This window comes from Rattus norvegicus, chromosome 1 (assembly GCF_036323735.1).
Source record: "Rattus norvegicus strain BN/NHsdMcwi chromosome 1, GRCr8, whole genome shotgun sequence".
Lineage (NCBI taxonomy): Eukaryota > Metazoa > Chordata > Mammalia > Rodentia > Muridae > Rattus > Rattus norvegicus.
The window spans coordinates 95,847,299-95,911,868 of NC_086019.1; the positions used below are offsets into that span (position 1 = coordinate 95,847,299).

At 47.1% G+C, this 64,570-nt stretch overlaps 2 protein-coding genes and 1 non-coding gene across 6 annotated transcripts; 1 reads left to right on the forward strand and 2 right to left on the reverse strand.

The window, feature by feature from the left end:
• The first annotated feature begins 7,396 nt into the window (after positions 1–7,396).
• On the forward strand, positions 7,397–8,662 carry Scgb1b30 (secretoglobin, family 1B, member 30). Its single transcript, NM_001100859.1, has 3 exons — positions 7,397–7,458; positions 7,575–7,762; positions 8,512–8,662. The coding sequence occupies exons 1-3, from the start codon at positions 7,398–7,400 to the stop codon at positions 8,539–8,541; spliced, it is 279 nt and encodes a 92-aa protein (NP_001094329.1). The 5' UTR covers position 7,397; the 3' UTR covers positions 8,542–8,662.
• Positions 8,663–21,100: 12,438 nt separating this feature from the next.
• Wtip (WT1 interacting protein) lies at positions 21,101–54,819 on the reverse strand. 4 transcript variants are annotated; one of them, XM_063266515.1, is made up of 9 exons: positions 52,863–53,960; positions 52,522–52,606; positions 46,221–46,322; positions 29,615–29,682; positions 29,413–29,475; positions 29,093–29,223; positions 28,047–28,098; positions 27,328–27,396; positions 21,101–21,776 (listed from the first exon to the last, which is right to left on the reverse strand). In XM_063266515.1, the coding sequence occupies exons 2-9, from the start codon at positions 52,550–52,552 to the stop codon at positions 21,636–21,638; spliced, it is 657 nt and encodes a 218-aa protein (XP_063122585.1). In that variant the 5' UTR covers positions 52,553–52,606; positions 52,863–53,960; the 3' UTR covers positions 21,101–21,635. The 4 variants fall into 4 exon arrangements, with proteins under 4 accessions (XP_063122585.1, NP_001387770.1, XP_017445536.1 ...); NM_001400841.1 differs by lacking the exons at positions 52,522–52,606; positions 52,863–53,960 and adding an exon at positions 54,015–54,786; XM_017590047.3 differs by having other exon boundaries at positions 52,522–53,960.
• LOC120100477 (small nucleolar RNA SNORA11) lies at positions 48,588–48,714 on the reverse strand. The gene has a single exon (XR_005500216.1). It is a non-coding gene; the product is annotated as a small nucleolar RNA SNORA11 (small nucleolar RNA).
• Positions 54,820–64,570: the final 9,751 nt, after the last annotated feature.

The window sequence follows — 64,570 nt, forward strand, 5'->3', positions numbered from 1 at the left end:
TCTCAGCCAGGGTAGCCCCGGCTGTTTGGGTATTAGTATCCTCGGGGGCTAGTGATGGTTTTGTACCACAAATTCTGCTTCACTCCATGGTAGTTCATTCCTCTGGTCCTGTTCGCTTTGTCCCCTCTCAGCTCTGTCAGTAATCATGTCTCAAAGAGGTTTGAACAGGAGAGTCCATGTGGTCAGAGCTGTGAGCTTGAGAGCAAGGGGTTCACCCCTGTACATGAGCTCTCAGTTGTCTACAATCCTCAGGCTACTGTGGACTGCCTGTCTGTAAACCACAGTGCTCCACAGGCCACAGGCGGTGCTGTGTGTGTACACAGTCTCGAGTTCAGATCAACCTACTTACCTTAGGGAAGACATGTTCAGCACGAATGATTGTCAGCTGGGTGTTGTATTACACCTTTCTGGAGACAGGAAGCTGTTAAATTCAAGCTCGCCCTGCTTGCAGTGTGTGATGGTTCATCTTGACGACCATCTCAACTGGGTTGAGAGTTGCCATGGAAACAAGGCTCTGTGTGGGAGTTTTTAGGCTAGGTCAATTGATGTGGGTAGACGGAGTTTCATGTGGCGGCATGGAATACGGTCATAGACAGGGTGGAAAGGGGAGAACAAGCTAAGCACAAGTTTTTGTGCCTTGCTGCTTCCTGATTGTAGATGTGGTCAACAGCCTCAAGTTCCCGCAGTGTGCCTAGCACATCATGATGGACTGTCTCTTCAAATTGTGAGTGGAAATGGTGCTTCTCACCTGGCATTTTGTCATTAGCTCCGTACAACAGTGGTAGAGTATTTTTTTTAGCACGTACAAAGCCCTGGGGTTACTCCACAGCACCACACACATAAACAGGGGCAGCTAAAGAGATTGATAAGTGTGCAAAGTGCTTACTATGCAAACATAAAGGCCTGAGTTCAGATCCCCAGGACGGGTGATAGTGGTAGCATACATGTCTAATCTCATGTGAGCTCCAGGTTCAGCCAGTGACTTTGCCTCAAAAAATAAGGTGGAAGGCTGTTGAGATAGCTCAGTGATTAAAGGTGCAGTGATTGAAGGGGAAGACCTGAGTTCAAATCCCAAAACCACCGTGTACACAAAGAGAGCTAACTCCTGCTAATTGTCATCTGAGCTTCATATGCACACACACACACACACACACACACACACACACACACACACACGAAAGCACACGAACACGTGGACACCTACAGATGTCTGTGGAAACTGGCATGAGCGAGCACAAACAAGTTCTAAATGGTCAAATATCAAACCATTTAACAACAAACTAAAATGACATTATGTAACTGTGGAATAATCTATGAAGCCATGCTGGCGTGAATGGTTGCAAGGCAGATAAATGAACACGGATGAAAGTCAGTGTTCTTACATCTCACAGAAGAATTCCTGAGGATCTACAGATGTTCCTTCTGGGAGTTGACCTCCCTTCAGTCCTTCAGCATGAGTTCACCCACAAATTCTAATGCTCTCCATGATGGCCCAGTCAGTGAAGAGCTTGTTGTGAATACTTGAACCCTGGAGTTTCAGCCCTCAGAACCTGTGAAGACAGCCAGGCACAATGTGCACCCTGGTAACTCCGGCACCAGAGAGCACATCTAGTCAAATTGGCAAGCTCCAGGCTCAGGAAGAAGCCCTGTCTCAAAAAATATAGGGTGGTCTCAGCTGTAAAGAGGACCGAGAATCGCTTCCCAGCACCCACAGAGCACTAACAACCTTCTGTAACTCCATTTCCAGAGGATCCAGTGCTCTCCTGTGACCTCCACAGGGAAAGCAAATGTGGGTGCATGGGACACTCATGCAGGCAAAATCCCCATACACACAAAATAAAACTAAATAACATGACAAAAATCAAGTACATATACAGGTATATGTACGTATACACACACATATAATGTATATAAACACATATCTATATGGAAAAGTGCAACTAAAGACACCTCACTATCTTCCCCTGGCCACCTTGTGCATACACACATGTATGCCCTGTGTCTTGGTTAAGATGACTGCTGCTGTGAGAAGACACCATGACCAAAAGCAGAGTAGTGAGGGGTCACCTGGCAGTAGACACTTGCTTAGCCACACTATGTCCCTGTCTCCATTCCCACCCCTATACGGAAGAGAAAAGCCCCCAGTGGGCACATTCCACGGGCCTCTGTAGCCCCCGAAACTTGCAAGGTCATAAAAACAGAGACCAATGGACTCAGCAGACAGCTCACAAGTAGATCTTAGTACTTGGCACCTAATAGCTCAAACAGGTTCCGGATGCAAATCCTGTTTGGCTCAGCTAACCAATAAAAATAAAAGGCTTAGTCCTCTCTAAGTCTTCAGCAAACTTCACTCTGTTACCGGCTGATGTAGAGAAAGTGACGATCAGGTGCCCTTTACAACAAACTACTTAATTCTGACTTGTCAAAATACTTACAATCTTTACTTTTATAACAGCCAAATTACATAAACACAAACACTTATGTAGCATAGGCATGGGGAGGGGGAGTAGTTTGAGGCCAAGTCTGAGTTATGTGGGAAGATAGTGTTGCACGTTGTTAGAAGGGTCTTGTTTATAGACTTGAGAGGAGTGAGATAGCCCTTTGGCCAGTCCAACCAGCATTTGTGAAGACCTCCTATGTGTTGACCCTGGGAGAGAGGAAGGCCTTGCTCTCCTGAGCCTTCAGACATCTAACGAACACCAAAAGGCAGCCAATGCAAGGGGAGCTAGGGAAGAGGAAGTGGGGTTTAGAGCCTTGGCTATGGTGGAGGCCGGGTGTGTTCTTATACACAAGGGATCCATGTGCACTACAAGGCTGTCATCTGTGTTGTGTTGCTATGACAAAAGGACCAAGACTAGGTAATGTGTGTGGAAAGAAGCTAATTTGCTTCATGGTCTGGAACTGTGAAAGTCCAAGATAGTGCAGCCTCAGATAGCCATGGCCTTGTGCTGTCTGAACACGGGGTGCACAGCAGAAGGGCCACAGGGGATGTGTGGAAGACAGAGAGCAGGGGCTCCACCTCAAGCACCCACCATACACTGCTCAGTCCCACCACACCGGGGACCACGGCTAAACGTGGATTTTGGTGTATGACCTAGATGTGTTGAAACCATAGCTGCCTCTCCCTCTGATATGTTGGTTTTTCGATACAGGGTGGGGAATTAGGTGACAAATCTCCCAGGCGGGTGAAGGAAAAGCATTTCAGGCCATGAGGGCAGAGCATATGAAGGTCCTAGTTCTTGTCTGGGTCATACTTTTTTTTTTTTAAGATTTATTCATTTATTATATATAAGTACACTGTAGCTGTCTTCAGATACACCAGAAGAGGGCATCAGATCTCTTTATAGATGGTTGTGAGCCACCATGTGGTTGCTGGGAATTGAACTCATGACCTCTGGAAGAGCAGTCGGGTGCTCTTAACCGCTGAGCCATCTCTCCAGCCCCTGGGTCATACTTAATAGAGAAATTGTGTCCTACCTCCTACAGGTACACTGCAAATGACAAATAGGCCAGGTAGATGGTAAATTCCAAATTCAGGTGCACGCAGAGCAGTCGGGTGACTGCCAGAATCCAAAGAAATGAGGTGAAGATGGTGCTTCCCACCCGTGACCCCCACTTGTGGGGGGCTGAGTCAGGCGTCCCCCAGTTACTTGTCTGTGATCCCTGTAACTTTGTTTCAAACCTTATTTTTAATGATGGCTCTTATACGCTTTAACCTCCCTTTTATTCCACCACCCACCAAAGGTAGTGGAAAAGAAAGAATACAAGAGAAGTGGACCTGTTTAGAAATGGTTCTTTGCTGGAAGAGCTTGAAGGGGCTCGAGACCCCAAAAGTACAACAATGTCAAGCAACCAGAGCTTCCAGGGACTAAGCCACTACCTAAAGACTATACCTGGACTGACCCTGGACTCTGACCTCATAGGTAGCAATGAATATCCTAGTAAGAGCACCAGTGGAAGGGGAAGCCCTGGGTCCTGCTAAGACTGAACCCCCAGTGAACTAGATTGTTGGGGGGAGGGCGGCAATGGGGGGAGGATGGGGAGGGGAAGGGATTAGGGGGATGTTTGCCCGGAAACCGGGAAAGGGAATAACACTCAAAATGTATATAAGAAATACTCAAGTTAATAAAATAAAAAATAAAAAATAAAAGAAATGGTTCTTTGGAGCAGCTCCTGTCTGTGTTGTCTGGAAATCAGCAGTTTAGTTCACGACCTGTCGACAGCAGCGGCTCGATCCCCTCGCAGTTTACTGATAGACCAGCGGTCCATTTCGGTAGAGTGTGGATCGCCAACATGAATCAGCAGCGTTGGCACTACCTAGCAGAGACGGCCGAGTCTCAGCTGCGGCTTGCATCAGCAGGAGGGACTGGGGAAGAATCCCAGAGGTTCTCTGATGTGGCTCTCTCAGGGAAGAAAAGATCTGCAAAGATCTAAGACCGAAAAACATTGCACAGCTAGCTGTACCAGAAAGCCAAGCTCAACCTCCGTCACTGTCAAGTTCTTTTTATACGCGCTGTAAGCATCACGTGTCCCCCACGGGCCCTGCATCAGATGTATGGCTGCCTCAGCTGACATCACTCTGCCAATCTGCCTGAATCCACGGAAACAGAAAGCAACAGCAGCACACTACCAGAAGATTTTTTTTTTTTTGGTCTCTTTCTCTCTATGGAGTCCTGGCAACTGGAGCTCGACTACACAATATAAGTCAGACCAATACATGTGTGTCATTATCAAAGAATCCTTCATCTTGTGTCCTTTCATATGGTTGCTGTAGCAGAAAATCCTTTTGCCTGTGTGTACTTCAGCCAAGGGTTCCTTCACGAGCTTGCCTTTAGCCTTTCACGTCTGTTTACTTCAGGAACACATTCCTTCATGTCTTTGCCTCAGCAAAACACCATCCAACACAACGCTTCCACTTCAAATCCCCTTACTCACAAAGACAGAAATTGTGCTAGGGTGATGGAATGCTCTCCTGGGGCTACCTTTGGCTGCTTTTTTTTTACCCACCATGTGTGGCAGCAGTGAGCAGAAGCTGGCTGTAAAGGAAGTATATATCCTAGCTTTAAAAGACACAAAGACTTGGAATTTTATTTGAAGAGCTGTAAGCCTAGATTGGGCAGGTTCTGAGCTGTTTAAGTTATTACATCCAATCCCTAGGCCCCATGTTACTTGCTGTTTCAGTCTTGCCCAGGGTTATTTCTGCTCCATCAGCCTGTCCTCATGGTTCACTTCTGGGCATGAGCCCTTGAGCCATCAGGCCTCATGGCAGGTTTCTTCTCTCTCCATCTTCTTTCTCCTCCTCTCTCCTATTCTCTCTCCTCATGGTCCCTGCCTGCAACCCCGAGCCCAGTAACTTAATCTGAGACTATCTCTCTTCTCTTTAGTAATCGGCTGTCAGCCACATTTATTTAACCAGTCCGAGAACAGGATGAGCGAAGTTTACAAAGCAACATTTGATGTATGTGAGAATCAGCTTACCAGATTACCAAGTAATTAGGGGGTGGGGGGATTCCAGATCTGGGGTCCAGTACTTAGCACTGAATACACAGCAGCAGGAGACCAAGCCCAACAGTGAGCAGGTGGTAGAGGCAGCAGAGGTACCCTCTGGAGAGCAGTCCTCACACTAGCATGGGACACAGAGGCCTACCTCAGCCTTCTCCACAGCATGGACAGGAGCTGAGCCTCGCTGCCACTCTGCAGTGAGGTGGCTCTAGGCCCTGGTGGAATCTCCAAAGTCTCCACAGCTCCCTGGACCTCCTCTGGCAAACAGGGCCTAAACTTTCTGTCCTCCAGATCCCTTCTATGTTTCCTCAGAGTCTGCGTCTGCCCTCTCTTCATTCCATGCCCCTACTGTCTCCTGCCCTGACCCTGTCAAATGCGTCAGCTACCACACTGCAAAGAAGCTCTAGGCCTGTTTCACAGCTCAACCTGCTGACACCTCAGCCATCACAACCCCTCAGGCTTTGCTCTGCTGTCATCAGCTTCCTCCATCACTGACTGTTCGGCCCACACTTCTGGGCCTAAGCAGTCTGTTTCCATGGATGGGAGGGGAGTGGAGCCAACCACAGCCTTGCCTCTCAGCGCCCTTTCCAAAGTCCCTCTTCTGTGCCCCAAGAGTGGAGGATGCTCTCCCCTCTGGCCCAGGTAGTGATGGTTGAAGAGTCATCTAGAATTCTGTGGTAGTAAAACTCGACTAGACATGCTGTCACAGATGGACTGGTGCTGAGCCTTCAAGAGCTGGGGAAACCAGCTGAGATTGGACTCTAGTTTTTCCAGGATAGCTTTGGGATATTCAAAATGGCCATCATGTTGCCTTTTTGACAGTGGACAATTAGGGGGCCAGGTCTCTCCAAACTAAAATATCTTTGCTTAGTTATGAGACAATGAACACGAGGCTCTTGCAGTGAGACCTTAACACACTAACGATGGTGGTTAACAGGGTCTTGCTATGTAATTCTGGATGGCCTGGAACACTTCATGTAGACCAGGGTGACGTCTATTTCAAAGAGATCATCATGCCTGTGCCTCCTAAGAGCTGGGATCAAAGGTGTGAGTCACCATACCTGGCCATTGCTAACAGATTTGAACAGTGCTTACCACCAGTCTCAAGGAGAGCTGGATCCAACACACACACACACACACACACACACACGTTTCTCAGGAGGGATTTAAGAGGTCAAGTTTAGCCATATATGGCAGTACATGCCTTTAATTCCAGCATTTGAGTGGGAAAGAGACACAAATACCTCTGTGAGTTCAAGGCTACTCTGCTCTATGTAGTTCCAGGACAGCCAGGGCTGGATAGAGAGACCCTACCTCAAAAAAAAAAAAAAAAAAAAAAAAAAAAAACCAACTAAGAACAACAAAACGGTCAAGTTGAAGGATGCCTACAACAGCAGGAAAATATTGGGTTGAAGAGACTGGTTGAAGGGAAGCCATGAAGCAAATGAAAGACAGGGGTAGGAATAAAGACAGGGCAGCACAATGGTCAGTGGTCTGAGGTCTGGCTTGTCTAAACACTGACTGTGCATAAAGCTCTTAAATAAACATTGAGGTACCCAGTGAGACAGGGTGACACAGGCCTCACTCTGGAGGTCCAATAAGAAGCCATTTGACCCTCACTCTAGTCATCCTTTCTTTTGGCCGTCACATGACATGTGACCTTAAGAAGATCACTAAGAAGGGGACCAACCTGAGCCAGGTTCTTGACCAGGATCTTATCCTCTAGCCAAAATACACACCTCCCCCTGACACAAACACACAGCCTCAGGATGTTCCAGGACATGTCCTGGGAGGGGCCTGGAGAGGCTCACACAGGGCCCCTCCCTGACCACTGAGCTTCCCAGGGCAGTTATAAAAGCGGACCAAGCTAGACAGGAGCACCTGACACCATTACCATGAAGCTCGCTGGTGCTCTGGTGCTGCTCGGGGCTGCCCTGCTCCTGACTTCAGGGGGAGGTGGGTATTACTGTGTGGGGGTCAGGCCCTCTGGGCTCTCTCACCCTCTCTCCTCAGGGGAAGAGAGTTCTGATTCGTGTCTTTCAAGGGAGGGTCGCCTTGTCTTTCTGTTCCAGACTGTGGCCTTTGCCCAGCTATGCAAACGAAAGTTGACCTATTACTTCATGGGACCGTAGACGACTATGTAGCCTATGTGGAACAATACAAAGATAACCCTGCCATACTGGCAAATGCTGAGAGCATCAAGCAATGTGTCGACAGCAAGTTGACAAAGGAAGACAAGGATCATGCAACCAGTTTGGTCGTGAGTCCCTGTGTGTCTGGCGAGGGGCGGGGCTTGTGCTTCTCCCCAACACTGAAGCTTCTCTGTGAATCCGGAAATGGGACACACCTGATGGAGGATGTCAGGAGGATGCCTGAGCCCGGCATGGCTGCTCAGCTCAGCCAAGCCAGACTAGATCCCAGCCGGAGTGGACTCTCCATCAGCCTTTTCTGGCCTAGCCTCCCAAGTCTAGTCACACAGGCACAGGGCCTGGCACCCTTCTCCAGCCTGGGCCTTTATCCTAACTTTTCCAGTGCCAAAACACTCACCTGTGTCCTTGTTCTCTGCACCTCCAAAGCCATTGTGTAGATGCCATGCCTGGGACATTCAAGAAGAGAATTGAAGTGAACCCCCTCTTGTCCCTTTAACTGGTAGGATAAGTCATTGCCTCAGCTGCAGATATCTGAGGGTCACCACGATCATGTGACAGGAGTCAGTTCCCTTGTGGGGCCCCAGCTGTCCACAGGCTCACATGGAGCTCTGTCACCTCCTCCCCATTCTCCCACTTGTACCTATGGTGTCCCACAAGATGGCTCCTCCCATCTGGCTAGATTGGAGGCTCTTTACAAAGCTTGTCTCAACCGGCTGGGGACAAGGCTTCCTGGTCCTGGTCAGACCCATGAGCAATTACAAACTGGCTGCAGGTCCTCCCAGGAGGTGTCCCTATGCCTGGTCAGTGGGCCATGAGGGCTCCTTTACCTCTGAGGCCTCACCTGGCTTTCTCTTTGCAGGAAAAAATAAAAGCCAGCCCGTTGTGTTGATGGGTATGTCTTTGACCACAAGGAAGCCACTTACCAGCTTCTCTGCATAGATGCAGCAATCGCTACTCCTTCCCCCCAGGTGTCTAAAAACAGGAATCCAACAATAAAAGCCTTGCAATTCACAGCGGAGCCTGGATTTTTGGATTCAAGCTTGTGTCTGATGGGGTTGAAGGATATTGCAGGGACAATCAGTGGGACTTTGATGTGCCACTGATCAGTTGTGGTGCTGCCAAAATGCCCTGCAGAATGCATTGGAGAATGCTAAGAGACCATAGTCACTACACCAGAGTCTCTGTCACCGTCATCAGACAGGGTCCACAGGGCACATACATGACCTCCCAGACTGAACTCCCCAGCATCATGGAACGGAGTAGGGCCAGGGAGACCGAGGGTCTGCTGAGGACCACACAAGCTCTAAATAGCAGAATCTGTCCCTGCTCTCCAGGGTTTAGGACATGTGCCAATTCGTCAATGTGTGTGTATCACAAAACATCTCTGGGCCTCTGTGTCCTATCTAGGAGACAAAAATAAAACTACCTTCCTCCGAGGCTTTCATGAGGCTTCCTGCCCCTCACAGAGAACAGTTCATCCTGGAACTCCATGTGGAACCTGGCCTGAGCCAGAACTCAGTTTATCCTAATATCAGCTACCCCGTTCTGAACCCAGTTACCTCCCCATCAGGTGTTACAAAGAGTAGGCACTCAGGGTCCTAGAACTTCAGGACCTGTCCTGTGGCTCTGCTCTGTGGCCATGGCCAGAAGTTCTTTCCTACACCAGTTGCCAAATAGTTGCCCTGTGGCCAGTCCTCAGGTCATGGTCCTTACTGCACCATCAATGATCCATGTCCTTACATGGATCCCAGGCTTCACAACACCAGGCAAACGCAGAAGTGTGTGTGTGTGTGTGTGTGTGTGTGTGTGTGTGTGTGTGTGTGTGTGTGTATTCATTCATTGTAGGCTCTCTCATTATAGGGCATGCTCTGACAAGAGTAAAGTGTACTATTCTTTTACATAAGGCTGTGATAAAATAACCAAAGCTAAGTATTTTAGAGAAAATTCTCATCATTTTGAAGGCTTTAGGTTCAAAGTCCTGCAGCCTTGTTTTTTACCCTCTGTTGAGGGGCCCCTCACCAGCATGGAGACAGAAAATGGCACTGTTCTCATGGACAAGTCAGAGTGTGGTTGGTCTCCAGCTCTCGTACAGAGTGGCCTTCTGAGCCAGCCCATAGCATTTTTCCCTTCCCAGGGCAACACCCCAGACCTTTCCAGCTGTCTCCCACTTCTGCATGACACCATCTCTCACGTTACCACACTGGGGACTTAGTTTTCAGCATATGAATTCTTAGGGTACACAAGGAAACCAGATTCAAACCAAATAGCACAGGAGGCCATCTTGTATAGACTGAGGCCTGATGTCCGTGACCCCGGCCTTCAACTCACCAATGTCTAGCCAAAGCTTGCTTCTGAAGCAAGGTTGCCTGCCTCTCTCGGAACTAAGGGTGGTCTAGGGACTATGAGGATCTGTGACCTAACTCTCCTCAATACACATGTAGGACACAGGAGGCTATCCTACCTTGTTTTTTTCCAAAGATTTTTAAAAATTCAAAAACAGAGCTTCTCCATCTGTTGCACAGCTCAGCACACAGCATGGGCAGGCTTTGGACTTAATCAAAGCACTACAAAAACTAAGAATCCTAAGCTGCCCGGGAGATTGGCACCAGATGGATTGGGTAGGCCTGGTCTTAAGCAGATAGTGTCTTAACCCTCCATGAGCCTGCTGGTGTCATATGTGGAAGCTCAAAGTCTGAGTAGGACAAGAGTGACAGACAGCGTGTGCTCCCTAGGACACAGGTGCTCCCCTCCCACACAGTTCTTTGGGGACCTGCTCCAGAGTGACATCACCTACTCTCCCTTGGCCTTCTTGGTTTCTTTCTTCAGCCCATAAAGTCAGAGCCACCTGGGGTCAGAAGGAATCAGGATTATACGGCCTTCCAGATCTTTCTATGTCTGACATCCAAGCCAACATACTAAGCTACCTGCAGACTGTGCAGTACACTCTACGCTGCCAGCTTTGTGAGCTGTCACCCATGCTGGGGTGTTAGTGTTGCAGCTGTCTTTGAGTCATTTCTGCTCCTGTAAGTAACCCCTCACCCTCACCCCTGGAAGCAGCCCCAGTAGAACTCACCGGGTCACCAATTGGACTTCTATGGTGTCTGTACTTTGGCCACTGATTCCCTATCTGGAATGAATAGATCCTCGTTTACATTTCCCAGGAGTAATGTCACACAATAGCCGTCGAGATGCCTTGGCGACCAAAAAGGTCCTTGCCGCCCAAACCGACCTGAATTTGATCCCCAGGCACCATATAGTGGAAGGAGAGCCTTGGCGTGTGCACGCTGTCACGCACAGACTCATACACATACATACGCATTCAAACAATATTTGTAAATGTAATAAAAATGCAAAGTGAACGAGGCGACGTGTGGAATGCACACATTTAATTCAGGCACTTGGGAGGCAGAGGCAGGCAGACCCCTCTGAAAGTTCAAGGCCGGCATGGTCTACACTGTGAATACCAGAACATCCAGAGCTCCAAAAGTATAACAGCTTCCTCCAAGATTGAACTATTCCAGCCTGCAGGAAGTTCCTTAAGCAGGAAGGTAAACAACTGAAAATAGCTCTAGAAAGTCCCTGAAGCAGATTCAGTATGCCAGAGTAAGCAAGAAAAACAGAGTCGAACAGCTGAGCTGCCTGCATGCTGTAAGGTACTCTCCAGGTTCCCAGCTTTGTGGTAATGATGGAGCTGGGGTGGGCCCTGGTGGTGTCTCTGTCTTTGAGTCAGTTCTGCTCCTGCAAGTAACCCCTAGTCCCATAAGTAACCCCAATAAAACTCATGGGTTCACCAAGTCCGATTTCCATACTTTGGTCTGTCATAGGTCCTCTATCTGAGGTGAATAGACATTGTGTGCTGTGTCTCCCCGGGAAAGGTTTTGTCACACAACAACTACATAGTGAAATTCTGACTAAGCAAACAAATAAGTGAGAGCTCAAGGAGACAGTTTGCATGTCCATGTTCATAACCTAACTGTTAATAGGCACAAAAATAGAGCACTAACTTAACCCGACGACCTTGCAGAGGACGGGGGTTTGGCTACCATCACCCACAAGGCAGCTCACAGGCACGCTGGTCATACACAGGGAAACAAACACACACACACACACACAAAAACTGAATATGAATTAATCTTTTTTTTTTCAAAATGGAGAAAGAAGCATTGCCTGCCCCTGGCAGGACATCAGGCTAAGCGCAATGAACCAGTCGGAGGAGGCTTGGCTTGTTCAGCTCCTGTGAGTGAAATCACTGGATTTGTGGTTCTCTCCACTGCGTGTCAAACACCTGACAGAGACAGCTTAGAGAGGGAAAGGTTCATCCGGCCTCCACCTCCAAAAGTGTCAGTCTAACATAGCAAGGGGTGGCATGGTGGGACGGCAGTCAGAGTGATGGTAGATCAGGGAGCAGCAAAGGGAGCATGCTGGTACTTTCTGCTTCGCTCCCTTTCCCCTTCAGGCTCCCACCCTACAGGATGATGTCTCCCACTACATGCTGGCCCTTCTATGCTCAGCTAACCCTCCTTGAAAATGTCCTTACAGATGCATTCAGAGATGTGCCTCTTCCTAAGTGACTCTAAATGAAGTCAAGTTGACAAGTGAAGTCAGGCCATCAGCCTTGAAGGAGGCATGAGGAGCTGCTGAGGGAACAAAACGTCCACTGTGCAAACTAAAAAGTCTCTAGAGGTCTGGAGAGTTGGCTCAGTGGTTAAGAGCACTGCCTGCTCTCTCTCAGAAGACCCAGGATTGATTCCCACCACCACGTGGTATCTGTAACTCAGTTCCAGGGGATCTGACACCCTATTCTGATCTCCACGGGAATCACACATGCATGTGACTTACAGACACACATGCAGGCAAACTATCTATATGCATAAAATAAAAATACTTTAAAAAAAAAAGGTGTCTAGGGGCCACATGCTTTAGTCCTAGCAGAAGCAGGAGGATATCTTTGAACATGATGATAGCTCACAGAATCTGGGGACCTAGAGCACACTGCATAGCCCTTTGTCTTTTGTACACACAACTATATCCTGTTTGTCACACTTCAGTTAGCAGGACGCAAAACTGCAGAAGCCAGAAAGCAAAGTCAGCACATTCAGGGACTTTCCTGAAATTATGGATCAGGTCTTTGACGGATCGGGTCTTTGATGGATTGAGTCTTTGTTCCCATTTTGGTGGGTGCTTGGGCCCATGTGCTATTTTAAGGTCAGAATGGTGTCTCTAACATGGCTGATGTTGTGCTAAGGTCTGAGACTTGTTACAATGGATTCTAGGAACCAAACTCAGATCCTCTACAAGGCACACTACATGTTCTTTTGCTGTTGTTTTTTGTTTTTTAAGTAATGGTTTCTCTGTGTAGCCCTGGATGTCCTGGTAGTCACTCTGTAGACCAGGCTACCCTCAAACTCAAGAAATCTGCCTGCCTCTGCCTCCCGAGCGCTGTGATTAAAGGTCTGTGCCACCACTGCCCAGTGAATAGTGGGTCTCTGAGAAAGAGAACCCCTTAGGCCGCTGTGGGTGACAGCACGGTCTTTGCCTCTGTCGCTGCTACCACATGGGTCCTCATGTACTCTCTGCATTTTGTGCAGGATCTTGTAGACAAATGTCCTCTGATTTCAGTCTGCCCTCAGGTTATGTGATATCCAGGGGCTGTGTGATCCTGGTCTAGAAACCACCTGCTTCAAAGCAACTCTCAAGAGTCAGGCTATGTCCAAATTCTCCAGGACGTTCTTGCAAGAACTTGCTCAGATTTTAGTGAAGAAATGCAAACAGTGGGTGAACGTTAACTCTGATCTGTGCGCAGACATCAATCCTTCCTCCAGGCTAACTGCCTCTGAGCCACTACTGGCACAGTTCTGTAACTCCCACACAAACATGGAGTTCTGAAAGGCTCAAGACCTCTCCACCTTCCTTCCTCAGTATGTCCCGCCATGCTGGAGTCAGTCAAGGACTCCAACTCTTATCATTTCCCCTCCCCACCCACCACTGGACTACTATGCTTGGCCCAGGTGGTTAGAATATGCTTGGTCCAGGGAGTGGCACTATTAGGAGGCATGGCCTTGTCAGAGGAAGTGTGTCACTTTGGGGCTGGGCTTTGAGGCCCTCCCTTAGCTGCCTGCACGTCAGGCCCATCCCAGCAGCCCTCAGATCCGGGTGTGGAACTCTCAGCTCCTTTTCTCCAGCACTATGTCTGCCTGCACACTGCCATACTTCCCTCTATGATGACAAAGAGCTGACTCTGAACCTGTAAGCCAGCCCCAATTAAGTGCTTTCCTTTATAGAAGTTGCCTTGGTCACAGTGTCTCTTCACAGCAGTAAAACCCTAACTAAGACAGAAGTTGGTACAGAGAGTAGTGTATTGCTGTGCTAGGCCTGACCATGTTTTTGTTTGGAAGAATGTGGATTTTGGGACTTTGGATTTGGAAAGCCATGAAATGCTTTGAGTGGGACTTAATGGGCTCTCCTATTGGGAATATGGAAGACATTAGAGCTGAGGGTGATTTGAACTCTGTCGATCCTTCTTATGATGTTTTGATGAAGAATGTGGCTGCTTTTTGCCCTTGTCTAAAGAGACCACCTGAGGCTAAGATAAAGGGGTTTATATTCATTGCATTGACAAAGGAAATCTCAAAAAAAGCCCAGCACGCGGGCTGCAGAGGTGGCTCAGCGGTTAAGAGCACTGACTGCTCTTCCAGAGCTCGAGTTCAATTCCCAGTAACCACATGGTGACTCACAGCCATCTGTAATGGGATCTGATGCCCTCTTCTGGTGTGTTATAAGGCAATGACAGTGTACTTACATAAAACAAATAAATAAATCTTAAAAAAAAAAAAAAAGCCCAGCATAGACTTTGTTCTCTGGTTTACTCTCATGAAGAGTATTTTGAGCAAGCATAGCAAGCTTAGAAAGAAAAATAAAATAAAATAAAACAATAGTTCAAAGAATAAAGGGGCACCAGAAAGTGGAGTGAGTTAAATCCTATGTTTAAGAATATGAAATGGGGGTTGGGGATTTAGCTCAGCAGTAGAGCACTTGCCTAGGAAGCGCAGGGCCCTGGGTTCGGTCCCCAGCTCCGAAAAAAAGAACCAAAAAAAAAAAAAAAAAAAAAGAATATGAAATGGAATTAAGAGTGCTGACCTCAGGGGAAGGTCCCCACCCAGCTAAACTTATACATTTACAGTTGTACAAGGCAGAGTTATATCACGTTAAGCCTTATTATGACCTGGTTATTGTTTTTATTTGGACATAAGGAGATATGATTGTGCGTCAAACTGGGATGGACTGATGTGGAAACATAAGGGTCCTTTGGGAAGTCAGTTGTGTCAGATGGTGTTTTGCTGGGGCAAGCACATGAAGGAGTGTTTTCTGAAGTGGACACAGGTGAAAGACTAAGGCTGACTTGTAAAGGAATGTTTAGCTGAAGCAGACACAGGAGAAAGGATGTTCTGCGCAAGTAAACACGTAAAAGGACACGTGATGAAGTGTCCTTTGCTAACAACACGCATGTATTGGTCCGCCTTGCCCTGTGCAGCTGAGCTGCATTTGTCGGGACTCCATTGAGAGAACCAAAACACTTCTGGTGCTGGGCTGCAGTTTCTTCTGCTTCCACAGACTCAGGCTGATGGCAGAGTGATATCAACTGAGACAGACACTCGTGCAGAGGATACTTGGAGGACACTTGATGTTCAGAGGGAGTATAAACAGGACTCAATGGACAGTGATGGGGACAGAGCTGGGACTGTTTACAGAGCTAACTGTGCAATGCTTGTTGGTCTCGTGTCTTCAGTGAGAGGGGCTCAGCAGAGAACTTCTCCTGGCATTCCTCCTGGTTCCTCCTGCTGACTCAAGCTGAGGTTGAGGCCTGGCTGTCTCTGCTAGCTCGGGTCACCGCTGTTGTGTAGCCCCAACTTTACTGCACTGGATTGCTGGTGCATCCATGAAGTGTTTGCTGGTGGATGGAGCTGCCTGCTGACCTGTGAACTCAACTGCTGATTTCCAGACAGCACAGAGGGGAGCTGCTCCAAAGAACCATTTCTAAACAGGTCCACTTCTACCATATCCCTTCTTTTCCATTACCTCTGGTGGGTGGTGGACTAAAAGGGAGGTTAAAGCATTCAAGAACCATCATTAAAAATGAGGTTTGAAAAAATAAAGTTTATCCTTTATAAAAGTTGCCTTGCAACCAACAGATTGGGAAAAGATCTTTACCAATCCTATATCTGAAAGAGGGCTAATATCCAAACTATACAAAGAACTCAAGAAGTTAGGCTCCAGAGAGCCAAATAACCCCATTTAAAAAAATGGGATACAGAGCTAAACAAAGAATTCACAGCTGAGGAATGTCCAATGGCTGAGAAGCACCTAAAGAAACGTTCAACATCCTTATTCATCGGAAATACAAATCAAAACAACCCTGAGATTCCACCTCACACCAGTCAGAATGGCTCAGATCAAAAACTCAGGCAACAGCAGATGCTGGTGAGGATGTGGAGAAAGAGGAACACTCCTCCATTGTTGGTGGGATTGCAGACTGGTCCAACCATTCTGGAAATCAGTCTGGAGTTTCCTCAGAAAATTGGACATTGAACTACCTGAGGACCCAGCTATACCTCTCTTGGGCATATACCCAAAAGATGCCCCAACATATAAAAAAGACACGTGCTCCACTATGTTCATAGCAGCCTTATTTATAATAGCCAGGAGCTAGAAATAACCCAGATGCCCTTCAACAGAGGAATGGATACAGAAAATGTGGTACATCTACACAGTGGAGTATTACTCAACTATCAAAAACAATGACTTCATGAAATTCAAAGGCAAATGGATGGAACTGGAAAATATCATCCTGAGTGAGGTAACCCAATCAGAAAAACACATGGTATGCACACATTGGTAAGTGGATATTAGCCCAAATGCTCAAATTACCCAAGATCAATGCACAGACCACATGAAACTCAAGAAGGATGACCAAAATGCGAATGCTTCACTCCTTCTTTAAAAGGGGGAACAAGAATACCCTTGGGAGGGAATAGGGAGGCATAGTTTAAAACAGAGGCAGAAGGAACACCCATTCAGAGCCTGCCCCACATGTGGCCCATACATATACAGCCACCGAAACTAGATAAGATGGATGAAGCTAAGAAGTGCATGCTGACAGGAACCGGATATAGATCGCTCCTGAGAGACACAGCCAGAATACAGCAAATACAGAGGCGAATGCCAGCAGCAAACCACTGAACTGAGAACAGGACCCCTGTTGAAGGAATCAGAGAAAGGACTGAAAGAGCTTGAAGGGACTTGAGACCCCATATGAACAACAATGTCAACCAACCAGAGCTCCCAGGGACTAAACCACTACCCAAAGACTATACATGGACTGACCCAGGGCTCCAACTGCATATGTAGCAGTAAATAGCCTTGTTGGGGCACCAGTGGAAGATGAAGTCCTTGGTCCTACCAAAATTGGATCCCCAGTGTAGGGGATTGGGGGGTAGTAATGGAGGATGGATGGGGAGGAGAACACTCATATAGAAGGGGAGGGATTAGGGGGCAGATGGACAGGAAACTGGGAAATGGAATAACATTTGAAATGTAAATAAGAAATACCCAATTTAATAAAATGGAAAAAAATAAATAAAAGTTGCCTTGGGAGCTTGCAACCCCATAAGAACAACAATGCCAACCAACCAGAGCTTCCAGGGACTAAACCACTACCCGAAGACTATACATGGACTGACCCTGGGCTCCAACTGCATATGTAGCAGTAAATAGCCTTATTGGGGTACCAGTGGAAGATTAAGTCCTTGGTGCTGCCAAGGTTGGAATCCCAGTGCAGAGAAATATGGGGGGAGGGGGGTAAGGGGCATGGATGGGGGGGGACCCATATGGGGGAGAGGGAGGGGAGGGGAGCTTATGGACAGGAAACCGGGAAATGGAATAACATTTGAAATGTAAGTAAAGAAATATATCTAATTAAAAAAAAAGTTGCCTTGGCCATGGTGTCTGTTCACAGCAATAAAACCCTAAGGCAAGCCTTCCCATCCTCCGTATGCCTCTAGTTATGAATGGGGTGGATCACAGCCATCATTATGCCATTAATGTATATATCAAAATGCCAGCCTGTACCTTAACTATAGCAACTAAAATGGTCAGACTCAATGGTGCGTGCCTGTAGTCCCAGCTTCTTGGAATTCTTGTAGCTGTGGCCCAGACCTTAGTAGGCCCCGAGACCTTGTCACAGCTGACTCCATGATGGACCATTCAGGCTATAAAACTCAGCACCGGGACAGCACCACCTGCCAAAACTAAAACCAAGACCTGACCCATCAAAGTCTATAGTTATGCAAACGTCTCTGAATGTACTGACCTTGCTTTGTCTTCTGTAGCTCTGCTTCTGGCTAACGTTTCTTATTAACTGAAGTATGTCAACCCATCATATGGTTTTTCTGCTTTAAAAGCTCACCTAGAGAAAGGCTCGGGGCTATACTGGGATCTGAAGACCCAGCAGAGTCACTGACTAGTTAATAAAAACCTTATTGGCTTAAACCCATGTCCAAGCAGGCTTCTCTGGTAGATACCCCAGAGACAAGAGAACTGCTTAGCCAGGAGCCTGAGGCCAGCCTGGGAATCATAGTGAATGAAGCCCGGTCCCAAAAAGAAAGAATCCCAGGATTCAAGAGGAAGAGGTAGGAGGATGGAACTCTGGGTCAAAAACAAACCTTGTCTATATAGCGAGGTCCAGACATCCACAGATGCATAGCAAAACCCTGTCAAAGATAAAAGAAGGAAGAAGAGAGAGAAAAAAGAAATGAATCCCTGGGCATGCTGACACACGTCTTTAATCTCAGCTCTTAGGGAGGCAGAGGCAGGTGCATCTCTGAGTTACAGACCAAGAGGACACAACCAGGCTGTGCTTGAGACAGAGAGAGAGAGAGCAAGCAAGCGAGTGCTGGATGGTGGTGGCACATGTCTTTAAAGCTAGCACTAGGGAGGCAGAGGCAGGCAGACCTCTGTGTTTGAGGCCAGCCTGGTCTACAGAGGGAGTTCCAGGATAGCCAGGGCTACACAGAGAAACCCGTCTCAAACAAAACAAAACACAATGAAAAGAAAAGAAAAGAAACACTCATGTCTCCTTTACTCTGCTTCTCAGCTGTTCATGCACGTGTATCCAATTTTTAGAATGGTACTTGTAGGGCTGGCCAGATGCCTCGGGAGATAAAGGTGTTTGCCACCAAGCCTCACGATCCGAGTTTAATCCCAGGATCCACGATAGGAGAAAACTGACGCCTCAAAAGAGAACTCTGCTTCCAGCTGCCTTGTCCTCGGTCGTATCTGCACAGGCGTCAGCCTCTGGTCACTCCCCTTCCCTGAGGAGACAGCACACTCCGGCAGCACTGCTGGCGATACTTTGTAGCTTCCCCACTAATTTTTCCAGAGATCAAGAGAGTGCTGTGTGGTGCCTCCTAGATTGGCAGCATGCACACCAAAGCACACAAGGGCCCTCCCGCACATAAGATGAAGACATACAAATGTCATTTCAAACGGAAACAGGAGCTGGAGACATGGCTCAGTGGTTAGCAGACAACCTGGGTTCACCCATCTGTAACTCCAGCGGATGACACTTCTGACCTGCACGGACACCTGCACGAACACACGCATACCCATATACAGACGCACACGTCTACACAGAACTTAATGAAAAATAACTTAAAAAAAAAAACACAAGCTATAGTAATCCTCAACCACATAGTGGGTTTGAGGCTTTCCTGGGCTACATAAGACCCTGTCTCATGAGATAGATGGTAGATTGGATAGATAGACAGACAGACAAGCAACAGGCAAAGTTCTACTGAGAAGGGAAACAAAGACCAGTGTACCTGGTCAGTGGCACCTTCTGCTCTCACTACTGTGACTGTCCCAGTCAGAGGTGGCAAACCTCGGTTAAGTGCATCCTGACAGCTGCACATGCGCGCGTGCCTGTAATCTCAACACTTGGAAGACGGAGGCAGGAGGACTGTGAGGTCAACATTAGCTTGGGCTAATAGGGAGACACTGTCTCTACAAACTAACAAACAAAAGATGTCCCACATGAGGACACCATGGGGCTCTGAGCTGGCAAGATCCACACTTGCATCTGACTTCAACACTAACAAAGCCCTGACTGGGACCCACACGGCCTGGAACATGGCCATTCTTCTGGCCCATGTCCAAACTCTGGTAGAAAGCACACATACGTGTGCACGTGTGCATGTGTGCGCACGCACACACACACACACCCCTAGATTCTGATGATGGTGTCAGCCGGGGGTCACAACTGGGACAGTTTCCCACTTGTCTTTTATTTCAACATTTTATGGAATTTAAAGATTAACTGTGGGTTGTGCTGAGAGACAGGTTTCTCTGTTTAGTCCAGACTGGCCTTGAACTCAGACTGCCTCTGCCTCCTTGCTGTGCCACCACCACCAGACTCATTTCTACATTTTTCAATCAAGATGAAGAACCATAAAAGGGGACCCTTGGTTTCCCCGGTAACACTACACTAGTACTTCGGCCTGCCAAATGATCCCACAGACAGAAAAGTAATCCATCGCTCCAGAGGCCCTTACAGGAGGCTCAGAAATTACAGGCTACCCTGGGTTACTACAAAGGGAGACCCTGACTCAAAGGGAATAAACAAACAAGTAACAAAAGCAACAGAGCAGCCACACAGAGCCAGCAGCACCACCGCTGACCGAGGATTCCGACAACAGCACTCAGGCAGGACAGGTGCTGACGCATCCCTGCCACGGCCATTTGGGAAGCACGGGTTCCATGCCATCACTGACCAGCTGCCAACCAGGGCTCAGGGAGCGGTCACGCCAGAGAAAGTCTAATTTATATCTCATGAGGGTCCCTTTCTGTAAGACTCTTGACACAGCCCCATACTGAAATCTGTGGGCAGATTCTACAAAAACAGTTAAAACTACAAAGTTCTTACCACCTAAACTTAGATGACAGGCAATTCACCTAGGATCCTCTCCCTCTCCCTCTCCCTCTCCCTCTCTCACACACACACACACACACACACACACACACACACACACACACACACACACACACACTTTATTAAACTCTTTAATAGTGATAGAAAAATGGTCAGAGCAACAGCTAAGTCTCTACAGCTGATAGTTCCCTCAAGTCTCTCGCTTTCCGTCCTCTGCCCTCTCGACTGCTCCCGTCTGTCTGCCTCTACCCCTTCTCCAGGCCCTCAGTCCCCTCCCTTTCCCTGAATAAACCCCTTTATACCAGCTCTGTTACATGGCATGATTTCTCAGGGGACACCTTGGCATGGGCCCACCAGGTACCCCACTCACCCCACTCCCTGCCGATTATATTTCATAACACTAGCTACACGGTACACGACTGTTTCCATGACCAAGTCTGCTGTAAATGAGAAATAACCACCGTGGTCCAAGTTCTAGAAGAAAACTATATTCTTTTAAAGAAAATGCAAACATCCTCCAGAAGGGAAAAACTTAATTTAAGTCAAATCATATGCTTTGGTAGTGAGCCTGATACAGTGTGCACCGATGCTCCCTGGCAAGGTCACAGAGAGCCCCCCTCACCCCCTCTCTGCTCCGGGGTCTTCTGAGGCTGGGGACACTAGAAAAGCACCCCAAGCCAGGATCCAGAGAGTAGGAGAATTCAGCTGAAAATAGCCATCAAGGCCAATCGTGGTCTTTCCCAGGTTGTCAGTGCTCCCTGGCTCTGTGGTCCCCCACCATCTATCTCTAAGGCCCTCCGATCTCTGCCGTGGGAGCTGAGACCAGGCGGAGAAGGTAGTCCACGGTGCGGGTGTCCTGGAATCCAGCAGGGGGAGTGACTTGAGGCACAGAAGGTGAATAAATAGAAACTGCTTCTTGGTTGCGGGGGTCCGGCCCCCGCGGAAGGGACAGCAGCGGGGGAGGGGGAGTGTGGGTCACTCCTCTCTCTGAAGGCTGCTTTTCAGAGCTCAGTCACATGCACAGCAGGCGAGGGAAGTGGACCCTGTCCAAGGCGCCTCAGGTGGCAACGACGGCAGAGCAGGTGACCTTCCAGGGGGTAGCAGCGGCGTCCCTCCTCCCCACTCAGCTGCATCCCACAGTCCTGCAGAAGAAAAACACACAACTCTAAAATCCAGCAAGCAGGTATGGTGGCTGGGAAAGGGCAGGGGTGGGTAGTAACTGTGGGCTCAGCCTAATAAGCTATTGTGGGTTTTTTCCTTTGTTTTTGAAACAGGATCTCTCTATATCTGTCTATTCTGGAATTCACTGTGTAGATCAGGCTGGCCTCCAACTCACAGAAATCCACCTGCCTCTGCCTCCCGACTGCTGGGATTAAAGGTGGCACAACTGTGCCCAGCTTCACAAGCTATGGTTTTTAAGAACAAGGTGTGTGGAGATGAGGAATTGCTGGAACATTGGCTCAGCGCTAAGAACTTGCTCACAACCAATGAACACCATAGCTCATACCCTTGTACCCACAGAACAAGCTAGACTCTCACCAACTCCAACTCCAGTTCTGATCTGTTCTCCACACATAGAGGCCTGGATACCACCCCACACATGCGCACGCACGCACACACACACACACACACACACACACACACACACACATAAAACTTTAAAATCCTTAATAATGATTAGAAAAAATTAACAAAGCAACAGCTAACAGCCAGGTGTGGTAGCACATCTGTAACCCCAGCACTTCAGTGGCAGAAACAGAAGCAGAAATTCAAGTTCCAGGCCAGCCATTGCTATATAGCAAGACGGTGTCTCAAAGGACAAAATTCCCAGCACATTTATCAGACTGTGACCCCAGGAGGCTGAAGTAGGAGACTGGCTTTGAGTCCAGCCTGGATTATCAAAATAATCCAAAGGCTGGAGATCTCGCTCAGCAATAGAGTGCCTACAGCACATGCAGGATCTGTGCCCAGTGCAGATACACAGGGGGGAGTTCTAAGACAGCCAGGGCGACACGGTGAGACCCTACTCAGAAAAACCAAAGAACCGAGAAAATGGACGCTTGGCCCCTTGTCCATGGAGGAAGTGGTTGAGAAATTAAAGAGATTTTTGGGTCCTTGGGCGTATGTCTTCAATGGGTCTCGGGAACTTTGGGCTCTTTCTTTTCATATAGAGTTATTTGTGTGAGTATGCTATGGCATGCCTGTGTAGGTCAGAGGTCAACTTGCAGAAATCACTTGTCTCTTTTTCCACGTGGGTCCAAGGGATTAAACTCAAATCCTAAGACTTAGTAGCTCTGGTGGTTTGAATAGGTTTGGCCCCATAGATTCATTCATGTATTTGAATATATGGGCACAGTGAGTGGCCCTACTAGGAGATGTGGCCTTACTGGAGTAGATGTGGCCTTGTTGGAGGAAGTGTGTCACTGTGTAGGCAGGTTTTGACGTCTCCTATGCTCAGGCTCCATCCAGTACGTTTGGATCAAGATGTAGAACTCTCAGCTCCTTCTCCAGCACGGCGTCACCCTGGACACTGCCAAGATTCCCCCATGATGATAATGGACTAAACCTTTGAAACTGTAAGCCAGCCCCAATTAAATGCTTGCCTTTGTAAGAGTTGCCTTGGTCATGGTGTCTCTTCACAGTAATGAAAACCCTAACTAAGTTGGTACCAGGGACTGGGGTACTGCTATGTTAGGCCTGACCATGCTTTTGTTTGGAAGAATATGGATTTTGGGACTATGGATACGGAAAGCAATGGAATGTTTTAAATGGGGCTTAATGGGCCATCCTAGTGGGAATATGGGAGACAATGGTGCTGAGGGTGGTCTGAACTCTGCAGAACTGGCTTAAAAGGTTGCAGTGGAGAATGTCAGCATGCAGCCTAGAGATCATTCTTGTGATATTTTGGTGAAGAATGTGGCTGCTTTTTACCCTTGTCTGAAGAGTGCCGGAGGCTAAAATCAAGAGATTTAGATTAACTGCATTAGGGAAGGAAGTCTCAAAACAGCCTAGCATAGACTCTGTCCTGTGGGTCATTCTTTTTTTTTTTTTTTTTTTTCCTCCGGAGCTAGGGACCGAACCCAGGGCCTTGTGCTTGCTAGGCAAGCACTCTACCGCTGAGCTAAATCCCCAACCCCCTGTGGGTCATTCTTACAAAGAGCATTTTGATGAAGAATAGCAAGCATAGAAAAGAAAATACAAAATGTATGGTTCAAGTATTAAAGGGTGCTAGGAAGTAGAATGGAGCTGAACACTGTGTTCAAGGAGAGAAAAAACAGATTAAGGGACCTCAGAGCAAGACCCCGTCCTCCTAAGCTAGTTGTTGAGGGACAGTTATATCATGTTAGGCATTATTATTGCCTGGTTGTTGTTCATTCAGACATAAGGAGATGTGACTGTGTATCAAATTGACAAGGGATGGATTGTGATGGCTCTATCTGGAGTGAACTACAACTCAGAGATGGTAGTACACACCTTTAATCCCAGGAGACAGAGGCAAGCAGATCTCTCATTTCAATGCTAGCCTGGGACAGAGCAAATTCCAGGTAAAGAAAAGCCTAGGTCAAGCGTGATGGTATGCATCTTTAATCCCAGCACTCAGGCAACAGACCATGCAGATCTCTGAATAAGGTGAAATAGAACAAGAAACTGTTCCAGCCCCCAGAAAGTAGCAGAACCTGGCAGCTTCAGCCACCTGGCTTTGGCTTTAGAGATAAGAGAAGAAGGGGTTACTGGGACAATTGATGCTGGTCAGCTGGACCTAAGAAATTAGTGGTGATTAAGAAGAGACCAGCGGGGTTGGGGATTTAGCTCAGTGGTAGAGCGCTTGCCTAGGAAGTGCAAGGCCCTGGGTTCGGTCCCCAGCTCCAAAAAAAAAGAACCAAAAAAAAAAAAAAAAGAAGAGACCAGCATCACTGAGGTGGAATCTTCCGGGAAGTGTTTTCTAAGAGCACAAAGGAGCTATGTTCCAGAGATAGCCAAGGTTGTACCTCATGCTGCAGTGTACTTGTTAATGTGTGTGAGTCACCAGGTGGCACTGGTTTTGAAGGCATGAAGGGGTCATGGAGAGCAGCTGAGGCTGGGCACTGTGTGAGGCCATGAAGGAGAGCTCTGGGTGCCACGTCTAGGAAATTGGTGAGAATATTTACATTGGGCTAGGACAAGGAAGTAGGCTCAAGGAAAATACAGCTGAGGAATCTTTCTAGCATCTTGATCATCTTGCTAAGTCCCTGAATGCAGTGGCCATGGGACTTTTGTTTATGTCTCGTTTGTTCATTGACCTAGAACTGAACTCCCTATTCTTTGCATGTACTTAGAATGGTATAAAAGCAGCTTGGGAAAAAAATAAACTTGCTTCAGCACTTGCTGGGGTCATGCTATATTACTGTCTCATTGTCTTTTTTCTTTCATCCTCACTCCCTTCCCTGGAGACCCTGTTGACTGACTGAGTGGGTTTTGTCAATATGGTGAAGGTGCAGCCTCTGTTGCAGCTGACGGCCCAGGACTGGCCCAGGACTGAAGGGGTCATGCAAAGAATTTGAGATTTGGCTCTATGAAGAGAGCCTATGAGAGGCTACTGGTGAAAGTGCAGCCTAGTTTCAGGGGAAGACCCCAGGACCATGGGATGACCACCAAGAACAACAAGCAGCAGCAGTGGAGTGGAGTCAACCAGAACAGAGAGTGCTACATTACAGACCAGATCATGTGTGGATCCCAGACACTGGGACAAGAAGTTGTGAAGTTGAAGCTGCCTTGGAGACCCCAAAATGTCAGAGCTGCCAGAGCTGTGGTATCTGAGGAGAGCTGCAAAGAGGGAGTGCAGCCAGCCCAACTCAAAGAACTGTGTTGCAGTCAACAAAGCTGAAAGGAGTTGGAGATCACACATGGGGTGCACAGTGTGCAGTCTGACCAGCTGGTTCTGATCTTGTCTGGTCCAGTATTTCCTCACTCTTAGGTTTTGGAATGCTAATGTATATCCTGCTATGTTGGAAGTATATGCTTTTTATTTTGGCTTTGACTTTATAGAGGATTAACAGTTAAAAGATTATATGAATATCAGAAGAGACTTTGGACTTCTAAACATTTTGAGACTATGGTAGATCATTAAATTGAACTAAATGCATTCTGCATTACATTACGGCTACAAGCCCGTGGGGACCAGGGAGTGGAATGCGTTCATTTGAATAGGTTTGGCCTTCCATAAACTCATGTGTTGAATGCTTGGCTATGAGGAAGGGGTGGTCTTGCTGGAGGAAGTGTGTCACTGTGTAGGTGGGCTTTGAGGCCTCCTATGCTCAGGTTCCATTCAGTTAAATGTTTGCCTTCATAAGAGCTGCCTTGGTCATGGTGTCTTCTTATAGCAATAAACCCAAACTAAGACAGAAGTAGATGTCCTTTCCTGCTGAGCCATCTCAAAGGTCTCTCCAACTCCTCTCTCTTCCTCACTCTTTTACATTCCAGTTATGAGGTAAGCAGCTTTGGTGTACCACAGGGCCAAAGCAATGTAGCCAATCCACCATCTTGGGATAAACCCTAAAACTGAGCTAAATAAACCTTTACTTGTTTGTTTTGTTCTGTTTTTTTTTTTTTTTTCTTTTTTTCGGAGCTGGGGACCGAACCCAGGGAAACCTTTACTTGTTAAGTTGGTGGCATCAGGGTCTGTTACAGTAACAGAAACTGACAGCATGTCATCCCCTGTAGAATTTGACAGACACATTTCATCTCCTGTGCTGCCACACCCAGTCACCTACTAAAGCCATGTGCATCCCCACTGTCCCTTGACTCAACCAGCTTCCTCATGGGTCCCTCCCTATTCCCTCCCTGTAAGTCCCTCTCTTCCACAATTACATGTGATTTGCTGATGTTTTGCTTGGTAAACCAGGGTTGATATGTAGCCTAGCTAGCCTTGACTTGCAATAGTGCGGTCTCGGCATCTTGAGTGCTGGGATCATAGGCATGCTGGGTATGGAGGCACACCCTGTAAACACAGCACTCGGGGAGCTAAGGCAGTTAAGAGCGCAAGTTCTAGGGCTGCACACCTTTAACCCCAGCACTCAGGAGGCAGAGGCAGGCAGATCTCCTAGTTTGAGGCCAGCCTGATCTACATACCAAGTTCTAGGACAGCCAGAGCTACACAGTGAAACCCTGATTGAAAAACTAGAGTACTTCTGGGCCAGACTGAGCTATACAACCAAGTTCTGAGCCAGCTTGGGCTATGTAGAATTTTCCCCTGCTGCCCTAGGGAAGTCGTACTCTGAAGCCTCCATGGCCTCTACCCTAACCTCTGGCAGCTTCACCAGCAATATAAAGAATCTCTCTTTCTCTCCCTCCCCCCCACACACACACTTTCACTACCGCAAGCTGCTAATTCTTATTCACTGTTCAAATCTTCGCCTGGGTGTTACCTCCTCCAAAAAAACTGTGATTTTCCAAGGTTCTGACAACCCCTTCAACAGCACACATCACCTCATGTGGACACTGCCAAGTCTAATTTCCCAGCCATTCTACTAAATATCCTACCTAATAAAAATGTGACTATGTGAAATAAAAATGTCCACTAAAAATGTCCACTGTGTCCACTAAAAAGGAAAGTTTTGGAATAGAAGCCACAGAGGACATGTGGACACCCAGGGTGGAGGGGCAACAGTGCGTGGCACAGGCTGTGGCGCCTGTGCGGGGAAGTCTGGGGCTTACCTCACAGTGGTAACACTCCACATGGTAGTCTCTGTCCATGGACACCACACGAATGGTTGTCTCACAGCCCTGGAGGAAAAGGCAGGATTCACAGACAGTCTTCCTGAACCTGAAGCACTATGACCTGTCCATTAAGACACCTCTCTACAATGTGCCACAGCCGGTAGACATGGCACACTGGCAGATGTCCAAGAGTGAAATATGCATGTGCACTGGGCATCTTCCACGATGGCATATGACAGTAGGGAAGTCACATGGGTGCTGGATCACACACACTATCTTCACTTCTTCAGAGCCAGGGACTCCCACTACCAGCCCTGATTCCTCAGGAAGCTGACTTGAACATAAATAATCCATGCAGAAAGACCCAAAATTAGAGATACACAGGCCACGAGTTCCTCATCTGCTCCTCTGGCCCTAGACCACCCAACGCCCACTGCAAAACTGAACGGGCCCAGTGTGCAGCCCTCTCCCTATTACAGGTAATGGAGTACTGCAGTGGGACAAGCTAGAAGCAGGCCACTGCTTCCTTGTAATTCTCCGGGGCACACCTGTCCCACACCCTGCCCAAACGCCCTACATGTTCCTCAGCCCCGAGGAATGTAAAGTATGGCCCCCTTCAACCACTCCTACTGAGGCCAGGATCTGAGGCTGAGCAGGCCGGAGCAGGCAGAGCCTCAGAGTCAGGCGCCTGCTGCTTCCAGATGAAGTGTTCCTACCTGTGCAGGGAGGATGGGGCGGGCGCAGGAGGCACATTTTGGTGCAAACACCCTGAAAGAATAGAGGAAAATGGATGGGTGAGAATGTGAGTGAGCAGAGGCAAGGGCACTGCCCCGCCCACCCTCCTGCGTGGACACCAGCTAATGCGGCTTTTGCCTTCTTGGTGCAAACAGCTGATGTAGTTCCTATTTGCCTCCTCCAGAATGGCTTCAGGCTCTCTAGCCGTCTCCTGTGTATCCGCTGGCCCCTCCTATGCAGACTGAAACCATCCGTAAGGCAGACAGACATCTGCACTTCCCTGAGTACCAAGTACAAATGCTGCTGGCACCAATGCCCAAGCTCAGCAGCAGTGCAGGGCCAGCGCTGCCAGGCAAAAGCCTGAAGCCACAGCATAGAGACAGTGTGGCTGCTCATGTCACTCTGGCCTTTCTCTCTTGAGAAGCAAAAGACCGGCAGCCACATGAGCTCACTAGGAAGAAGAGGGTTACGTGTAGGCGAAGGCAGGGTGACTGGTGGCCAGAATACCCATGAGAAGGATCAGAAAGCACAAATGCCCCTGCCCTGCCCTTCCAGTTCAATTCGAACCCCTAGGCTCATGTTGGAACATTTGCTCCCAGCAGAGGGTGCTGGCTGGGGAGGCTGGGGAGCCTTTGGAGGTAGGGAAAGTGAATCTCTAGGGGAAGGAGCTTAACAGTTACAGCTCAGTCCAGGTTCCTTCCTGATGTCTTCTTTCTGCCCCAAGATGTTAAGGAGTCCCATCTCCCTGCTCCTGTCACCAAAGCTAGAGCTGTCAACACCCAACACCAGGCCTTCGACGCCAGGCCTTGCTATCATGATGGACTGTCTTCTGAAACTATAAGCCACAATAAACCTCTCCTCCTCATACTGTTGTGGGAAGGACTCTGTCACCACATGGGAAAAGTCACTAATACACCTACCCCAACAACTGAGAAAACACAGAGTGGCAGACCAAAAAAAAAAGGAAGCAAGAACCAGAGAGGCAGAGGGTAAGCAGGACCACACTGTTCCAGCAGGGGAAACTCACGTATGATAGTCTCGAACGCAGTAAATGTTGTTCTCCACATCCACAGTGAAGGGAACCCCATCTAGGCACTCGTTGCACACTGAACAGCGGAAGCAGCCCGGGTGGTAGGACTTGCCAAGAGCCTGCAGGATCTGAGGAGGTGCCAAAAGGTCAGTGCAAACAGAACACTCAGCACTGCCCCCAAGAGGTTATGGGAGGCGCTGCAAGGTCAGTACAGTCAGGACACTCAGCACTGCCCCCAAGAGGATATGGCTCAGGGCCCTACCGGGTCTGGAACAGGAGAGGGGTGGGGGATTCCAGGAGACCGGGGAGGTTCTCACCATCTCCATGATGAGGTGTCCACACACGCTACACTTGTCAGCTGTTTGCTGGAACCCGGAGTACTGAGAGGGGACACAGGATCCAGGACGTCACGTGACAAAGGGGCACTCACTGTCGCTGGCCTCAGGTCTGCATGTGAGTCCGAAGGAGGTTCCCGCCCTGCTCCCACCCAGCTCGGCCAGCAGCACAGTGGAGACTCACCAGGAAGTCCTCCTGGCAGTACACTTTCTCACCCACGTTATAGAAGGCCTTCCCGCGGAGCCGTCTCCCTGGAAGGTAAGGAGGGAAATGCTGCAACCACGGTCTGAGCGTGGCTCAGATCTCAGTACTCACCAACGTAAAAAGGAGCGTCTCTAAACACCCTGTAATGCTATGCTGTTGTTATAAACACTACAAACGCCTTCTAGTCTCCATCTCCGCCCAGAGCTGGGGCTGTCTCACAGCTCTCGGACCCAAAACCTGCCCAGAGAGCTGGTCTGCAGGAGTGCTCTCACTCCTAAGCCCACAGCCCACAGGTGGGACCCCACTTTTTCTCCATTGACTGCCCAAGAAGAGACCTGCTGGGAGCGCTCAGGGCACAGGAGACGCAAGGTGGTCTGGGACAGGACCATTTCAGTCTCCATCTGCACCCAGAGCTAAAGGTGTCCCACAGCCCTCCAGACCCAAAACCTGCCCAGAGAGAGCTGAGCGCTCTCCTAAGATCACAAGTTCACAGGCCCACAGGAGGGACAAGCTCCAGTCAGAGACAGCAAGACCAACTAACAGCAGAGATAACCAGATGGTGAGGCAAGCACAAGAGCCTAAGCAACAGAAACCAAGGCCACTTGGCATTGTCAGAACTCAGTTCTCCCATCAATGAAAATACTGGATATTCCAACTCACGGGAAGAGCAAGAGTTGAATTTAAAACCACATCTCATGGTGATGATAGAGGACTTTAAGGACATAAATAACTCCCTTAAAGAAGTGCAGGACAACACAGGTAAACAGGTAGAAGCCCTTAAAGAGGAAACACAAAAGTCCTTTAAAGAATTACAGGAAAACACAACCAAACAGGTGAAGGAATTGAACAAAACCATCCAGGATCTAAAAATGGAAATAGAAACAATAAAGAAATCACAAAGGGAGACAACCCTGGAGATAGAAAACCTAGGAAAGAGATCAGGAGTCACAGATGCAAGCATCACCAACAAAATACAAGAGATAGAAGAGAGAATCTCAGGGGCAGAAGATATCATAGAAAACATTGACACAATAGTCAAAGAAAATGCAAAACACAAAAAGATCCTAACCCAAAACATCCAGGAAATCCAGGACACAATGAGAAGAGCAAACCTAAGGATAATAGGTATAGAAGAGAGTAAAGACTCCCAACTTAAAGGACCAGAAAATATCTTCAACAAAATTATAGAAGAAAACTTCCCTAACCTAAAGAGATGCTCATGAACATAAAAGAAGCCTACAGAACTCCAAATAGACTAAACTAGAAAAGAAATTCCTCCCATCACATAATAGTCAAAGCACCAAGTACATAAAACAAAGAATATTAAAAAGCAGTAAGGGAAAAAGGTTAGGTAACAAATAAAGGCAGACCTATCAGAATTACACCAGATTTCTCACCAGAGACTATGAAAGCCAGAGGATCCTGGGAAGATGTCATACAGACCCTAAGAGAACACAAATGCCAGCCCAGGCTACTGTATCCAGCAAAACTATCAACCAACATAGATGGAGAAACCAAGATATTCCAGAACAAAATCAAATTTACACAATATATTTTCACAAATCCAGCCCTACAAAGGATAACAAATGGAAAACTCTACCACAAGGAGGGAAACTGCACCGTAGAAAAACCAAAAAAGTGATCTTCTTGCAACAAACCCAAAAGAAGAGAGCCACACCTCTAACAACAAAAATAACAGCAAACAACAGTCACTATTCCTTAATATCTGTTAACATCAATGGACTCAATTCCCCAATAAAAAGACATAGAGTAACAGACTGGATACGTAAAGAGGACCCAGCATTTTGCTGCATACAGGAAACACACCTTGGTGACACAGACACTACCTAAGAGTAGAAGACTGGGAAAAAAATTGACAAGCAAATGGTCCCGAGAAACAAGCTAGAGTAGTCTTTCTAATATTGAATAAAATTGACTTTCAACCAAAAGTTATCAAAAAAGATAAGGAAGGACACTTCCTACTCATCAAAGGAAAAATCTACCAAGATGAACTCTCATTTCTGAACATCTATAGCCCAAATGCAAGGGCACCCACATTTGTAAAAGAAACCTTACTGAAGCTCAAAGCACACACTGCACCTCACACAGTAAAAGTGGGAGAATTCAACACCCATCAATCAACAGATCATATAAACAGAAGCTAAACAGCGACACAGTGAAGCTAACAGAAGCTATGAACCAAATGGATTTAACAGATATCTACAGAACATTGGACGAGAAGAAAGGATGGGCGGGAGAAAAGATTTAGAGACAGAGGAGACCAGAGCAAGGAAAGGGAGCAGCGGAGAGAACATGGCAGTGATGTTAAGATTTCTCTCTGCACATTTACAGGTTGTTATGACTATTCTTAAGGGATGGATGTGTACAGGATTTTATATGTCTAGATGAGCAAATTATATCTTATCTAGGTGGGCAGTTTATCAATTGGTTGTACGTTTATTGTGTGGATGTACTGTATGTTGAGTATTTAACATATAAATCTGGTTGCTGGGTTACAGTTTGTTGAGTCTTGATATTACTGGGTAACTGGGACCAGAGCTGGGGAGCTGGCCATGGTGACTAGCAATGGGAGTGGAGAGACCGCTGGAGCCAGTTAGGCTAATGTGGCATGGTGCCTCCCTGAATCCAGCCGCCACTGAGATAAATTAAGGTTAGTTCTATATGGTCCTACGGTACCAGAACTAATGCCAGGATGAGACCACCCAGGTCGGAGAGAACCAGGGGCCCAGTGTGAAGCGGTGACACGAAGGAACTGGTCGTGACCTTTTTTATTATACTGCAAAGGCAGCCTTATTTATAACAGCCAAAATCTGGAAACAACCCAGATGTCTTTCAACAGAGGAATGCATAAAAATATGTGGTACATTTACACAATGGAGTACTACTCAGCTATTAAAAACAACAACTTTGGGGTTGGGGATTTAGCTCAGTGGTAGAGTGCTTGCCTAGCAAGCACAAGGCCCTGGGTTCGGTCCCCAGCTCCGAAAAAAAAAAAAAAAAAAAAAAAAAAAACGACTTTATGAAATTCTTAGGCAAATGGATGGAACTAGAAAATATCATCCTGAGTGAGATAACCCAATCACAAAAAAACACACATGGTATGCACTCACAGTGGATATTAGCCCAAAAGCTGGGAATACCTAAGAAAAAATTCACAGACCATATGAAGTTCAAGAAAAAGGAAGACCGAAGTGTGGGTACTTCAGTCCTTCTTAGAAGGGAGAAGAAAATACTCATGGGAGGAAACACAGAGACAAAGAGAGGAGCAGGGACTGAAGAACAGGTCATCCAGAGCCTGTCCCACCTGGGGATCCATCCCATATGCAGCCACCAAAACCAGTCACTATTGCTGATGCCAAGAAGTGATTGCTGACAGGAACCTGATACGGTTGTCTCCTGAGAGGCTCTGCCAGAGTCCTGTTGATACAGATGAGGATGCTTGAAGTTAACCATTGACTGAACAAAGGGCCCCATTGGAGGAGTTAGAGAAAGGACAGAAGGAGCTGAAGGGGTTTGTAACACCATAGGAGGAACAACATCAACCAACTGACCACACCAGAGCTCCCATGGACTAAACCTCCAACCAATGTATACACATGGAGGGAGCCATGGCTCCAGCTGCATATGTAGCAGAGGATGTCATTGTCCAGATTCAATACAAGGAAAAGTCCCTGGTCCTGTGAAGGCTTGTTTCCCCAATGTAAGGGAATGCCAGGGTGCTGAAGTGGGAGTGGGTGTGGGAGCAGGAGCACCCTCATAAAAGTGGGGGGAGGGGCAGCATGGGAGGGGGAAAGGGGATAACATTTGAAATGTAAATACATAAAATATCCAAGAAAAATAAAATTAAAAAAATAAATAAACAGTCCAAGCCACAATGATGGTTCACCCTTGTGACAGTAGGACCTGAAAGTCTGAGGACAGTCTAGGCTACAGCCTAGGACCTGCCTTAGAAAAGCCACAGGAACCTGAAGTTCAGTGACACTCTCGGCGACAAGGCCTTGCTGGAGGCCAACCTGGGCTATAAGACGTCCCCCAAACAAAAATAAGTTATTTCAGAAGGAACTAGAACAGTCGACAAAACGATAGCCAAAGCAAATGCAGGGAGGCCCCCCATGCCTCTGCCACTGTACCTTTATCTCTCTACTGCTCACCTGACATCCCCATCTGTCAGGAGTGCCGAGAGCTACTGCAACTAGAAGGAACTACAGCCTGGTAAGGGTGTTGTGAAAAACATGCAGCCACATCAAGCACTTTAGTAAAATATTAAGTAGTTTTCCTCTTAAACAGCTTTGGAGCAGAGTATGGTAGCCCACACCTAAAATTTCAGATCTGAAGAGGCAGAAGCAGAGGCAGTAAAAGTTCAAGGCCAGCTTGAGATACACTTGAACATCCTGTTGGAAAAAAAACTCAGATCTGGGGGCACATATAGGCTGCCACATGGCTCAGTGGCAGAGCTTCTGCTTAGAATCCCCCAGTGAGGGGCAGAGGGCATGGCTCAGTGGTAGAGCCCCTGCCTAGAATCCCCCAGGGAGGGGCTGAGGGCATGGTTCAGTGGTAGAGCCCCTGCCTAGAATCCCCAGTGAGGGGCTGGGGGCGTGGCTCAGTGGCAGAGCCTCTACCTAGAATCCCCAGTGAGGGGCTGGGGGTGTGGCTCAGTGGTAGAGCCCCTGCCTAGAATTCCCATGAGGGACTGGTCTGTGGCTCTGGGTTAGATTTCCAGTACCACAAAACAGGCAAAAAGGTTCAGTCTTGCACTAGCTCTAGTCAGTGTATGATAATGAGACATGTGGAGCTAGTGGTGGGAGAGGATAGACAGAAGTAAAGTCATCTATAACTGCAGAGGTATTACCACATGATTATCACAAACACAATCATGATTGTGTTGCACAGAACACCAGTAGTAACTCAGTAACCCTAATAAGTTTACTGTAATTGTAGGATGGGGTTGAAGGCCAGCATATGAGAACCAAATGAATTTTTGTTGGGTTTGTTTGTTTGTTTATTTCTCAAGACAGTTTCTCTATGTAACCCTGGCTGTCCTGAAACTCTCTCTGTAGACCAGGCTAGCCTTGAACTCACAGAGATCCACCTGCTTCTGCCTCCTGAGTTCTGGGATTAAAGGCGCGCACCACTGCCACCACCACCGGGCTCCCAATGCATTTTTATTCTGGCAACCAATATTGATAATAATGAGGGTATGATTTTTATTTTTTTTTTAAAGATTTATTTATTTATTATATATAAGTACACTGTAGCTGTCTTCAGATACACCAGAAGAGGGCATCAGATCTCTTTACAGATGGTTGTGAGCCACCATGTGGTTGCTGGGAATTGAACTCATGACCTCTGGAAGAGCAGTCGGGTGCTCTTAACCGCTGAGCCATCTCTCCAGCCCGAGGGTATGATTTTTAAAACTGCATTTATGAGGCTGGAGAAGATGATGACTTAAGATTGGACAGTGCTCTTACAGAGGAGCCAAATTAGGTCCCCAGCACTCTCGTTAGGTGCCCATAACTGGCTGTAATTCCAGCTGCAGAGATCTGATGCTCTCCTGGCCTTTAGTGGCAGTAAGCACATAAACACATGGAGAAGCTATGCTGTAGCAGTATGAAGTCAGACTGGGCCCAGAGAAATCCACGAGACAGGTACAGAGAGCGGGGAGCCAATGTCCTAGCTCATTTTGCACATCTTGTAGGCAAAGCTGGCAGCTCTCAATCTGGTTTCTCTTTTTCAAGAATGTTTGCAGAATAAAGTCCTCAGGAGGGGCTGGGGATTTAGCTCAGTGGTAGAGCACTTGCCTAGGAAGCGCAAGGCCCTGGGTTCGGTCCCCAGCTCGGAAAAAAAAAAAAAAAAAGTCCTCAGGAGACAGAGAGCATCTCCCTTGGGGAGAATGAGTTTGTTTACTGTGCAGCATTACGAAGATGAGCAATGCCTCTGGGTCAAGGTCAAGGAGATTTGCTGACAGTCTGCTGTAAAATGCTGGGGTTCCTCAAGCTCTGTGTGGTAGGGCTTGCTGGAGTTCCAGCTTCCCCAGAAGCTGAGGCAAGAGGCTTGCTTGAACCAAAAAGTTTGAGGTCATATGATCCCACATCAAAAAGAAAAATGTTTTTAATTGTAATTCCTTAACTTGAGGTTTCTAGGCAGAGTGTGCGGCATCTACCAGGAGTACATTCCATCCCACAGGAGTCAAGAGCCAAGCAGAGCAGGATGTGCATGTGAAGACTCTGACCCAGAAGTACGCATCTTCTGCCAGCATCATAAAGAATGGGGGTTACCTGCCAGTGTGCTACAGGGTAAAATCCTGGACACTTCCCAGCTCACAACAGCCGTGTTCACTTTCAGATGCTGCCCAATCTCTGCATCTTTTATTTTTTGTAGAAATCAATTTTAAAAGAAGTGGTCAGAAGGGCCGGGAGGTGGCTCAGTCAGTGAAGTACTCACACATACATGTGGTCAAGTTCAATGTCCAGCATCAACATAAAAAGCCAAGTATGGCGGCGTACCACTGTAATCCCAGAGCTGAGGAGGTGGACACAGAGGCACTCGCAGCTTGCTGGTCAGGTGCACTGGCCCAATGGGCAAACCTCGGGTCCCAGTGAGAGACCCGGCCTCAAAAAAAAAAAGTTCCTAAGAAACACGACCTGGGGCTGACCTCTGTACACATACAACTCTAACAGGAAACTGTTACCAACCTAAACATGAATATGAACAGTGTAAACTGACTCACACCTGGGACCCCATCACACAAAACCAATGAGCTGGGCTTAGTCAAATTTAACATCTCTTAACAAAAGAATCACTAAATAAGTTTTTAAATCATGCTAAGAGAAATAATTCAGAAAACATACATCTGCCAAATAATTTGGACCTAAATGTTTGTCAGTAAACTTCTACAACTCAGTAATCAAAAGGCACCTAATCAGGAGGCACAGTCAAAAGGGTCTCTGTGAGTTTGAGGCCCAGCCTGATCTACACAACAAGTTCCAGGCCAGCCAGGGTTAGCTAGGTAGCTGCCTCAAACACAAAAAACTCAAAACATGAGTTCAGAGATGGCTCAGTGGCTAAGAGCATTGCAGATAGCCTGAGGTCAGTTTCCAGCATCCACAATGGATGGCCGCCGGTCACGTGTAACTCCAGAGGATCCGACACCTCTGGGCTCCTTGGGCACGCACCTGTGCTCACAAATACATAGTCCCCACTCAAAACATGCACACAAACACTCACAATAATTAAAAGATAAAACCCCAAACAAAAAGGCCAATAATTCCCAATTCTACAAAAACAAGCAAAAGCTTGAACATACATCAGGCTGGCGAATGTCTTAGCAACAAAGGTGCTGCCACGGCCGACGGCCTGAGTTTGATGCCTGGAACCACACGAGGGAGGAAAGAACTGATTCCTGCAGGTTCCGTCCCATCTCCTGACAGACATGCAAGCTCATAGGCATGTGTGCACATAATAAAAATATGAGTATTTTTTAAAAAGAAAATGTATTAATGGTCAAAAAAGCAAACACTAAGATGTTCACCAGAAATTACATTTTAAACCTACGATGAGATCCCACTCGGCACGACTGTCATTTAGGAGGCATCAGTGCCAATTCTTGGCAGATGTGCAGAACAGTGTGACTCGGGCTTCTAAGGTGACTGCCAAGGGTTCAGTTCCTTGGGAAGACAATTTGGCAGCTAAACATACGCACATCCTATGACCAGGAAAACCTACTCCTTGCAATTTACTCAAGGAAAATGAAAACACGCGGAAGAGTGAACTCTACGACTACGTGAAGAATCGGGCTGTGGGCTGTTCACACAGTGGATTTCTGTCTGGCAGTCAGGAGTACACCACTGACACATGCAACACAGATCAAAAGAAAAATCGCTACCCTGAGAACAGCTGCCCTAAGGATAAAGCCAAACCTAAGGGCTGCTGACAGCCTGAGGATAGCCCTGCCTCAGCCCAGACTTGTCTCAGAGCTGCAGCATCCTCAGGAACTAAAAGCTTCCCGGGAATGGCGAAGATTCAGCCCAGAGGCTGTTCACAGAAGGCAAGTAGTGTTCTATACAAGTCTAGAGCACAGCCCCAGCTAACCAGCGGCTCCTAGTGGTCGCTCAGCAGAGAGCCTGACTTAAAGTCCCACTGAAAGAGGGACTTTCTGAGGTTAGTTGATTAAGACAAAATAAGGGGGAGTAAAAAAAAAATGTGGGGCTGAAGAGATGGCTCAGAGACTAAGAGCACTGACTGCTCTTCCAGAGGTCCTGAGTTCAATCCCCAGCATCCACATGGTGGCTCACAGCCATCTGTAACGGGATCTGATGCCCTTCTGATGTGTCTGAAGACAACCACACTGTACTCACATACATAAAATAAAAAATATGTGTACCATGACTCCTGCGACCTGGGGAGGCAGATTCCCTGCCCAGCTAAAGACCCGCCTGCCTTCTGGTTCCCACCTGTGCCAGACACCAGAACCTGGGCTCTGGACCGGATCACACAGTCCAGAACCCAGTAAAGTTCGATTCCCCAGGTATTCTGATACATCCAAGATCACAGGCTCACAGGAAAGAGAGGCTCCAGTCAGAGACAGGGAGGCCAGATAATATCAGAGATAACCAGATGGCAAGAGGCAAGCACAAGAACATAAGCAACAGAAACAAATTTGACTTGGCAACATCAGAACCCAGTTTTCCCACCACAGCAAGTCCTGGATACCCCAACACACCTATAAAGCTAGATTCAGATCTAACCTCTCATTTCATGAAGAGGACAGAGGGTTTTTAAAAGGACATAAATAACTCCCTTAAAGAAATACAGAACACTATCAAACAGGTGAAAGAATTGAACAAAACTGTCCAGGATCTAAAAGTGGAAAAAAAAACATTTAAAGAAAACACAAGGGAAGACAGCCCTAGAGATGGAAAACCTATCTGAGATGGAAACATAGAGATGGAAAGAGATCAGGAGTCATAGATGCAAGCATCACCAACAGAATACAAGAGATAGAAGAGAGAACCTCAGGGACAGAAGATAGAAGACATCAACACAACAGTCAAGGAAAATACAAAAAGAAAAGAACTCCTATCTCAAAACATTCAAGAAATCCAGGACAAATGAAAGATCAACTCTGAAAATAACAGGTATAGAAGAGAGTGAAGATTCCCAACTTACAGGGTTAGCAAACATCTACAACAAAATTATAGAAGAAAACTTTCCTAACCTAAAGAAAGAAATGCCCAGAAACATACCAGAAGTCTACAGAACTCCAAACAGATGAGACCAGAAAAGAAATTCCTCCCGTCAAATAATAATTAAAATACCAAATGCACACAACAAAGAAAGAATATTGAAAGCAGTAAGGGGAAAAGGTCAAGTAATATGTAAAGGCAGACCTATCAGAATTACAACAGATTTCTCAACAGAGACTATGAAAGCCAGAAGATCCTAGACAGATGTCATATAGACCCTAAGAGAACACAAATGCCATCCCAGGCTACTGTATCCAGCAGAACTCATTACCACAGATGGAGAAACCAAGGTAATCAATGACAAAACCAAATTTACACATCTTTCCAACCCAGCCCTGCAGAGGATAATAGAAGGAAGAGTCCAACACAAGGAGGGAAACTACACCCAAGAAAAAGCAAGAAAGTAATCTTTTCTCAACAAACAGAAAAGAAGAGAAACACACAAACATAATTGCACTTGTAACAACAACAGGAAGCGACAATGATTGGTCCTTAATATCGCTCAACATCAATGGACTCAACTCCCCAATAAAAAGACACAGGCTAACAGACTGGATATGTAAGCAGGACCCAGCATTTTGGTGTATACAGGAACCACACCTCAAAGACAGTATTACCTAAAGCAAAAGGACGGGAAATGGTCCCAAGAAATGAGCTGGAGTAGCCATTCTAATATCCATCAAAATAGTTATCAACCAAAAGTTATCAAAAAGGATGGGGAAGGACACTACATACTCATCAAAGGAAAAATCCACCAAGATGAACTCTCAATTCTCAACATCTATACCCCAAATGCAAGGGCACCCACATTTGCAAAGGAAACCTTACTAAAGCTCAAGCACACACTGCACCTCACACAACAGTGGGAGAACTCAACATCCACTCTCTCCAATGGACAGATCATAAAAACAGAGACACGGTGAAACTAAAAAAAGTTATGAACCGGGGTTGGGGATTTAGCTCAGTGGTAGAGCGCTTGCCTAGCAAGCGCAAGGCCCTGGGTTCGGTCCCCAGCTCTGGAAAAAAAAAAAAAAAGTTATGAACCAAGTGGATTCAACTGATATTTACAAAACATTTCACCCTAAAACAAAAGAATATACCTTCTTCTCAGCACTTCATGGTACCTTCTCAAAAATCGACCATATACTCAAACACAAAACAAACCACAACAGATACAAGAACACTGAATTAACCCCACGTACCCTGTCAGACCACCACGGACCAAGGCTGATCCTCAATAGCAACACAAACAACAGAAGCCCACATACGTGTGGACGTGGAAAAATTATCTACTCAATGACAACTTCTTCAGAGAAGAAATAAAGAAATTAAAGACTTTTTAGATTCAATGAAAATGAAGGCACAACATACCCAAACTTATGGGACACAAGCAGTGCTAAGAGGAAAACTCAAAGCTCTGAGTGCCTCCATAAAAAAATTGGAAAGATCATACACTAGCAGCTTAACAGCTCATCTGAAAGCTCTAGAACAAAAAGAAGCAAATACACCCAAGAGGACTAGACAGCGGGATATAATCAAACTCAGGGCTGAAATCAACCAAGTAGAAACAAAAAGGACTATAAAAAGAATCAACAAAACCAGGATCTGGTTCTTTGAGAAAATCAACAAGATAGATAAACCCTTAGCCAAACTAACCAGAAGGCACAGAAACAGTATCCAAATTAATGAAATCAGGAATGAAAAGGGAGACATAACAACAGAAACTGAGAAAATTCAAAAAATCATCAGATCCTACTACAAAAGTTTATACTCAACAAAACTGGAAAACCTGGATAAATTGGACAATTTTCTAGACAGATACCAGGTACCAAAGTTAAATCAGGATCAGATAAGCCATCTAAACAGCCCCATAACCCCCAAGGAAATAGAAGCAGTCATTAGAAGTCTCCCAACCAAAAAAATCCCAGGGTCAGATGGTCTTAGTACAAGATTCTATCAGATCTTCACGGAAGACCTAATACCAGCACTTCTCAAACTCTTCCACAAAATAGAAACAGACGGAGCACGACCTAATTCCTTCTGTGAAGCCACAGTTACACTGATACCTAAACCACAAAAACACCCAACAAAGAAAGAAAACTTCAGACCAATTTCCCTTATCAATATCAATGTAAAAATACTCAATAAAATTCATGCAAACAGAATCCAAGAACACATCAAAACAATCATCCACCACGATCACATAGGCTTCATTCCAGGGATTCAGGGATGGTTTAATATATGGAAATCCATCAATGTAATCCACTATATAAACAAACTCAAAGAAAAGAACCACATGATCATCTCATTAGATTCTGAAAAAGCCTTTGACAAAAAACAATATCCATTCATGTTAGAAGTATTGGAGAGATCAGGAATTCAAAGTGCAAACCTAAACATAGTAAAAGCCATATACAGCAAACCAGCAGCCAACATCAAACTAAATGGAGAGAAACTTGAAGCAATCCCATTAAAATCAGGAACAAGACAAGGTTGCCCACTCTCTCCTTACTTATTCAATATAGCACTCAAAATTCTAGCCAGAGCAATCAGACAACAAAAAGAGATCAAAGGGATACAAATTGGGAGGGAGGAGTCAAGATGTCACTATTTGTGGATGACATGATAGTGTGCATAAATGACCCCAAAATGCTACCAGAGAGCTCCTACAGCTGATAAACAACTTCAGCAAAGTAGCTGGATATAAAATTAACTCAAATAAATCAGTAGCCTTGATAAAAGAACTGAGAAAGAAATTAGGGGAACAACACCCTTCACAATAGTCACAAATAATATAAATACCTCAGTGTGACTCTAACCAAGCAAGTGAAAGATCTGTATGACAAGAACGTCAAATCCCTGAAGAAAAAAATCAAAGAAGACCTCAGAAGATGGAAAGATCTCCTGTGTTCATGGATTGGGAAAATTAATATAATAAAAATAGCCATCTTACCAAAAGCAATCTACAGATTCAATGCAATCCTCATCAAAATCCCCACTCAATTCTTCATAGAGTTAGAAAGAGCAATTCTCAAATTCATTTGGAATAACAAAAAACCTACGATAGCGAAAACTATTCTCCACAATAAAAGAACTTCTGGGGGAATAGTATAGAGCAACAGTGATTAAAACAGCGTGGTATTGGTACAGAGACAAGCGAGTAGACTAATGAAAAAGAATTGAAGACCCAGAAATGAACCCACACACCTATGGTCACTTGATCTTTGACAAAGGAGCTAAAGCATCCAATAGACAAAAAACAGCATTTTCAACAAATGGTGCTGGTTCAACTGGAAGTCTGCATGTAGAAGAATGAAAATCGATCCATTCTTATCACCCTGTACAAAGCTCAAGTCCAAGTGGATCAAGGACCTCCACATAAAACTAGATTCTAATAGAAGAGAAAGTGGGGAAGAGCCTTGAATACTTGGGCACAGGGGAAAACTTCCTGAACAGAACACCAATGGCTTAAGCTTTAAGAACAATTGACAAATGAAACCTCATAAAATTGCAAAGCTTCTGTAAGGCAAAGGACACTGTTAATTAGGACAAAATACCAACCCACAGATTGGGAAAAGATATTTACCAACCCTACACTCAATAGAGGGCTAATATCCAAAATGTACAAAGAACTCAAGAAAGTAGACTCCAGAGAACCTAATAATCCTATTTAAAAGTGGAGCACAGAGCTAAATAGAGAATTCTCAACTGAGGAATCTCGAATGGCCGAAAAGCACTTAAAGAAATGTCCAGGGCTATAGGGGTGGCTCAGTGGTTAAGAGTACTGACTGCTCTTCCAGAGGTCCTGAGTTCAATTCCCAGCAACCACATGGTGGCTTACAACCATCTACAATCATGTCTGGTGCCCTCTTCTGATATATCTGAAGACAGCTACAGTGTACTCATATATAATAAATAAATAAATCTTAAAAAAAAAAAAGTCCAACATTCTTAGTCATCAGGGAAATGCAAATCAAAACGACCCTGAAATTCCACCTCACACTAGTCAGAATGACTAAAATCAAAAACACCGGTGACAGCAGATGTTAGTGAGGATGTCACTCCTCCATTGCTGGTGGGACTGCAAGCTGATAAAACCACTTTAGAAATTGGGAAAGTTGGAAATAGTTCTACCTGAGGACCCAGCTACACCACTCCTGGGCATATACTCAAATTATGTTCCAACATATAACAAGGACACATGCTTCACTATGTTTATAGCAGCCTTATCTGTAATAGCCAGAAGCTGGAAACAACCCAGATGTCCCTCAACAGAAGCATGGATACAGAAAATGTGGCACATCTACACAACGGAGTACTACACAATGATCAAAAATAATAACTTCAGGAAATTCTCAGGTAAATGGATGGAACTTGAAAATATCGTCCTGAGTGAGGTAACCCAGACACAAAAGAACACACATGGTATGTACCCACTGATAAGTGGATACTAGCCCAAAAGCTCACAATGCCCATGATACAAGCTACAGACTATATGGAGAAGGAAGGAAGACCAGGGGGTGGATGGTTCAGTCCTGCATTGGGGGGGGGAACAGGACGACTGTGGGAGGTAGAAGGAGAGGAGGACAAGGGAGGGAGAAAGGAGGGGGAGGAAATAAGAGTGGCAGTATCAGAAACTGGAGGAGACTGAAAGAGGTACAAGAGGGTCAGGAAATTGAACAAAAATAGGTAGCAGGGAGGATGAGGAACTGGGGATCACCACGGGAAGGTCCCAGACACCAGAGAAATGTGAGGCTCCCTGGACCCAACGGGATTGACGTTGGCTGTAATACGCAGAGAAGGGAGAGACAGAACCTGTGGAGACCACCTCCAATAGATAGGCGTGGCCACCACCCATCTCATAGGTTTTTAACCCAGATATGTTCCTGTCGAAAGGAAGAACAGGGACAAAAAATGGAACAGAGACTGAAGGAAGGGCTAACCAGGGACTGCCCCACCTGGGGATCCATCTTGTCTGCAGACACCAAACCCAACACTATTGTAGTGGTCAAGAGGCGCTTGCTGACAGGAACCTAGTGTGGCGGTTCCTGAGGAAGTCCAGCCAGCAACTGACCAATGCAGATGTGGATGCTTGGAGCCAACCATCAGACTGAGCTCAGGGAACCTGGTGGGGGAGCTGGCGGAAGGACTGGAAGAGCAGAGGGGGACTGCAACCCCATTGGAAGAACAACATAGGCTGGCCTGACCACCCAGTTCTCCCAGAGTCTAGACCACCACCCAAGGAGTGTACCTGGAGGGATCCAGGTACATATGGAGCAGAGGATGGCCTTGCCTGACAGCAAGGGGAATGGATGCCCTGGGTCCCGGGGAGGCTTGATGCCTGATGCTGGAGCGGTGGGGCGGGAGAGTGTGTGTGGGTGGGGAGGCATTCTCATATAGGCAAAGGGGAGGCAAGAGGGCAGACGTGGGATGGATGGGGGGGGTTGATGGAGGGGAAACCGGGAAGTGGGCTATCATAGATGGGCAGTTGGTGAAGGGGGTAACCAGGAAGTAGGATATCATTTGAGATGTAAATGAATGGAATGATTAATAAAAATTAAATTAAAAAATCTTTGAAAAAAAAATGTGTACATGTGCATGTGCTCATAAAAGCCAGAGGTTAGCACTGGATGTCTGCCCTGATTGTTCCCCATCTGAATCCTTTAGACAGAGCCTCTTCCTCACACTGGAGCTCACCCATGGCAGATGAGCAGGCCAGCAAGACCTTCTGTGTCCACCTCCCTGGCCCTGGGATCTCATTTACCACAGCTTTTTACATGGATGCTGGGGCTCAAGCTCAGGTTCTCTCCTTTGTGCAGTAAATACTTTATTGACGAGCTTTCTCCTGCCCCATCCCTCTTGCCTCCCCTTTATTTTAAAGAAAATCTTTTTTTTTAAAAAAAGCAATTTAAAAAATAGATTTAACCCTAGTATACCAGATTCTGTTGTAGACCACTTTACGCAGTGGGAATAAGCTAGGTGTGGATGACTGACTTGACCAAAGGACGATGGAATGTGAGGCCTGCCAGGACTTCTTACCTCACAGTAAAGTAAGCAGACCAGTCTAAACTGAGCCCTGGAGCAACGGTAGTGCACCCTAAAAGCAGAAGGGTGGGTCTGCTGTTTCTTTTTGAAAAAGGGTCTACATCTCCTGGGCTGGCCTTGAACTCTGCTCCTACCCAGGCCTCCCTTCCTGACTGCTAGTATTACAGCAACAGTCTTGATGTCTTCACGCTCTCCCGAAAGCAGCTTTACTTCAACTCAATACTAGGCATCTGTTATACTGTGTACCAGCTGGTTTTGTGTGTCACCTTGACACAAGCTAGAGTCATCAGAGAGGAAGGAGCATCAGGTAAGGAAATGCCTCCACGACATCCAGCTATAAGGTATTTTCTCAATTAATGAACACTGGGGGAAGGCCCAACCCATTATGGGTGGTGCCATCCCTGGGCTGGTGGTCCTAGCTTCTATAAGGTAGGCTGAGGAAGCCTGAGGAGCAAGCCAGTAAGCAGCACTCCTACATGGCCTCTGCATCAGCTCCTGCCTCCAGGTTCCTGCCCTGTTTGAGTTCCTGTCTGACTTCCTTCAGTGATGAACAAACAGCAATGTGGAAGTGTGACCCAAATAAACCCATTTCTTCCCCTTGCCTTTTTGTCATGGTGTTTCACTGAAGCAATGGAAACCCTAAGATATATATACTGTGATAAATAAATAAATATATATACATGCATGCACATATATATTTTGATATATATACATATGTGTGTATATATGTGTTTGTATATATACATATATACATATATATATATATCAAAATATTCCATGCATAGGCTGAAGACAGCTTAGTAGTTAAGAGCATTTGCTGCTCTTACAAGAACCCAGCTGCACCTTGAACACTCACTCGGTGTTCACACCCATTCACAACCCCAGTTCCAGGGGATCCAACAGGCACACATGGTGCACACTCATGAACACAAAGTAAAACAAGAAAATCTTTTAAAAAGCCATTTAAAAACATTAACCTAATAGGCAGACAGGTTCAAGCTCCCTCACCCCATGCCCCCATCCCTCCCCTGTGTGACTAGAAGCACCATGGCCAAGGACTGGAGAGGAGCCTTTCTGACAGCCAGCAAAGGCTTCTTCCTCATGCCCAGGCCTCTCACATGGGCCAGGCAGGCCCAGAAACCAAGGGGCCACAAACCATGTGCACCAGGAGAATGAGTGACCATGGCAGCCTCCTTCTGCCCCAGAGCTCAGCCTCTGGCTGAGACTTGGGTGCAAGGGAAGGACAGAGGCAGAGGGACGGGTGGGGTGTTACCTACCGCAGGAGTCGCAGATGAAGCAGTCGGTGTGATACAGGCTCCCCATCGCCTGGCACGCCTGCCTCGCTCCGTAGATGCCAAGCCCACACTTGATACAAATGCCTGTGAGGGAGGAGAGGAGAGGAGAGCAGCAGCTGGTACCACGCACTACACAGGTGGGTGGCCCGCCGCCTCCTGGTCAGGTGTCCACCTGCCTGACCCTCCCAAGCTGACCTCCCAAGGCCAGTGTCACCAGGTTCCTGACAACTAACACTCCAGCTACAGGGACGATACTGTAAGTCAAGCGTGCGAGGTCCCCCACAGGCTCACGTTTTAGGCACCTGGCTGGTGGCACTCTTTTGAAAAGTTAGGAAATGTAGGGACGGGACATGGTGCCTGGCTGCTGGGACAGGCCACTAGGTCTTGGAGGTGGCAGCTCAACTCTGCTTTTTGGGGCAAACATTCATCTTTCTAATTCACTGAGGCACAAGACCCTGCCCCCATGGCGCTGCCATTACCGGCAGGGCAGCACCAGCCAGCACACCTTCCTTGTCACACACTACAGTCACAGTCACTTCTTCCTTGAAGTGGTCCCAGCAGGGAGCTGCCCAGTGACTGGAAGGCAGCATACACAGACAGTGCTCCGTCTGCTACTGCTGCCTGAGCACCCAAAGAGCCTTACCAAGCACAGCACAGCCTGCCTGACATCTGCCGTCAGCTATGAAGGATATCAGCATGAGAACTAGAAATGGCACTCCATGCCCCTCTACCTCCGACTGAGAGACAACCTTCCTGCTGCCTCTGAACTCTTCAGAATAAATGTGCATACCACACAGGTACACTCAAAGGCATCCCTGCCCTTGGCCGGTGTCCTTTCCCCATCAGTACAAGCTCTGCGCATTCCCTAGGCCATTCCACAGACATCGACACATGCTGCCTGCCTGCCTGCCTGCCTGCCTGCCTGCCTGCCTGCCTGCCTGCCTGCCAAAACTGTAGTGCAGAAAAACCCCCAGCCCCAAGGACAGAATATTCCAGGGAAGGGGCATACAGCACAAGTCACACGATGTCAGACGACGCACACCTGTGACCCCAGTAATCAGGAGACCTAGGCAAGAGGATAGCTCAAAGTTCCAGGCCAGCCTGGGCTGCACAGCAAGTTGGAGGCTAGCCAAGGGTCTATATGGAGACACTATCTCAAACAACAACAGAAAAACAACAAACAGTAATGAGGATGACGGCAGTATCAGCTAGAAACAAGTGCTGTGGAGAAAAGTAGGCTCACAATAATAAATCAAGGGGCTGGAGAGGTGGCTCAGCGGTTAAAACTGCTGACTGCTCTTGCAGAGGACCTGGGTTCAATTCCCAGCACCCACTTAGTTCACACCTATCCATAACTCTGGTTCAGAGGGTCCAATGCCCTCTTTTAACCTCTGGAGCACCAGGCATGCAAATGGTGCACATACCTACATACATACAGGCAGAACACTCACACATAAAAAATAAATCAGGGGTTGGGGATTTAGCTCAGTGGCAGAGCGCTTGCCTAGCAAACGCAAGCCCCTGGGTTCGGTCCCCAGCTCCGAAAAAAAGAAAAAAAAATAAATAAATAAAAATAAATCAATCGGGAAAAAAAAAAAAAAACACGGGGCTGGAGAGATGGCTCAGCGGTTAAGAGCACTGACTGCTCTTCCAGAAGTCCTGAGTTCAAATCCCATGTGGCTCACAACATCTGTAATGAGATCTGATGCCCTGGTGTGTCTGACCAGTGTACTTATATATAATAAATCGCAGGGCTGAGGAGATAGCTCGGTGGTTAAGAACACATCCCAGTACACACATGGCCTCTCCCAGCCACTATAACTCCAGTTCCAGAACATCAAACGTCCTCTTCTGTCCTCCTCAGACATTGTATACACATAGTGCACATACAGGTAAGCAGCCACACACACTCACACACCAATAAAAGTAAAAATAAATAAAACTTGACAAAGAATCTTTAAAGAATAAGTAATTCTATGAGAGTTGGGCATGGTGGCGCATGCCTGAAGGAGACTGGACAGCTATATAATGGGCTGGAGGCCAGCATGGGCTCAGTTCAAACAAAACAAAGAAAAAAATCTAGACCATGCCTCTAATTCAGGCCAAAGTAGGAGTATCTCATGTTCAGGGTCAGTCTGGGCTCCATGGAAAGTTCCAGAAAAGCACAGCTGCATAGCATGATCTGGTCTATAAACTCATAATAAAATAGGGGCTTAGGGTTTCAGCTTAGTGGCAGTGTGTGTGTGACATGTGTGAGCCCTCCCCAACCCACACACCTGGAGGTGTGTGATTTCTACACTGGGGTCTTTACACCATGAGCTGAAAGAACAGGACTTTTTTTTTTTTGACACATGTAGGGGATCCACACACAGAGAGGAAACTGCTTGTGCCCCACATTTCAATGGTCCCAGATTCTTCTTGGGTGTGTTGTAAACAGAGAAGCCATTCTTCAGGCCCTCTGCTCTGAGCACACCCCAAGAACAGTACTTTCTATGCTATGTAGGGATCCAGGGATGCTGGATGGAACTGGGGACCACTAAGCAGGCCAGATTCGGAGAGGGGACAGAGGACTAAGAAGCAGTGTCAGGAGGAGGCCTGGCTCCAAGCCTTGTGTACTATTAACCCAGGTATCCAGGAGACCCAAAAAGCTGCTGTCTTCAGTTACCCAATATCTCTGGTTGTTTGCATAAGAATGGCCCCATAACTGGAGAGATTGGCTCAGTGGTTAAGAACACCAACTGGTCTTCCAGAGGTCCTGAGTTCAATTCCCAGCAACCACATGGTGGCTCACAACCATCTGTAATGGGATCTGATGCCCTCTTCTGATGTGTCTGAAGACAGCTGCAGTGTACTCACATACATAAAATGAATAAAAATTCTATATATAAAAAAAAAAAGAATGGCCCATAAGCTTATGTGTTTGAACACTTGACCCCCAATTAGTGAAAGTATTTGGGAAGGATCAGGAGGTGTGGCCTTGCTGGAGCAGATGGGTCACTGGGAGGGGCTTGAGGTTTTCAAAAGACTCAGGCCATTTCTAGTGTGTTTTCTCTGCCTCCTGCTTTCAAATCATAATGTGAGCTCTCAGCCAGGTGTAGTGGTATTGCCTTTAATCCCAGCACTCAGGAGACAGAGACAGGCCAACTTGTGAGTTCCAGGTCAGTCAGGGCTGGTAAAGATCATTTCACAAAAAAAAAAAAAAAGCCGTGAGCTCTCGGCTGTTCTGAGGCCAGGGCTTCGTCCACCATCATGCACTCTAACACTCTACTTTAAAGTGGGTCCTGGAGAAGTGAACTCAGATCAGGCTTAGTAGAAACGGCCGTAACACAAGGAGTCATCTCTCCAGTCCTCTCTGCTTTTCTCCAGCTGGCTTGCATACCCTGGGTTTAAGCACTCTCAATCTGTCTCCCAAGCAGAACGTGTTAGGCTAGGCGCCACCACACCTGGTCTCTTCCTCATCTTGACTCCACTCCTTTCCTTCAGCCCTGATTCAGGGTGTAATTTGCATGCCATTAAGGCTCCAATAATCACTCCTGATGCACTGCCAGACTTCTCTTACTAGAGTAAGTCGGGGGTGGGGAGGCCAGGTATGGTAGTTCACCACTTGGGAGGCAGAGGCTGGCAGATCCCTATGACTTTGAGGCCAGCCTGGTCTACTCACTAAGTTCTAGATCAGCTAAGGCTAGACAACAACAAGATGCTGTCTCAAAATATAGAAAAATGAGGTTCTGGAGAACACTGGTTAAGAGCACTGATTAGGAGCACTGGTTAGGAGCACTGATTAGGAGCACTGCTTAGGAGCACTGCTTAGGAGCACTGGCTGACTGGCTGTTCTTGAACAGGACTGGCTGGGGTTTGACTCCCAACACCAAAATAGATGCTTATAACCATGTGTAAGTCCAATCCTGGGGGACCTGACACGGTCTTCTGACCTCTGTGGGCACAAGGCACACACATGGTGCACATACATACATGCAGGCAAAATATTCATATATATAAAATTAATAAAAATCTTTTTAAAAGGAAATAAGTTGCACACTCGGGAGTTGAACTCCCTGAGTTCAAGGCTAGTCTGGTTTATGTAGTGAGTTCCAGGTCAGCCAAGGCTACACAGAGAAACCCCATCTTGAAAAACAATGAACAAACAAAATAACACACAAAGAACTGAGATGGGAAGGAGGTAAGATGAAAGGGCAGAGGGACTTGATGCTCTATGGATTTAGAAATGTTTATGCTTTTTAAAAAACACTAATTTGCGTACATGTGCACATGATACATGCATGATCAGAAGACAACTTACAGGAGTCAGTTCTCTCTGGCTTGGGAACAAATGGCTTCTTTAGCCTCTGAGCCATCTCACCCCCGCCCCGTGTGTGTGTGTGTGTGTGTGTGTGTGTGTGTGTGTGTGTGTGCATGTGAAAGATCCTTCTACAGATTTATAACCAAAAGAAAAGGGCCAATGGAAAGAGGAAAACTTAGGTTGGTGGTAGAGGTCAGAGAGAGCAGAACGGTACTCTCTCAGGTGGTAGACTGGCCATGTACTGAGGCATGGCAGGAGAAACAGGAAGCCAAGCCACAAAGACTGCACTTGCAGACCTCAACATTCTGAGTGAAGTGGGAGGCAGGATGGGTGTCAGGAGACCAGAAGGTTGTTGAGGGAACATAAAAGCAAAGTGAATAAGGCTAAGGGCAACACACAAAGTCTTACAAACACACTGAGGTCAAAAAGAGGCCAAAGAAATGAAAAAAACCAACTCCAGCTAGTCTCTGACCTCTACATACATGCCATCACCAATACATACACCAATACACACACACACACACACACACACACACACACACACACACACACACACACACTGGGGGTCACTCCAGCAATTCAGAGTGTGTGGAGGGGGGCATTTCCTGTGAAGAATCAAACAGGGGCTGGAACCAAAAGCTAAGAGAAGCAAAAACAGAGAAAGGCCTAGGAGCCTTAGCAGCAGATGACTGGTTCCGGAGCCAGAGGCTGTCGGCCTCCCTTAGACAGCAGAACTGGGGTAGCAAGAGGTCAGCTGACACAGCCTATGGAGGAGGGAGCTAGGGATGGCACAGGCAGAGGAACACACTCCAGACGAGGTTTACAGAAGTCAGACTTCCTTCTGTAAGAGGTATTTACTCAGGTCAAAAGATTTGAAATTTTTTAAATGGCAAGCTGGATAGGATAGCATATGCCTATAATCCCAGCACTTGGGAGGCTAAAGCAGGAAGAGTTCAAGACTAACCTAGGCTAAGACTCTGGCCTTTAAATTATTTTTTTTTTTTGGTTCTTTTTTTTTTTGGAGCTGGGGACCGAACCCAGGGCCTTGCACTTCCTAGGTAAGCGCTCTACCACTGAGCTAAATCCCCAGCCCCTAAATTAATTTTTTAAAGAAATTAACGTATTTCTGTTTTTTGCTGTCCAGGTCTCATTTTGTAGCACAGGCTGGCCTGAAATACATAACCCTTCTGCTTCGATTTTCCAAATGCTTGGATTACAGCTGTTTACCACACTAGAAACTGCCATTTCTGTATCTCAAAAAGATAAATTGTTATCAGATACAGATTAACCAATATTGCCCATTTTTTAAGAACCAGGAAAAAAGGTCTATTTTTGGTTTAGGGGGTGAAAGCTAGCATTTAGAGTAAGTATAGTGGCTCAAACCTGTAATTCCAGCATTCAGGAAGACTGAGGCAGGAAGATAGTTACTTGGAGGCCAGGTTGGTAGACAGAGCAAGACCCTACCTAAACAAGGGGGACTGAAGATACGGTTCAGTTGACAGAGTACTTGCATTGCACGCATGAAGCCCCAGGTTCCATCCTCACCACCCCACAGTCTATCTGTGGTGGTGCACAGCTGTAATCCCAGTGCTTGGGGTGAAGGCAGGAGACAAAGGCTGTCCTTGGCTACAGAGCACACTCTGGAGCAGCCTGCGCTAGACGAGACTTTACTCAGAGAAGGGAACGTCTACAATCAGCCAGCTCAGTCTCCTGTGTGGCTAAAAGGGCTAAAGCTGAGCCCTCGATGCTCTTAGAACAGACCCCCACCTCCACCTGTTTTGGCTATTGGTCCCTTTATTTCCCCATTAAATCACAGTGTAATACACAGACCTGAGAGTGGTCACGGGGGCCAACACAGACCAATGCTCAGCCTCTAGGTGTGCTCGGTCCAGGAGATGATCAGATGCTCAACCAAGAGCACAGAGAGTACCCAGCTGAGCTGTCCCAGTTCGGCTCCTGACAGAAGTCCAGCTTCTCACTCACCTCCTACTCCCAGGCCGTTTACAGCAGCCATCACCTCAGCCAAGCCAGATTCTCCATCCTGACTTCTCACGTGGATCAAGCACCTCTATTCCAAAGACAGGCATGCCCTTGGCCATCCCAGGCTACCACCTTCTCAAACCCTCACCCTCTTCCTCCACTCTGGAATGCACCCATCTGACCTGCTAAGTGCAGCCTCTACTCCCCTAAGATCTACTTCAAAGCAACCTGGAGCTGCTAGCTCTACTGAATTTGAGACAGCCCAAAATCAGTCAGGCCTGTCTCAGACTTGCTAACCACGCACATCCCCAAGCCAGGAGCTTCACTCCCTCTACCACACTCACCTAACTGCTGTGCCAAGGAAAGCCATCAGAGACTTTGGGGTCTTGCTAATGCGTGTGATTTCTTTACCAGGGCTGTTATGAGTCAGATTCCCTTTCTTTGGTATTTAATGGTATAACCTTCACTTTCTATTGCCACATTTTGAAACACAGTCTGGCTATGTGGTCTTGAGTGGTTCAGAACTACATGCAGACATGCTTTAAACTCTACTACCGTTCCTGAATCCCCCAGTGCAGGGATTACAGGTCTGTACCAACCATGGTAGCTAAACGGTAAAGTCTGGATGCGTATTTTTCTTAGTTATTTTTTTTCTATATATGTAACCAGCTTAAGGTTGGTCGGTGGTTTCGTTAATTTGTTTTGCCTTGCTGGGAAACAAACCTAGGGCAGTGATAGGCAAGTGCTCTATGGCAGAGCTACATGCCTAGCTCAGAATTCCTGTCGGAAATATCCCGTGTATAGCCTAGCCCAGAGAAGCTTGGAATGCCTGGCTTGGTCCTGTGGCCTTACACAGTCCCACTTGCAGCCACTACTAGCACTGAAGCCTCAGTCACACAGTTTCTGGGGGTACCCAGGGAACCGCACCTTTCTGTCCCTATCCATGCCTCACAGTTAGAAGGGGAGGGTCACTTTCGTTCTGCTCTTCATCAAACGTTAGTAGGGTGAGTAGGAGCAATGCTAAGGATGAAGAAGAATGCCCAGCAACAGGGGCTGAAGAATGGGTTATCAGTAAGAACTTGGTGCTCTTGCAGAAGACTTAAATTCAGTTCCCAATACCCACTTCTGCTCACAACCGACGGCTACTCCAGTTTCAAGGGATCTGACGCCGTCTGACTTCCCAGGGTACTTTCACACACACCTAATTAAATCTTTTGTAGAGTTCATAAGTTTCTAAACCCAGCACTCGAGAGACAGGGGCAGGAAGATAACTGTGAGTTCCAGGCCAGCCAAAACTACATAGTGAAACCTTGTCTCTAATACTAGAAAATAGCTTAGGCTGTCAATCAGCCTGATTTTGTCTGAGTCTCCAACTTCAAGTAAGGAAGCGCCCGGCATCTCTGAATCCCTAGCGGAAGAACGGCCCCTACCAGAGCCTCGCGCACCCCGGACCCCACCCCCACCCCCGACCCGGACCCCGGCCCGCGCACGCTCACCAAAGTAGTCTCGCGCCGTGCGCGCCTCGAGCGCGCGCTCCAGTTCCCGCGTGAGCGCCTCCAGCCGCCGCTCGGCCGCACTCGGGCCGCCCTCCCGGCCCGGGGGCAGCGGCAGCGACGGCAATGGGAAGGGGAACTGGGCAGGCTCCGGGGAGCGAGCGGGCGTGGGGCCGACGCCGGGCGGCAGCAGGTCTGCACAGGCGCCGGCTGAGCCGCGGGAGCCCAGGCTGGACACGCTGGAGCGCGCGCTGCCCCCCGACGGCGGCCCGGGGCCGGGGCCGTGGCGCTGGTCGTAGCCCAGGCTGATGCCGCTGGAGCGCGCGCTGCCGCCGTCCGAGCCCGCCAGGCTGGCGCGCGGGCCTCGCTCGGGGCGGCTCGGGACGTCGGGCGCGGCCTCCGGGCCGCCGCCGCCCTTGCCTCTGCGGCCAGACACTGGCGCCGTCTCGTCCGCTGCCCGCGGCCCGCGCCGCACGCGCCCTGGGGAGCCGGCGGTCGGCTCCGACTCGCGCAGGCCCAGCCCGGCCAGGAGCAGAGCCGCGTCGTCCGCGGCTGTCCGCGAGCGCTGCATGGCCGTCGGCCCGCCGCGGCGCGTCACCTCCGCCTCCCGCCGCCGCCGCCGCTCCGGCAGCGCCGCCGCATCGTCCGCCTGCCCGCAGCCCGCCCCGGGACCCCTGAGCGCGGGGCGGGGTAGCGGTCGCTCGGCGTGGGCCGCGCGCTCGCGCGGGGCCGTGGCGGGGAGGGACGGAGACGCGCGGCGAAGGAATGCGCGCGCAACTCCGGGCCGCGCCCCCTCCGCTCGGAGGCCGGGCGCGGGGGGCGGGGGGGAGCGGAGGGACTCCTTTGCCCCGTCAGGAATGTGAGGAAGGAGACTGCGCAGCGGCCTGTGGAATGTGGGGGGGGCGGCGACGGCCGGACCGAGGGGTGTGCAGACTGCGCAGGGACGCGGGCGGGCCAGCGGTGGCCCAGGCTCTGGTCCACCCCGGGGCCTCAGGGCACATTCCAGATTCCCCCCCAGGCCGAGCTCTAAGCCCACATCCTCCTCATTCCTACCAGGCTCTCTGCTAAAAGAGCACAGCCTGATGCTGACTGCTTTGTGCCACATGGATGTGACACCAACGTGGGAATTCTGGCAGTTTCAAAAAAAAAAAAAAAAAAAAAAAAAAACGGGAACACCAATCAATTTAAGGATTCTAGCAACTTCTAGGTATAACCGTCCCAATTACACATTCTAGGACTTAGAAAAGAAATATGGGTCAAGTTCCAGGACCCATTGTGAGTGTGACTTCCACCAAAATTCTCTTAGGCTCAGAGTAGTTAGGAGCATTTGTTGCTCTTGCAGGGGACCCAATTCAGTTCTCGGCACAGACAAGATGGTTCGCAACTCTCCTTAACTTCAGTTCTAACGGAGTTCCACCTCTTCCATCCACTACTAGGCATGAACGGGGTGCATACATGCACATTCAGGCAAAAAACTCATACAAATAAAAAAAAATCTAAAAACAAAAGCCCGTTTATCACCTGACATCCATAAGTCCCTACTTTAACTGGAGAACCATAATGAATCTTAGGTTCCCCTCCCCCACCCCATGTGAAGAGAATCTCAGAATTATTGCCAATGTAGAACCAGTTTCCACTAGGCCTTGGAAAATCCTGTTGCTTCCTTTTCTCAGGATACAGTTACCCTGGTAGAAGGATGCAGAATGGCTAACAGTAAGACTCTTATATTGTAACATCCCTCTTACTCCAGGGGACCTGGCTTTCCTTCAAGGGCTTCTGGGTCTGAGCTCAAGTCTGGAAACTGGTTGACAGGCCAGGATTCTCTAGTGTTGCTTTTCTTTAGTTAGTTCTAGAGTTTTTCAGTATATAGATTGAACTAAAGGGGACATACAGCATAGTCCTTCTCATTCATGGCTATTGGACAGAGCCCAGCAACCTGCAGCCAATGACAATTCGTTGGCCTTAGAGACTTTGACTGTGAACAGCACTAAAAAATAGGAGCTTTGTCACTGCATACCGCATTTCCTTGGCACCTGAAAGGTCTGGCCAAGGCTAGTGTGACAATGGTAAGAGTCCCCTTGAAATGCAAGGGCTCGTCTTCCACAGTACCCGCCTTGGATTTAGGGCATGCCGAAAGGATGCTTCTAAACATCTGGGCAGTATTGTGATATGGCCACACAGGTGGGGCCCTGTCACCAAATCCACAAACAAAAACAAAACAAACAAAAAAATCTGTCTTACCCTGCAAGAGCTCTTATGGGAAAGAAAACCAAGGAGAATGTCAGGGTGGGGAGCTGGGGAGGGGTGGGTGGTTGGGCAGGGGGAACACCCTCATAGAAGAAGGGGGAAAGAGGATGGGATAGGGGGTTTATGGACAGGAAACCAGGAAAGGAAATAACATTTGAAATGTAAAATTTAAAAATCTGATAAAAGTAAAAAAAAAGAAAAGAAAACCAAACCTTATGTGTTGTGTCCAATGATCCAAGAAACAGTTTTAAGTGAAAGTTCCCTTGATTCCAGGCACCCTTTTCTCAGAGGGTGACGGTAAAATACCCTAGTACCAAGGGAAGGGAGCTAGTTGGTTGCAGACTGACCTATGCAGAAGCCTGGCCTCCACTGTGCAAAGAGCCTCTGGAAGGGAAACAAAGTGTCTGGCCTATCCCTGCCCCCAACACACACACACACACACACACACACACACACACACACACACACACACACACACCTACCTCCTAGGATCTAAGGAATTCCAGCCTTGCCTTACCCACACAAGGTGTGGAAGCAAATATTTGAGGAGCAAATGCCCAGGAGAGCCACCTCATGGTCTACCCACCTGTCTGATGAGAAAGGAGAAACCGTCTGACAAGTGATCACATTTCATTGATCACGTTTATCAGCCATTTAAAAGTGAAAATGTTGGGGGGCAGTGAAAAGCCTCCGGAAGGTAAAAACCACCTCTTGTATATGCCTAATACCTTACCTAGTTCAGTCCTCAGAACCCACAGCAAAGGGAAAGAACCAGTTCCTGAAAGTTGTCTTCCAACGGCCGCCACACGGACACAGAACAGGGCTGGTGAAGGGCTCGTTGATATACCTGACCACCTACATTACATTCCCTGGACTCACACACCAATTGACTGCATAAGTTCTTCTCAGACTTCCACACACACACTGTGGTACAAGCACATCCACATATGTACATGCGTACACACATTACTGAACTACTACAAAATTATAAGCAGTAATTTCTTTTAAAACATCTATTCTAGGTTATGATTGTGCATGGCTGTAATCAGGAGGCCGAGGCAGGAGGATCACTTTTGAAATCAGCCCAGGCTGCATAGCAAGAAGCCCCCCAACCCTCCGCCCCACCCCTAGTTATTAAGTAAATGTTTCAGTCCAACTTTCCCAGTTAGAACCTTCAAAATTTAAATAATACATTAGTGTCCAGGGTCAACTAAAATCCATTACTGTAGAAATAAGAAAACCTAAAAGTAAAGCAACCTAAAAGGCCCAAATATGGGATAATAGAATAAACAACTTCTATGGAATGGCATCCTTTGTTTACAGATGAACCTGCATGCTTCGCATCCTAGCACTGGAGAAACAGAGGCCGGCTGGAAGACTGAGGCAAAAGGAACACACGATCAAGGCTTGCCTCAGCTCCAGAGCAAATTCCAAGTCAGTCTGATCAGTATAGTGAGACTCTAGCTCAAAAGAAAAAAAAATCATAAAAGGAGCTGGGGTCAGGGAGAGGGTTCAGGGCAAAGGTACTTGCCACCAAGTCTGGTTACTGGAGTTCAATCCCTGGGACTCATAAGATAGGAGAACCCCCTCATCTGAAAGTTGTAGTCATCCTCTGGTCACACCAGATAGATAGATAGATAGATAGATAGATAGATAGATAGATAGATAGATAGATAGATAGATAGATAGATAGATGGATGGATGGATGGATGGATGGATGGATGGATGGATGGATGGATGGATGGATGGATGGATGGATGGATAGGTGGATGGATGAATGGATGGATGGATGGATGAATGGATGGGTGGATGGATGGGTGGATGGATGGATGGGTGGATGGATAGATGGATGGATGGGTAGATGGATGGATGGGTGGATGGGTGGGTGGTAGATATAGATTAGGTAGATATAGATGATAGATAAGTAATAAATGGTAAGGATAGAGATGATAAGTAGATAGATAGATGATAGGTAGATGGATAGATAGATGTGAAAGCCTAGTTGGAACCCTCAGTGCCACAAATGAACTTGTGTGTGTGTGTGTGTGTATGTGTGTGTGTGTGTGTATGTGTGTGTGTGTGTGTGTGTGTGTGTGTGTGTGTATACACCTTATTTACAGAAGCCAAGTGGGTCCTGGTGTCTCACACCTTTAGTAATCACTTTATTTCACTGAGTTATAAGAGTTTGTTACATGTTTTGAATACCAGTGTACCAAGCTTACAAATACTTTCTACTAATTTGCGTCTTCTCCTTTTCATGTGACTTCGTAAGAACAGAAGTTATTTTGGGGGGTTGGAGAGCTGGCTCAGCAGTTTTAAAAGTACTGTCTGAAGGACCCAAGTTAGGTTCCCGGTTCCTATACTGCAGCTCACAACTGTCTGTAACTCCAGTTCCAGGACAAGTGACTGCTTCTTGTGACCTTGTGGGACCCAGTCAGGCACATGATGAACCGTCACACATACAGGCTAAACACCCATACACATAAAATAAAAGGGTGGGCTTTTTGTTTGTGACAGGGTTTCTCTGTACAGCCTGGCTGTCTGGGACCAGGCCAGCCTTGAACTCACAGAGATCCGCCTGCCTCTGTCTCCCCAGTGCTGGGGTTAAAGACATGCACCACAACTCTCAACATTTTTAAAGGGATTTTAGCATTGAATTCCATTACAGATGGTTGTGAGCCACCATGTGATCGCTGGGATTTGAACTCAGGACCTCTGGAAGAGCAGTCGGTGCTCTTAACCACTGAGCCATCTCTCCAGCCCAACGTTCAGCTCTTTAAATGTTACTGTTGGTGTGGTTGGCTGTATTAGTGGCTCGTCTCATTGCTGTGATGAAATGCATGCAAAGGCAGCCTAAAGAAGAGAAGGCTTTAGAGGTACACCATGGTAGAGAAGCTCAGTGGTAGAGTAGGAGGACATGGCCATATTATACATGCATCGACAGTCAGGATGCAGAGAGAGATGAATGCTGGCATTCAGTTCATTCTCTCGTTTGCTCCTTTTTATCAGTCCAGGGCCCCAGCCAGAGCAACACTTTTTTTTTTTTTTTTGGTTCTTTTTTTCCCCCCCGGAGCTGGGGACCGAACCCAGGGCCTTGCGCTTCCTAGGCAAGAGCTCTACTGCTGAGCTAAATCCCCAACCCCCAGAGCAACACTTCTTAAAAAGTTACTTTATCAAGCAGAAATTATGTTCGGAATATAATTAAACAGAACTGCAGCCCTACAATCCAGCTTAGTTGGTTTTCTTTTTCCCTCTCTCCTTCTCCCCCTCCCTCCCTCCGTCTTTCTTTTCAACCCAGGCTGGCCTCAAAGTTTCTATGTAGCCAACAATGACTGAGTGGATGATCCACCGTTCTGGTGTAGGATTAAAGCCGTCGTGTACTACCAAGTTCAGCTCAAATTTGTTTCCTTTAGTGACGGCAGTTAAATGTCCCAAATAAGCTTTGGGCTAAGACTTGTCCTGTTGAATTGAATACAGGAGGAAAATGTTCCTTCTATGTGTAGAATTCAAGAAGCAGATTCCCAGTATAAAAGTATCTATAAAAATACTTCTCTAAATATATCCTCCCTAAAAACAGCCAAATGGAGAATTCTGGCCCTCTGGAATTCTGCTTTAAAATGCGAAGAGGTTGCTTATCCTCTGACCTCCACACAAATGCTTGGCATGTGCATGTACACACACACACACACACACACACACACACACACACACACGCATATATACACACATTATTTTTAGTTTTTTTTTATATGTGTGAGAGTTCATCTGCACGTACATATGTATACCACATGTGTGCCTGGGAGCAGTGCAGGTCAGAAGGTGCCAGATCCCCTAGAACTGGAGTTAGAAAAGGTCCTGAGCCACTCCATGAGTGCAGGGAACTAAACCCAGGTCCTCTCTCAGAGCATCCAGCACGTCAGTGCTCTTAGCCAGTGCTCTTAAGCACTGAGCCATCTCTCCAGTCACATACAAAACGAAACCCTTTTAACGTAATATAAATGTCTTTGAGGCTGGGGAAGATATTGGCTAAAGAATGCATTCTCCTCTTGCAGAGGATACCAGATAGGTTCCCAGCAGCCATGGCTGACAATTGCCTGTAACCCAGGCTCCATTGAAAACAATGCCTGAGGCTTCCTTCAGGCACCCTTATGTACAGAAACTACACACACACACACACACACACACACACACACACACACACACGCACACGCACGCGCGCACAAGAACTTTGTTAAAAAGAAAAAATTCTCTTCATCTGTGTATGTTTGACTGTGCACATGTCATGGCACATGTGCATGTGTACGAAGGACATAGGACAACTTCGGCTGTTAGTTCTTACCCACCACCTTGTACAAGACAGTTTCTCTCTCTTCTCTTGATTTAAAAAATACTCAAGTTTTCATTTTGAGACAGGGTTCTCTATGTAGCTTCGGCTGTCCTGTAACTCACTCTGTAGACCAGACTGGTCTTTAACTCAGAGAGATCCACCTGCCTCTGCCTCCCAAGTGCTGGGATTATACGACAGTGCCAGCAGTGCCTGGTTGAGACGGATTACAGATTTGTTACTGTGTCCAGATTCATGTGGGTTCCAGAGACCCAGACCAGGCACAGCAAGCACCTTACCCACAGAACTGTCTTCCCTGCTCACTAGCAAGTTAATGCTATCCTCAACTATGAAGTGAAAGGCTGTCTTTAAAAACACATGAAAAGACCAGGCCTGGTAGTGAACACTTTTAACCCTATCACTTGAGAGACAGAGTAGGTGAGTCTCTGTGAGTTCAAGGCCAGCCTGGTCTACAGAGCTAGTTCTAGGACAGCCAGTGGTACACAAAGAAACCTTGTCTCAGAAAACATAGATAGATAGATAGATAGATAGATAGATAGATAGATAGATAGATAGATAGATGATAGATAGACAGGTAGATAGATAGATAGACAGGTAGATAGATAGATAGATAGATAGATAGATAGATAGATGATAGATAGACAGGTAGATAGATAGATAGATAGATAGATAGATAGATAGATAGATAGATAGATAGATAGATAGATAGGCAGGCAGGCAGACAGACAGACAGACAGACAGATAGACAGGTAGATAGATAGATAGATAGATAGATAGATAGATAGATAGATGATAGACAGACAGACAGACAGGTAGGTAGGTAGATAGATAGATAGATAGATAGATAGATGATAGATAGATAGATAGATAGATAGATAGATAGATAGATAGATAGGCAGGCAGGCAGGCAGGCAGGCAGGCAGGCAGGCAGGCAGGCAGGCAGACAGACAGACAGACAGACAGACAGACAGACAGACAGATAGATAGATAGATAGATAGATAGATAGATAGAGATGGATGGATAGATGGACAGACAGATGGATAGGTGGATAGACAGATGGACGGACAGATGGATGGAAGGTGCCGGAGAGATGACTCAACAGTTAACCACACTGACTATTCTTGAGGATCCAGGCTCCATTCCCAGCACATGCCAGCTAACAACTGTGAGAAGTGACATCTTCTGGCCTTTGAGGCACGCACATAGTACACACACACATACATGCCAGCAACACATCCATACACATAAAATAAATCTTTGTTCTTTTATAAGAGAGGATCTCTACAATACAGCTCTATGCGTCCTGGATCTCACTATTTGGACCAGCCTGTTCTGGAACTCACAGAGATCCACCTGCCTGTGCTTCTTTGGTGCTGAGATTATAGGTGTGTGCCTATGCCTGGCTAAAAACATCTTTTTAAAAAAAAAAAAAGGCTTGCCAAAGGCCAGTGTTCCAAACACCTCTCCCATTCTGTGCAATTTTTGTCTGTTCACCTCCCCACAACCCCGACCCAGATGTTCCTGGGGTGGACTCTACTTACCCATATTTGCACCCATAGGAATTAGTGTGGACAGCCACCAGGTTTGAGCGTGAGAGCTAGTCCCCACTGAGGAGGTAAAACAAGATCACTACCCTGCAGTCAGATAAGAACTACATAAACTTCCGGCTGAATGCTTGCCCGACTAGGTTAGGTCTCTGGGAACTCTTTTGGAAAAGCCAATTACTTTGCTAAAATTACTTCTGATTTGCTCATGTGTCTTTTGGGGTGACATAACATAGGGAGTATTCTTTTTCCCCCCAAGAAAGAATTTCTCTGTGTAGCTCTGGATGTTCTGGAACTCAGGGATCAGTCTGCTCCTACTTCTCAAGTGCTGGGACTGAAGGCTTGTGCCACCATCCCCACTGGGGATATTCTTTTCCAACACCCTTTGGGTCGAAATAATGTTTCCAGAGATGACAAACCTTAAAGTCTTTAAACAATTGACCAAAAACAAAACAAAACAAAACAAAACAAAACAAAACAAAACAACAACAAAAAATCAAAGCCTGGAGAGGGTTGGAGAGACGGCTCACTGATTGCTGAAGAGCATAAGCCCAGCAGCCATGTTGGGTGGCCCTTACCTGCTGTAACTCCAGCTACCTTGTTTGATGACACAGGTTCCAGTATACATGGCATTCACTCTCACATGCACATACGTTTGACTAAAGATACTAAAAATGAATCTATATACTGGGCATGGTGACCTGTGCCTTTAATCTCAGAAATCAGGTGCAGTGAGTTCAAAGCCAGCCTGGTCGACATGGTGGTTTCAGGACAGATCCTGCCTCAAAAATCCAAAACCAAATCAAACGGCCAAAAGGCTGAGATTAAAGGCATAGGCCATCATACCCAAAAGGTCAGGATCTATGGTAAGATCCTAAGTGTCACCAGACACAGCTCTGCAATCCCAGTTCTTGGGAGACTAAGGCAAAGCTAGCAAGCATTCCTATGCATTAATCCTAAAATCTAAATTCATATTATTTTATAATTATTACTTTTGTTTCCAGAGATGACAAACCTTAAAGTCTTTAAACAATTGACCAAAAACAAAACAAAACAACAACAAAAAAAAAAAAAAAAAAAAAAAACAAAAAACAAAGCCCTGGAGAGGGTTGTAGAGACGGCTCATTGATTGCTGAAGAGCATAAGCCCAGCGGCCATGTTGAGTGGCTCTTACCTGCTTTAACTCCAGCTACCCTGGTACCAGCAGATCACAGATGTGTTGGATCCTCTGGAATGAGATGGGGGCCATGGGGTGCTGGAAACCAAGCTCAGGTCCTCCAAAAGAGCCATCAATGCTGAACCATCTCCCTAGCCCATGTCTTTTTTTTTTTTTTTTTAAAGATTTATTTATTTATGAGTACACTGTAGCTGTCTTCAGACACACCAGATCTCATTACAGATGGTTGTGAGCCACCATGTGGTTGCTGGGAAGTGAACTCGGGGTCTCTGGAAGAGCAGCCAGTGCTTTTAACCCCTGAGCCATCTCTCCAACCACCCATGTCTGACTTTCAATTATGCATACATGTCTGAGTGTGAGTTTGTACCTGAGAGCAGTTCAACCCTTAACTGCTGAGCCATCTTTCTAGCTCCACACCACTTACCGTGACAGCCACCCTTCCTAGGATGAAATTACAAGCCGGCAGCAATGCCTACATGGTACTTAGATGAGTTCTGGGGATTCCAAACTCTGGCCCTTTCGCCACTGAGCCGTCTCTGAAGGCCCCTCGGTGTTTTTAAAAGCATGATTGATAATTCTGTGTACCGTATGGCATGGAGTGAAGTCTGGTCTCAGGAGTGAGACCCAGAGGGCAGAAGAGGGAATAAGACTGTGGTCCATCTGGGATATGCACACTGCAAAGGAGCCCATGCAGGGACAGTCATCTCCAAAATTCAAGTTACAGGAACTGGCAAAGATCATGTGTGGAGGTCAGAGGACAAAGTAGAGAAGCTCATTCTCAAACGTGTAAGTCCTGGGATTGACCTGACCTTGTCAGGCTTCTGGCCATCACCTTCACCCAGAGCCACACTGCTAGTCCAGTTTTTTTTTTTTTTTCGGAGCTGGGGACCGAACCCAGGGCCTTGCGCTCGCTAGGCAAGCGCTCTACCGCTGAGCTAAAACCCCAACCCCGCTAGTCCAGTTTTAAATCTGTACTTTTTTGTGGTAAAGTGTTGAGGTTATCAAACCCATGGCCTCTCCCACACTTCGACAGCACTGGCTACACCCCAGATAGCCCCAGGATTCTGATTTGATTTTGGAATTTTGAGACAGGATGTGTCCTGGGATGTAGACCAGGCTGGCTTCGAACTCACTGCCTGAGTTCTGAGATTAAAGGCATTCACCACCATGCCCAGTTTATATTCATTTTTAGCACTTTATTCACGTGTATGTGCCATGTGAATGCCATGTGTGCTGGAACCTGTG

Excerpts from the sequence above, each read along its gene's own strand:
- Wtip (NM_001400841.1), bottom strand. The coding sequence starts at position 54,582 with ATGCAGCGCTCGCGGACAGCCGCGGACGACGCGGCTCTGCTCCTGGCC. Across the intron at positions 29,476-29,614 it reads ACTGCCAGGAGGACTTCCTG|TACTCCGGGTTCCAGCAAAC; the intron begins GTGAGTCTCCAC and ends GTCCCCTCTCAG. Across the intron at positions 27,397-28,046 it reads GCCCCATCCTCCCTGCACAG|GGCTGTGAGACAACCATTCG; the intron begins GTAGGAACACTT and ends CTTTTCCTCCAG.
- Scgb1b30 (NM_001100859.1), top strand. The coding sequence starts at position 7,398 with ATGAAGCTCGCTGGTGCTCTGGTGCTGCTCGGGGCTGCCCTGCTCCTG. Across the intron at positions 7,459-7,574 it reads GCTCCTGACTTCAGGGGGAG|ACTGTGGCCTTTGCCCAGCT; the intron begins GTGGGTATTACT and ends TTTCTGTTCCAG. Across the intron at positions 7,763-8,511 it reads ATCATGCAACCAGTTTGGTC|GAAAAAATAAAAGCCAGCCC; the intron begins GTGAGTCCCTGT and ends TTCTCTTTGCAG.